General features: G+C 44.5%; 1 protein-coding gene and 1 long non-coding RNA gene across 2 annotated transcripts; both read left to right on the top strand.

The window, feature by feature from the left end:
* The first annotated feature begins 15,149 nt into the window (after positions 1-15,149).
* Positions 15,150-16,324, top strand: LOC148129678 (uncharacterized). The gene is made up of 2 exons (XR_015750835.1): positions 15,150-15,236; positions 15,782-16,324. It is a non-coding gene; the product is annotated as an uncharacterized LOC148129678 (long non-coding RNA).
* Positions 16,325-32,949: 16,625 nt separating this feature from the next.
* TBC1D21 (TBC1 domain family member 21) lies at positions 32,950-55,577 on the top strand. The gene is made up of 11 exons (XM_087972571.1): positions 32,950-33,346; positions 37,981-38,088; positions 40,735-40,838; positions 41,233-41,327; positions 47,312-47,422; positions 50,527-50,627; positions 50,749-50,845; positions 51,437-51,534; positions 53,315-53,431; positions 53,916-54,005; positions 55,370-55,577. Exons 1-11 carry the CDS (start codon positions 33,170-33,172, stop codon positions 55,406-55,408), a joined length of 1,137 nt encoding a protein of 378 aa, XP_087828697.1. The 5' UTR covers positions 32,950-33,169; the 3' UTR covers positions 55,409-55,577.
* The last annotated feature ends 15,352 nt before the right edge of the window (positions 55,578-70,929 follow it).

Raw genomic sequence — 70,929 nt, 5'->3', positions numbered from 1 at the left:
GCCTATATGGAGTTCACAGCAGATATTTTCTCTTTGTGCCCCAATAGAGGAACATCTATAATTGCCTAGCATCAAACTCTCAGTCTCCGGAGTGTGAGGCGACTGCCGCTCATCCTGTAGCATACATTATCACTTTCAAAACACTTGACTAGGATTTTTCAACCTTAATCATTTTAAGATGCGTGGATTTCAATTCCCAGGCTGACTGGGGAATTCTGGGAGTTGAAGTCCACCACATCTTAAAGTTGCCACGGTTGAGAAACACCGCCCTAGGCTGAGAACTAACAAATGAAGCGGATTGCAAAGCCATTTAGAAGCAACAAAAAGATGCATCTTCACGCTCCAATTACGTAGTGGAAGTCATTAAAAGAAGCTACAGAAATAGCCATCACTTAGATCCCAACCTTGGTGTTGTGGTTAGCCAACAGCAGGTGGAGGAGAGCGAGGACTTGGATAAGAGGCCGGGACCATCGGGGAGTGGACTGCTGCCTTCAGGGATTGTGGGGGCTGGCAGCAGTGATGAGGAGGTTCCCGAGGAGCCTGTGCCAAATGTGCGTGAGCGCAGGATGATTTGTAGAAGAGAACAGCTGGAGCAGCACAGGTGACTCAGGAGTAAGGATGCAACACAATGGTCCTTCCCTCCAAGGGAATATAAGCCTGGTTTCAAAAGGTTTTTGCCTTTGCCAAAGGCAAAAACGCTCTAAGGCCCCAGCGTTGTGTGTAGAGACTCCAGCTTATCTGAAGAATTCTGTCAAGGCTTTTCTGGTTGGACTAATTGGCTGCAAGCCATCTTTTATCTACAGAGAAGTTATTTGTAGATTAAAGCTGTGAAAGTTTGAGTTGTTGCATTTGTTTGAGGTTTTTCTTTTGCTGGTAACAGGGTTGAGTCAGAACACTTGGCAACTTTAAGACTTGTGGACTTCAATGCCCAGAATTCCCAAGCCAGCATGACTGGCTAAAGGATTCTGGGAGTTGAAGTCCACAAGTCTTAAAATTTGCCAAGTTGGGAGGCATCCCCCCCTGAGTTAAATCATTTTAAAAGGGTGTTGAGTAAATTCATGGAAGACATGTAGACGAAGGGTTGGCAGCCTTGAAGACTCAATATTGCCTCCAGATTGAACACGACACAACTGCAAAAAATAATGTTGAATAATAACTTCAACAGAGAGTACTTCCATGTCCTACTTGCAAGAAACCCACAAGTAAGACATTTAGATAAAGGGCTGGCAGCAGTGGTGGTATTCAATTTTTTTTTACTACCGGTTCTGTGGGCGTGGCTTGGTGGGTTTGGCAGGGGAAGGATACTGTAAAATCTCCAGTCAGAGGTAGTATTTGCCAGTTCTCTGAACTACTCAAAATTTCTGCTACCGGTTCTCCAGAACTGGCCAGAACCTGCTGAATACCCACCTCTGGTTGGCAGCCTTGAAGACTCAATACCACCTTCAGACCGAAGATGACACAACTGCAAAAAATAATGTTGAATAATAACTTCATCATAAAGAATACTCCCATGCCCTACTTGTAAGAAACCATCAAGTACTTCTTTGGTGAAAAACCAAAGTGTTGAATGAAGAACAGCCTCGGTCTTCTTCAGCAGGGCTGTCCTTATGCCCTACATAGCTTTATTTATAAAGTCAAGTAGGAACAAGTAGATGAAACAAGTAAGAAAAACCTGGTTAGCCAATTGGTAGACAAGGCCTAAAAGTCATAGCAAGCAACCTGTGGTATGTTCACTCTACAGAATCTGGGGAGTTGAGGAGGTGATCAATAACCTTTCCTGTCCTAGAGTAGGCAGGAAAATAATATATATATTTTTTAAAAAATAAATACCTGACCCTTGTTTATTTTAAACTTTATTGAAAATGCAACCGAAAAGGATATATTGAAAAATCACCCGGTAGCCCTCAGACAAAGACACATGAGCTTGAGAACTGACTATGGAGATTTATTGAACGTCAGCTGCTGTGCAGAAAGCCGAGAATTTCCATAAAACTCCATTTATTGATATGTATCCCCTTGTCAGCCTTTTGTCTTCTTTAGACTTTCACTTGCTGGGATCCTTTTACAAGAGAATTTTCTTTTCATTATGAGAAATGATTGCTCGGTTTTCGCCTTGAATAAAGACTCCGGAGTGATGGGTCTGGCCGCGTTGCTCCTGAAAATATTATCAATACTCAAGCAAATTAGCTGCTGAAAATTCATGGTTATGGGATAGCTGTTTCCTAAGTGGTTATGCGTTCATCCGTGGAGAATCCTCATATTTTTTTAAAAAGACATAAACTAGAATTTGTGAATCAAACATGCTCAGTCAAATTTTGCAGGGGGAAAATGGCTAAGTAGTGGATTTAATCAACCAGTGGAAGCTCATTGTTGAATTTCTAGCAAGAATTCGAGAAGGGATGTTTGTACAATATATTTTTCTCAATTCAGGAGGAGGGGGAGGAGAAGGAGGAGGAGGAGGAGGAGGAGGAGGAGGAGGAGGAGGAGGAGGAGGAGGAGGAGGAGGAGGAGGAGGAGGAGGAGGAAGAAGAAGAAGAAGAAGAAGAAGAAGAAGAAGAAGAAGAAGAAGAAGAAGAAGAAGAAGAAGAAGAAGAAGAAGAAGAAGAAGAAGAAGAAGAAGAAGAAGAAGAAGAAGAAGAAGAAGGGGGAGGAGGAGGAGGAGGAGGAGGAGGAGGAGGAGGAGGAGGAGGAGGAGGAGGAGGAGGAGGAGGAGGAGGAGGAGGAGGAGGAGGAGGAGGAGGAGAAGATGACTGTCCTGACACAACAATCTTCTGTCATCACTACCAGCCTCACAACATCCTTGGGAGGGAAATTTCAGTATCAAATAGAAGAGAAAGAAGACATAATGGGAGCTGATTTTGAGGAAACCCACAATCCCTGAATCTTTAAAATAATTAGAATAGCCATAGAGGTGATCTGAAATGGATTTTTTTAAAAAAGAAAGAAAGAAAGAAAGAAAGAAAGAAAGAAAGAAAGAAAGGAAGGAAGGAAGGAAGGAAGGAAGGAAGGAAGGAAGAAAGAAAGAAAGAAAGAAAGAAAGAAAGAAAGAAAGAAAGAAAGAAAGAAAGAAAGAAAGAAAGAAAGAAAAGAAGATTCATAAAGGGATCTAATTCCTAAGATCAATAACATCTCCAAAGTCTTGGTGCACCATAAAGACTGACATACATACAATCACATGAGTTTATGTGGGGTAGAGTCCTCTTTAGATTAACCTTTTCTGAATTTTAGCAAGCTCTACCCAGTTTGTCCTACCACGTTTGCTGTTTGACATCCTACTGGATCAGAAATGGTTCTGTCTTGTTACAATGATTTTGTTGTTGTTGTTTTTGTTTTGGGCACAAGACAGAATTGATGTTGGCTTCTGCCTTTTGATAACCTGGGCCTATGGTGTCCTATGCCAAAAGTTTCCTGTGTAACTTTTCCTCTCATTTGATCTGTGATCCCCTTCCACACCCTGAAGAGGCACCAAAGTCCCTAAATCCTGAAGGAGACATCAGCCCCAGGTCCTGCCAACCTCCGCCTCCATCTATTCTCTTCAAGAGCAATAAAAATAATGGACAGAATACATGAGGTAGTAAATAGGGGGATAAATCAAGGAGGAAAACGGGTATTTATATTCATTTAAAGTTTCCATCTTGTGAAAGGTAATGGCTTTCCCGTGGAATATATGCCTGTGTGTGACAGGAAACCCACAATGTTAGATGTCTTCCAGCATTAGTTTTTTTCTGCCAATATCTCCAGAATTGTAGATCTTACAGTACTACCATGATATGCTTTGATTTCTGTGTCTAACAGAAATGCAAAAAAGGGGCCACTGAGATGGAAGATCCTGAAAGGATGTTTCCAGTCATAATGTCAGGAGCTATCAAGGTGTCCTAACTTAAACCATGGAAGGATTTAATTTGAAGACAAAGTGAAACGGATCCAAAACATTCCTCAAATCCAAGTCCAAATCCAAGTTCCAGCCCTAATCTTAGGGCTGAAAAGTAAGATGCAAGGACCTCTAGAGCAGTGTGGATCAAGCTTGGCAACATTAAGATATTTGGATTTCAATTTCCAACATTCCTTGGCCAAGGAATGCTGGGATTTGAAGTCCAGACATTTGATTTCAAGGCTTGAGTACGACATTAAAGATGAAAGCAATAGGAACAGCATGGTGGCCTAGTGGTGAAGATGCTCGCCTCCCAATCAGAAGATTGAGAGTTCAATCTTAGGAAGCATCAAATGTTTCTCTCTCAGGGCACAAGGAGAAAAAATAACTGCTGTGAACTCTGCCTAGGTGTCAGGAAGGGCATCTGGCCAGTAAAGGCTCAGCAATGATTCTAACCCGAATTAAGAGATTATAAGATCGTAAAAGGGAAGTTTTTTTAGAAAAAGATGAAAACAATATCAGCAATGCAAAAAAAAAAAAAAAATGGGACACCTGCAACTATGTAGGCAGTATCAACTAACGTTGTTCCAGCATTTAAGTTGTGCCAAATGAAGGTTTTTCCTTTGCAAAATTAAGCCCATCACCATTCTTACTTTTCAGTCCTGTCTTCTAATGGTTCTTATTTTCCCATCAGCCTGCAACCTCTATATCTCTCCTCCCCCGTGGTCTCCCACTTATGCATGCCCCTTTAAGGACCGCTTAGGAAGGGGGTGAGGTCCACGATAGACATTTTGAGGTTGAAGCTATGAGGGGTCGAGGCTGTAGCAACGGAGTCGGGTAGGGTGTTCCAGGCGTTGATCACTCTGTTGCTGAAGTCGTATTTTCTGCCATCGCGTTTGGAACGGTTCATCTTGAGTTTGTATCGGTTGTTTGCCTGTGTATTATTGTGATGGAGGCTGAAGATTGAAGAAGTTGTTGACAGGCAAGACGTTGTAACAGACAATTTTTGTGTGCTATGCTTAGATGGTGGCACAATTCTAGATTGTCCAGGCCCAAAATTTCGAGCTTGGAGGCATAGGGAATTCTATGGTGAGTGAAGGATTGATTGCCCTGCCTTTCTACTACCATCCTGGAAAAATGTAGGACAAGAATTATGGCGGCGAGCTGAGCCATTTTGACCATGGCCAGATTAGGTCCACCAACTGACAAAGGAGTACTTGGAAAGCTTACAGAAACAAGCGGCACTATTCCCTCAACAGTTGGCAATCTCCCTTTCCAAAGTGTTCTGACCCAAACCTGTTTCCAAGGAAGCAAACACAAGACAAAGGTAATAACACAGCCTTTTAATGTTTCTTTATGAATCCCGTTCCTTCTATGGGTAAAAAGGCTGCTTCAAACCAATTAGCTCCGATAAGAAAGAGCCTTGCCAAGCTTTTGCAAGGCTGCCAAGAACACCAGTTAAAGTTACTAAGCAATAATTCCCACACAAAGAGTCTCCAAACACCAACTCAGATATTCCTAATGTCCACCAGGCTCCAGTGTAAAACTTCTTCATTGCTGCTGCCAGCCTCCACCATCTCCAAAGGCAGCATTCCACTCCCTGGTGGTCCTGGCGCCATCCCTGCATCACATGCAGACCCTTCATCTGAGTCTTTGTTCACAGTTCAATCCTCGGAAGCATCGGATGTTTCTCTCTCAGGGCACAAGGAGAAAAAATAACTGCTGTGAACTCTACCTATGTGTCAGGAAGGGCATCTGGCCAGTAAAGGCTCAGCAACGATTCTAACCCGAATGAAGAGATTATAAATTCATTAAAAGGGAAGGCTTTTTAAAAAATAAGATGAAAACAATATCAGCAATGCAAAAAAATAAATAAATAAATAAACCGGGACACCTGCAACTACGTTGCCCTCAGCCGTCTGCACCAACTGCCAGCAAACCACAACACAAAACCCTGGAGCTCCGGGCAGGCAGACAGAATTAGAAGAAAAGCATATTTGTAAGTGGAACAAGGGACTTGATTGCTGAAAATGTTAAGCTAAGCTGGAAGCATCACAGGGGAAGCTGTTGATTGGTTTTGCAGTTCTATTGGCCCCCGTTTAATACGAAGAGCCATTTTTTTTTTATTACAGGATATATTTTTTTCCCCCTCCCTATCTCTTCTGGACCAAATCCAAGGTTTTGCACCTTTTTTTTTTTTTTTTTTTTTTGCTTAGCTGCCTGCTTGGATGTTATTGTCAATTTTCCATATTCCAATCCAGAAGGACCTGATTTGTTAGATGTATCTCCTGCCAGTTCTTCAGAAGCTTCAAGCCATGGAGGCTGGGCCCCCTCCTCTCCGTTTCCCTGTGGGTAAAAGAAATAAGTGGGGGGGAAAGAGGAGGGGGTGGTTTTTGTTTTTTTTGCTAGTCGTTGCCAAGAGGTGGTTAGCTTGCTGGAAGACATTCAGCTCGCAAATTAGCATGCTGGAGAAACAGATAGGAAAATGTGATTATGATGATTAAAATTAAGATTGTCACATCATGAGATCCCTTTCGTGGGGCTAAGTGGAACAAATCTCCACATTCGCTGACAATATAAACCCAGGGAAGGAATTCAAATCGGAGCCCCATCAGATGTCAATCCAACAGCGCCAACATGGGTTGATGGAGGAAGCCAGAGGTCCAGAAGCCACAAATATTTTGAAAGCTATCAAGATTCTTGGCGTCTTGCCTAAAAACCAAAAATGGTCGATCCTAGGGAGAGGCAGTTATTTCTCTCTCTGGGCGTGATGAGAATTATATCTGCTGAATATAACTCCACACTGGTGACAGGAGAGTCATCCGGCCAGTAAACACTCAGCTCCATTCAGTTGCCCAGATTGCACCCGGAAAGGGATTATGAAGTCATTAAAAGACATTGATGATGCGGGGGGGCGGGAGGTGGGAATTCACTGGAGAAAGCCATTACATTTGGAAGAGTTTGTGGTAAAAGAAAACCAGCCTCTTCTAATGAAATGTAGCCCCCCGACACACACACAAAAAGGTCATAAAATGGAAACGCGACTCATTTAATAAACCCGTTTGGCTCTGCAATGGAAGTTCTGGCCCCGCTGGTGGACCTGCACCTGTGTGTAGTTCTGACCAGTTGTAACTACACAACATTCTCCTTTTAAAAAGTAAGTGGTAAGTAACTTTGTCTCTCTCTGTGTGTGTGTGTGTGTGTGTGTGTGTGTGTGTGTGTGTGTGTTTATGTCATCTTATAGATTTCTCCATTTCTTTCAGCCCTGCAGGTTCTCAGGGTGTAGTATTTTAAGTCCCACAGAGGACTCTGAAGATTTTGTGGGACTTGAAACCCTACCTGTCTTGAACCTGAAAGCAGGATTTCCCCTTCATTAGGAAAAGCTCTCTGCCAATCTAATTCCTCACCCCCCCGCCATCTCCCTCAGCTCAAATAATCTTCTGATTTATCCGAGGATCCTGATAAATCTGCGCTTGCTTTCAAGATCTCCAAAAACTCAGAAATTACCACCCCATCACCCTTCCAAGGCTTGGAAAGCAGTTATTTTCTTTCAACTAAGTGCCATAATGATATACCTGGTGAGCAAACTTGGTAAGTAATAGGCCAGCAGGGGGGTTGAAGGAAGGAAGGAAGGAAGGAAGGAAGGGAGGGAGGGGAGGAGGGAGGGAGGGAGGGAGAGAGAGAGAGAGAGAGAGAGAGAAAGGAGGAAGGGAGGGAGGCAGGGGAGAAGGAAAGAAGGAAGGAAGGAAGGAAGGAAGGAAGGAAGGAAGGAAGGAAGGAAGGAAGAGAGGGAGGGAGGAGGAGGAAGGAAGGAAGGAAGGAAGGAAGGAAGAAGGAAGAGGAGGGAGGGAGGGAGGGAGGAGGGAGGAAGGAAGGAAGAGGAAGGAAGGAAGGAAGGAAGGAAGGAAGGAAGAAGGAGGGAAAGGGAGGGAGGGAGGGAGGAAGGAGGAGAGGGAGGGAGGGAGAGAGAGAGGAGAGAAAGGAGGAAGGAAGGGAAGGAGGGAGGAGGGAGGGAGGAAGGAAAGGAAGGAAGGAAGGGAAAGAAGGAAGGAAAGAAGGAAGGAAGGAAGGAAGGAGGAAGGGAGGGAGGGGGAGGAAGGAGGGAAGGAGGGAGGAAGGGAGGAAGGAAGGAAGGAAGGAAGGAAGGAAGGAAGGGAGAGGAAGGAAGGAAGGAGGAGGAGGGAGGGAGGAGGAAGGAAGGAAGGAAGGAGAGAGGGAGGGAGGGAGGGAGGAGAGAGAGAGAGAGAGAAAGGAGGAAGGGAGGGAGGCAGGGAGGAAGGAAAGAAGGAAGGAAGGAAAGAAGGAAGGAAAGAAGGAAGGAAGGAAGGAAGAGGAAGGAGGAGGGAGGGAGGGAGGGAGGGAAGGAAGGAAGGAAGGGAGAGAGGGAGGAAGAGGGGAAGGAAGGAAGGAAGGAAGAAGAAGGGAGAGGGAGGGAGGGAGGAGGGAGGGGAGAGAGAGAGAGAGAGAGAGAAAGGAGGAAGGGAGGGAGGCAGGGGAGGAGGAAGGAAGGAAGGAAGGAAGGAAAGAAGAAGGAAGGAAGGAAGGAAGGAAGGAAGGAAGGGAAGGAAGGAAGGAAGGAAGGAAGAGGGAGGGAGGGAGGGAGGAGGGAGGGAGGGAGAGAGAGAGGAAAGGGGAGGAAGGGAGGGAAGCAGGGGAGGAAGGAAAGGAAGGAAGGAAGGAAGGAAGGAAGGAAGGAAGGAAGGAAGGAGGAGGGAGAGGGAGGGAGGAAGGAAGAGGGAGGGAGAAGAGAGGGAGAGGGAGGAAGGAAAGAGGAAGGAAGGAAAGAAGGAAGGAAAGAGGAAGGAAGGAAGGAAGGAAGAAGAGAGGGGAGGGAGGGAGGAAGAGAGAGAAAGAGAGAGAAAGGAGGAAGGAGGAGGCAGGGGAGGAAGGAAGGAAGGAAGGAAGGAAGGAAGGAAGGAAGGAAGACAGCCGTTCTTTTCTGCTCGGGCTTCTCCGTTCTTTGTTTCTGTTTTCATTTCATTTTAATGCAGCAAAAGAAAAAACAGAACATCCAAAAAGGAAAACAAAAACAAAGGAAAGACAAAAGGAGAAAAATAGCATCAAGGTTCCTTCGCATCGAAGAGAGACCAGTGTTTTTCAGAAAATAAAATTATTTTCCAATCATAATCCTGATTGATTTTTTTTAAGGGCTGCAACATGCTTTTGGGATTTTATTTCAAGAGAAAACATTGTCCTTTCCATTGTTCTCTCTCTGTCTCGGTCTCGGTCTCTCTCCCTCCCTCCCCTCCCTCTCCCCCTCCTTCCCGCTCTCTCTGTCTCCCTCTCTACCCCTCCCTCCTCTCTCCCCCTCTCTTTCTGTCTCTCCCGCCCTCCGCCTCTCCTCCCTCCTGTTCTGTCTTCCTCTCTCCCCTCCCCTCCTCTCTCCCTCTCTCTTTCTGTCTCTCCCTCCCTCCCCTCTCCCCTCCCTCTCTCTCTCCCTGCCTCCCCTCTTCCTCTCTCTCTCTCTTTCTCCATCTGTCTTCCTCCCTCCCTCTCTCCCCCTCCCTCCCCTCCTCTCTCTCTCCCTCCATCTCTTCCCGTCCCTCTCTCCCCCCCTCCACTCTCCCTCCCTCTCTCCCCCTCCCTCCCCTCTTCCCCCTCTCTCTCCCTCCATCTCTCCCCTCCCTCCCCTCTTCCTCTCTCTCTCTCTTTCTCCCTGTCCTCCTCCCTCCCTCTCTCCCCCTCCCTCCACTCTCCCTCCCTCTCTCCCCCTCCCTCCCCTCTTCCCCTCTCTCTCCCTCCATCTCTCCCCTCCCTCCCCTCTTCCTCTCTCTCTCTCTCCCTCCATCTCTCCCCCTCCCTCCCCTCTTCCTCTCTCTCTCTCTCCCTCCATCTCTCCCCTCCCTCCCCTCTTCCCCCTCTCTCTCCCTCCATCTCTCCCCCTCCCTCTTCCTCTCTCTCTCTCTCCCTCCCACCTCCCCTTCTTCTTCATAGCATTTAGGAAGCAATATGGTTCAGGTGAATAGCATAACAATCAAGTTGGCAAACACCACTCGGCAATTGCTGAAGCTCAGCACCAGACAAAAGGGCCTGTTTGCTAACTTTCGGTGAAAGAAATCGATGGAAACAGGCAAGGAAGAGTCATCACTTGCAAGCAGATGTAATTGCCTGGCTTACCTGCACGACTAATGAGGGCAGGTGAAGAAGCCAGAAAGAGCAAGCGAACACCTGGACCAAAGGGGAAGCAATCATTACACACAAGCCAACAATCACCCTCACTTGACCATTATTTGCAGTGGGAGTGTTGAAATTATGGGAAGGCTGGAAAAGGTCACAGCTCCGGAGAGGCAGGTAGGCAAGAGTTCATTTAGCGACGGTCCGAAGTTACAATGGCACTGAAAAAAAAGTAACTCAGGGCCGTTTCTCACCCTTAAGACCATCAGCCATGTTACTAATTTAACAACAGCAGTGATACACTTAAACGACAGTGGCCGTAAAACGGGGCAAAACTCACCTAACAAATGTCTCGCTTAACAGCAGAAAAACCGAGCTCAATTGTGACCGTAAGTCAAGGGCTACAGTGCCTGCAATGCTCCAATTTTTTCACAGGCGAGGTTGCTGGCTGGCCAGAGAAGCAGGTCATCTGACCTTCTCCTCTGGTCCTTAGCCCTGTTTCTGAGAGTCATTGAGGCCACTTGTCTGTGCCCTCGGGGGTCGCCCGAATAAGGGCCTGTAGCCCTCTTGCAAATAACCAGAGGATTGCAAGGAATCCTTCCATTTCCCCATCGTTCAACCAGAAACAAGAAGCTTCCGGGATAAGTGAAACGTTGTCAAGGAACAACAAAGAAAGTCCAGTTGCACTTGAAAAAAAACACCTTTGGGACAACCATGACCTGGATGACTGAGAATCTCCATAGACCAAGGGTCTTCAAACTTGGCAAGTTTAAGACTGGTGGACTTCCCAACTCCCAGAATTCCTGAGCTAACATGACTGGAGGAGGAATTCTGGGAGTTGAAGTCCACCAGTCTTAAAGCTGTCAAGTTGGAAGACCCCTGATCTATCACCTATCATCTATCACCTATCAATCTATCATCTCTATCTCTCTCTATCTCTTTCTCTCTCTCTCTCCGTACCTATCTACCTCTCTTATCTGTCTATCATCTATCACAAGGGTCTTCAAACTTGGCAAGTTTAAGACTGGTGGACTTCCAACTCCCAGAATTCCTGAGCTAACATGACTGGAGGAGGAATTCTGGGAGTTAAAGTCCACCAGTCTTAAAGCTGTCAAGTTTGAAGACTCCTGATCTATCACCTATCACCTATCACCTATCACCTATCACCTATCACCTATCAATCTATCATCTCTCTCTCTCTCTCTCTCTCTCTCTCTCTCTCCGTACCTATCTACCTATCTATCTATTATCTATTTATCATCTATCATAAGGGTCTTCAAACTTGGCAGTTTAAAACTTGTGGACTTCAACTCCCAGAATTCCTGAGCTAACATGACTGGAGGAGGAATTCTGGGAGTTGAAGTCCATAAGTCTTAAAGCTGTCAAGTCTGAAGACCCCTGCATAGACATTTACCCCTAGAATACAGAATAACAAAGTTGGAACGGACCTTTGAGGTCTTCTAGTCCAGCCCCCTGCTCAAGCAGGAGATCCTAGACCACTTCAGACAAATGGTTATCCAATCTCTTCTTAAAAACTTCCAGTGTTGGAGCATCCACAACTTCTGGACGCAAGTTGTTCCACTGATTAATTGTTCTCCAAGTCAAGAAATTTCTCCTGAGTTCCAGGTTGCTTCTCTCCTTGATTAGTTTCCATCTATTGTTTTTTGTCCTGCCTTCTGGTGCTTTGGAGAATAGCTTGACTCCCTCTTCATTGTGGCAGCCCCTAAGATATTGGAAGACCACTATCATGTCACCCCTAGTCCTTCTTTTCATCAAATAGACCTACCCAATTCCAGCAACCATTCTTCATATGTTTTATCCTCCAGCTCCCAAACCATCTTCGTTGCTCTTCTCTGCACTCTTTCTAGAGTCTCAACATCTTTTTTACATCGTGGCGACCAAAACTGGTTGCAAATATTTCAAGTGTGGCCTTACCAAGGCATTATAAAGTGGTATTAACACGTCACGTGATCTTGATTCTATCCCTCTGTTTAATCATTCTAATAATGTGTTTTCATAACAAACATACGGAGACTGTGCCTGGAATTACTTTTTTTTTTCCAAAATGGATGCTAAGAGAGGATAAAGACAAAGACAAACTGGGGTGGATTAGAAGTGACTCCCCTCAAATATTGGGTTGGACTGCTCTCATGTCACCCCTAGTCCTTCTTTTCTTTAAACAAGGCACACCCAATTCCAGCATCTGTTCTTTATATGAAAGTTTAAAGTATCCATGATCTTAAAAGGTCTTTTTCTCAGTGGGGTTGACTCTGTTGTAAACCAGTCTAAATTTGCAACTGCTGAGGTGTTTCCACCTACGTTAGGAAGAGTTCTATTCTATTTCATTCCCTGTGCTCTATCAAACATTAATGCCATGCATGGATGCATACCTATTTATATTAATTAGGGCATTTGTGAATTCTGCCTTTGGATCAGAGCAGGGATCTGTGGTGACTAGTGTCCAATTCAGAAAATATTGCAATATCCGAGGGATGGGGATTTACAGTGTCTGGCACAGCAGTCTGTAAACTATTCATCTGATTCATTAAGGGGTCAGCAATTTTAAAACGGAGACCAATTAACGGGGCTCCGTTACTTTGAGAAGAAACTTCAAACACCCTTGGCAGAGCCCAGCTGAATGAAAACTCTAGGCATCTGAAACTCAAACACGGGAAAATAATAGAAAGATCCTTCGCGGAGAGAGTTTACAACCTAAAAATTCAACACTGCAAGGTAGCCCTGAAACCATTGGAGAATCTCAAGAGGACTGTGTGGAAGAGCATATGCCAATCACTTCTCAGCTGTCCTCCAGGAGGACCGAGCTGGCTCATAATCACCGAAAATTGACTCTGGTATGATCAAAAGGCAGCGACCATGATGAGAAACTGCCCTGTTAGGAAAGGATCATATGCTTTCGGATGTCGGTGCGCATCTAGCTTGTTATGGCTGATCTGGACAATGAAATTGGTCTTTTGGTTGGGTTCTGCTTTAATCGGGATTCGGTAGCTGGGAAATGGTTGCAGTGGGTCACTTGCTAAAAGCTGGACTTGGTATATCATTAACTGCTAGTTCTGGATAAAAATTCTCTCTCTCTCTCTCTCTCTGCTTCTCTCCCCCTCTTCCTCTCTTCCTCTCTTTCTCTCTTCCTCCTTCTTCCTCCCTCCCCTTGTTTCCTTTCTCTCTCTTCCTCTCTCCCTCCCTCTTGCTCCCTTTCTCTCTCCCTTTCCCTTCCTCTCTCTCCCTCCCCTTCCTCTCCCTCTCCCTCCCTGTATCTCCCTCCCTCTTGTTCCCTTTCCTCTCTTTCCCTCTCCCTATCCCTTCTTCTCTCTCCATTCCTCTCTCTCCCTTTCCCTCTCCCTCTCCCTGCCTTCCTCTCCCTCTCGTCCCCTTTCCCTCTCTTTCTCTTTCCCTCTCCCTTCCTCTCTCCCCCTCTCTCCCTTTCCCCCTCCCCTCCCTCTCCCTACCTTCCTTTCCCTCTCCCTCTTGCTCCCTCTCTTTCTGTCTCCCTCTCCCCCAGGGACCAAAACAATCGGGTAAAATATAACAGCAAGAACTATTTCAGCATTTCAGATTTCCCCACACAGTTCCAATTATTGAGTTACTGCCTTCGATAGAGTAGGAAAAAAGAGGAAAATGGCACTGCGATCAGAGACAGTTGAAAAACATTTCAGGAGGCAAAGCTTAAATGAAACTTTCTCTTCCAAGCTTCTAAGTGTTTGAAGGGCCCTGGGTTTGGGGGGGGGGTTGTTTGCAATGCAAATGCCCTCCTCTTTTTCTTGAGGTATTTATGGGAAGGTAGAATTCCTGTTTGAGGAAGGAAGGGAGGAAGGGAGGGAGGGAGGGATTTTTTCTGTTTTCTTCCTTCCTTCCTTCCTTCCTTCCTTCCTTCCTTCCTTCCTTCCTTCCTTCCTTCCCCTTTCTGTCTCCCTTCCTTCCTTCCTCCCTGCCTCCTTGCCTCCCTCCCTTCCCTTTTTTCTCTATCTCCTTCCTTCCTTTCTTCACCTTTCTGTCTCCCTCCCTCCCTTCCCTTTTCTCTCTATCTCCTTCTTCCCCTTTCTGTTTCCCTTCCTTCCTCCCTCCCTCCCACCCTTCCTTCCCCTTTCTCTCTACCCTTCCTTCCTTCCTTCCTTCCTTCCTTCCTTCCTTCCTTCCTTCCTTCCTTCCTTCCTTCCTTCCTTCCCCTTTCTGTCTCCCTTCCTCCCTCCTTCCCTGCCTCCTTCCCTCCCTCCCTTCCCCTTTTCTCTATCTCCTTCCTTCCTTCCTTCCCCTTTCTGTCTCCCTCCCTCCCTTCCCTTTTCTCTCTATCTCCTTCTTCCCCTTTCTGTTTTCCTTCCTTCCTTCCTCCCTCCCACCCTTCCTTCCCCTTTCTCTCTATCTCCTTCCTTCCTTCCTTCCCTTCCTTCCTTCCTTCCTTCCTTCCTTCCTTCCTTCCTTCCTTCCTTCCTTCCTTCCTTCCTTCCTTCCTTCCTTCCTTCTCTTCTGCTTGCTTGCTTGCTTCCACTTCTTTATCCCTCTTGGCAGAAGAGGGATTTGTTTGAATGGTTGCCATGGTGAATGTAGAGTGTTTGGCCAGATTTTTTTTTATTATGGGATGTCAGAGCTCTGGGGAATTTTGAGTAAGCAGCTACATACACCCAGTGAGCTAACTCTGATGCCACCAGAATCATACTGGAGAATCTCTACAGGTCAGCCCAGCAAGGACAAATTCAAACCACCCACTCTAATCATCTAAGATGCAGGGTGATCATCAGAGAATGGATTGATTTGCATTGTTTACCTCAAGCATTGTGAGTCATTGTTTCAACTGTGTTTTAATCCACAAAAGAGGGTTGAGCAAAATGATAGTTTTAGTGTTTTGTGTGAGCACTGTCTGCATCTTGGTAGTACGGTATCTCATCCCTTGCAGGAATGGTTTGTGTGGTTGGGTGGGGGAAATGGCTGGCTGGGGAATTCTGGGAGCTGAAGTCCACACATAGTCAGGCTGCCAAGGTGGAGAATCACTGCTTAAATTGTTATCAGGTAAAAGCTTGGTAGGTGAAACCAAGTGAATCAGGACCTTGGACAGTTCTCTGGTGGAAACCTGCTCCTTGGAGTAGTATTGATCAACCTTGGCAAGTTTAAGATGTGTGGACTTCAACTCCCAGAATTCCCCAGCCAGACACCTCTTAAAATGACTGAGGTTGAGAAATACTGGATTAAAAGCTGGGAGATCTGAGTCCTAATTCACAGATCCAATTGAAAGTCTTTGAAGGTTGTTAAGCCTGGATTCCCCAACGGGTGTTAAGGAAAACAAACTAAACAGAACGTGCAGCGAAGTCAGATAGGAAGACAGGTAAATGTGTGAGATAAGTTTTCTTGTGCTATCAAAAATATAGTTTATTCCATTTAAGAACTATAGCATAGTCATAATAAACGGTCCATTAGTCATATATCAATTTCAGTCAAGTCTTGTCGGGGATACTCTATTTGCAAAGTCCGTGTTGAATAGCCAATGTCAGTTCACTTACAATAAATCAGTCCAATCTTTATCTTCTCTTCGTTGAGAAGAATCAACACTCCTTTTTCTCTCCCCGTTCCAGCAAGAACGCAGTCATTAATCCATCCAGTAATTAGGGATCTTCAAGCCAGAGAGAGCGAACTGCAATTGCCTCGCTTCTTATATAGTGCTTTTACAACCACACCCTTAATTACATTCTTGCAGTTAAAGTTACACACACTTTAACTAACAAACCATGATACCATATTTATTATTTTTACCCAAACCAGTTAGGGTAAACAATGTTATCCCTAACATAGGTGTTGAATTAGAACCAGGAAGATCTGGACCAGGGGTCTTCAAACTTGACAGGTTGATAGCCAGTCATGTTAGCTCAGGAATTCTGGGAGTTGAAGGCCACAATTCTTAAACTTGCCAAGTTTGAAGACCCTTAATCTGGATTTTCAACCACAAAGGCTCCCTGGATGACTTTGGGTAAGTCTCCCCCTCTCAGACCAAGAGGTGAAGATGGTGGGCCAGGGAGACTCAAGTCCTAATCCTACCTTAGATATGGAAGCCAGTTGGATGATATCTTGAGCTTGTTGTTGCCATTCAACAGATTATGTGACAAACTGACCAATAGACAAAGGTTTCTCCTGCGTTGCCAAGCTCTTCTTTAAGAACTGACCATGATACCAGACAAAGGGATCCTGCCACTAAGTGAGACAAACAATGAAACACTCAAAGCCAGGTTCCAAGAAATGCAACCATTATAAAACGAACTCCAATTTCTCAAAGAACTAGTTTATTGATATACACCATCTTGGCACTAACTAGTGGAAAGCCAGTACTGAAAGCTTCCTGGCTTTCCATGTCACTATAACTAGGATTTTCTCAATTTTCCAAAACAATATGTCACATTATCCAACCGGGAAGTGGAACGGTTGCCTGGCGACTTCGCTCATCCTTCCTCTGGCCAGGAAGCCATTGGAATGGGTCTGACTCATCATCCATCTATGTTGTTTTGGCTGGAACAGCTCTCCCAGAGAGAATCCACTACAGCTCTCCCCCCCCCTTTCAGCTTCCAAACTGAATTCATATGAATAACCCAGATATAAACCAATCCACCATCTAACCAAATTCAGGCTTTGCCCCTGAAAGGAATCTTATTCCTGGCTACTTTTAGAGAACCTCTTCCACCAAGGTCATGCAAAGGCCGATGTGGTTTTCCTTGAGCTAAAGTTGACACCCCGATATGGTTTGCTTATCTAGGGCTTAACGAATAACCTTCAGCTAGCCCACCAGACCCAGCGTTGTGTGACCCTGTCACTAGGCTGACATTTCCACGGTGGCCTTAAATCCCACGCCTGGCCAGTCTCGTTGACCTCATCCACATTTACAAGCTTAAGCGCTTTTTCCTTGCCCCCTCATTCATGATTCAAAAGTTGCCTCTCCTGAGTTCCATTAATGGTCCTTTTTCTGTCAGACCAAGCCTCCATTTCTCACGATAATAGCCTGAAAATGCATTTAAAGCTCTCTTTTTTTTTCTTTTTAAAGTTGGCTAATAGTATTCTGCAGTTCCATAGTTTCAAGCCTGAAACATTCCATGTCTCCCAAATGAGAATAAAATCCAAACGGCTCAGCCCATATCTCCCAACATCGATTGTCCCTTTAAGCCATTACATCTGATCAATGCCTCTGTCATGAAACCAATAGAGATTGGTGGAGTTTCTTTTCGGATCTCAAGGCATCTATTCCAAACATGTTGGCTTCTAAGAGTTAGCGCATTATCCACGCTAAAATGACAGGCCATAAAACATCCAACCCTCTTATTAAAAGTGAGATCAGCTGAGGATCGCTGGGAATTATTATTTCCTTCTTTAGATATCTGATACCTGGAAGAAGATAAGTAACCTTGATTTCTTCAGGGGCCCTGGTTTATAAAGAATGACTGCAGCATCTTGGCTACGCTGCAAGAAGCAAGACCGGAGGGAGATAGAAAAACCTAGTTAACGAGGCTACTCAAGGAAGGGAAGCAGGCATGCTGCCAAGTTAGCACTTTCCCAGCCGGGGACCAAAAGTACCTTATTAAAATGGTTATCTGTGTACCCCTATAAAAATGTCACATCGTTAGTGATGGTGGTTACATCTGTTGCCACCGTATGTTCCTGAATGTCAGCCAAGCTCTAGCCCTCTTTGAAGGTATTCCCAGTTGAAGGGTACCTCCACCTGTCCAGAGGGTTATGCAATCTCTATGTGAGATTGCGCGACCCCAGTTGCTTCATCCTCATCGATCTTGGCAGACAGGTGTATGCAACTTCTGGCAAAGATCTCCGGGCCAGAAGGGCTAAAGCAATAGAACTGGACAAATTACAGAAGGCAACCTCAGGAGAATGCTGGAATCCAAAATAAGGCGACAAAACTGAAGGCTTAAGCTTTTGGAATGGAGCTTTTGCAGTCCAAGGTCAGACATCAAAGTTAGGTTGAAGCTTAGAACATCCAAGAACATCAGCCACAAAAGTTCTTCTTGTTCACGAGCAGGAGGATTTCTCAGCAACTATTTTATAATTAAATCTTACCACCTCCCCTAATTAGGTTCCCTGAGGTTGGATGGCCCTCTGCACTCTTCTTTCAATCACTGGACTGCGGAGGTAGCTGTGAACCTGAAGTCTAGAAGATCTGGGTTTTTTGAACGTGGTGCAGATTTAATAAATATTCAGAAAGCAAACCAAGGTTTAATATAAGACAAGCACTTAAGTCTCTGAATCTTTGGTCTAGTGATCTGATCTGGACTCTAATCATCTTTTCATTCCCAGGTGAAATGTTTGTTACTATCTTCAAAGCTACAATGGAGACTGTGGTAGCTACCATATTGCCATCAAGATTACCAAATCAATTAGCAGGAAAACGTGGGATCTTACAATCATAGGCAAAAAAATTGTATGATCTTCGAAGTGACCCCTTCGTTTCCACTATCCCTGGTGCCAAACACACACAAACACACACACACGCCACCCAAAGCAACATAGACACCAAATGTAATAATAGAGGTGATTCTCGTAATAGAAGAACAAAATGAAGAGGAAGGAATAAGGAAATACCTGGAGCTCTTTAATAATGAAAACGAGAGAGAGATGATGAACCAACGTGAAACGAAGCCTCTGTCCTCTCATTGCTTGCTGACCAAAGATGAGCTTGGTGGTCCCCTCATCTGCTGATTCGGAGTCTCAGTTGACCTGATACCATCCAGCTAATGATTTTTGCACCATCTGATTTGGTATACGGTGCTACTTCCTTTCCCGGGTCTACCATTTCTGAACTGCAGCCAACTGAGCATTGATTAGCCATCTATGTTGCTGCTCCTTTATGAATCATTTCAACTTATACCTTGGCTACATGCCCTTGCCGCGGTCATCATGCCCCCTTGAAGAGGAAGAAACCAGTTTTACAAAAGGAACACCACGTGGAAGAAGGAAGAGCGAGGACACTAGATGGAAAGTATCTGGGAAAGCAGCTTGCCTAGTCTTCAACTCACTGAAACTGGAGCAATAGCATCTCTGAAGGATGGCCATCTTCTTGTATGCTTCCTGTCAGCACTCCAGAAAACCTCCACTCCAAACAATAGAAAACCTCCACTCCAAACAAAAGTTCCGGGTCTCCTTGCAATAAGTAAAAACTACAAATCCATCCCCTGCATCACATGCCCCAATCACCCTCCACCCCAACTTGAGACATCCCCTCACCCAGGTGCAAAATAACACGACCTTGACTTAGAAAAAGAATGCTGTTATGTCTAAAGTCATATACACTCCAAGAAATTGCCCCCCTCCCATTTTCGCAGGCTCAAGAATGTGGCAATGTGGAAGCTTCTGGTCTCAATATGGCTTCCAAAGCTGACACTTCCTACAAAGAAGTCTTCTCTTGGACCAAGGTGTACCCTCTCCAACAGTATATCTCAACTTTGGGAACTTTAAGCTGTGTGGACATGCTGGTTGGGGAATTCTGGGAGTTGAATTCCACACAGCTTATAGTCATCAAGGTTAGAAACATTGCTCCAGCATCTGCTCCCGTTTCAGAATTCTGTTTCAATATTTTGTTATTCTAGCAATATAGAATTTCTGCCTGTTCTTGAGCTGCCTTCCTCACAGGGCTGACATCAGTCTTGAAAGCCTGTTCAATGTCCTTTGTATCGTCCGCTAAATAAAATCAAGGTGAAGGGATTTTGAGTTTCTGCTCACCCTTCCTTCTTTCTTGCAACTGTGTGGTCCTTTCTACAGGTCTCTTCCTTAGGGTCTCCCTCATCCTTTGCTATTTTGAAGTGTTATAATGCCTTGGTAAGGCCATGCTCACAATCCTGCATCCTGTTTTGGTCACCATGATGTAAAAAAGATGTTGAACCTCTAGAAAGTGCAAAGAAGAGCAACAAAGACTGCAACAACAAACAACAAAGCAACAACAAACAGCTGGAGGCTAAAACATATAAAGAACGGTTGCTGGAATTGGGTATATCTAGCTTAATGCAAAGAAGGATTAAGGGGGGGACATGAGAGCAGTCGTCCAATATCTCAGGGGTTGCCACAAAGAAGAGGGAGTCAAGCTATTTTCCAAAGCACCTGAAGGCAGGACAAGAAGCAATGGATGGAAAGTAATCAAGGAGAGAAGCAACTTAGAACTAAGGAGGAATTTCCTGACAGTTAGAACAATTAACCAGTGGAACAACTTGCCTCCAGAAGTTGTGAATTCTCCAACACTAAAAGTTTTTAAGAAGAGATTGGACAACCATTTGTCTGAAATGGTGTAGGGTTTCCTGCCTAAGCAGCAGGTTGGACTAGAAGACCTCCAAGGCCCAGTCCAACTCTGTTATTCTGTTCTATTCTATTCCCAAAGTCAATCTCATTCCTTCATCCCCCTCAAGCTTCAGCACCATCAAAGCCAGCCCCATCATGACCACATTGGAGTAATCTGGGCCTCCTTTCCAAATGGAGATTGGTTGTCTACTGAAGGTATCTTGGTTATTCTCTCCCATACCTGGCTTAATCATCTTACCCACACATAAAAATGACATTTTCTTTGCTTTTGTTTCTTCTTTCTAGTCTTCTCTTTTTCTTCTTCTACTTTCTGCTACAGATGCTCCCTTGTCTTCTTATCTTTATCTTGGCCTATTTGAAGCGCCGAGCTGCAGCTGCAAGTAATGTGATTTTTGCTCCTTGATAATGAAAATCACTGATACTCATTTGTATCCCGGGGAAGCGGTGAAGAGGAGCAGAAATGTGCGAGGTGACATCCATGCTTGCGTGGCATGGAATCCCACTAGCAAACAGGAATCCAGGTTCTTCGAGCATACGGCATGTGCCTCGGTGGCCTCATATCCAGGACAGAGAATCTGCTGTGCAAAGAAAGAGTGTGAACATTCTCTACCAAATTCATTCGCATTTGGTGTCGATGGAAATTAAATTCTGAAATGCAGATGCTTGGTGCAGATGGAGTAAATTAAATGGCATAACAGCTTTGCATTATTAAGCAGGATTTTGAAGAACTGGTGACATTTAGAACTAAATACTCATGCATTCCTAGACCCAAAGCCCTATCTACCGTGTTTCTCACAAAATAAGGCCGGGCCTTATTTTATTTTTTTTGACCCCTGAAAAAATGGGTAGGCCGTCTTTTCGGGGGTGACTTAATTTCCTCCCCCACCTTGAACGGCCCATACGCACATACCTCGCCGTGAGGCCGCTTCTATCAGCCGACAAAAGCTCCCCGAAGGCAAAGTCCCCAGTTGCTTCAGGGCGTGGCATGGCTGCCCATGTCCCCTCGCCTTTAGGCAGTCTCTTTTGGGCGATGGAAGCTCCCCAAATGCAGTCACCAGCCACTTCGATCGGCCGGTAGAAGCGGCCTCGGGGTGAACGCACACACACACACTCCCCTCGCCGCGAGGCTGCTTCTATCGGCCAACGAAAGCTCCCCGAAGGCAGAGTCCCTCTTTTCAAAAACTACACATATCCCATTCCAGCAACCATTCTTCATATGTTTTATCCTCCAGCTCCTAAACCATCTTTGTTGCTCTTCTCTGCACTCTTTCTAGAGTCTCAACATCTTTTTTACATCGTGGCGACCAAAACTGGTTGCAAATATTTCAAGTGTGGCCTTACCAAGGCATTATAAAGTGGTATTAACACGTCACGTGATCTTGATTCTATCCCTCTGTTTAATCATTCTAATAATGTGTTTTCATAACAAACATACGGAGACTGTGCCTGGAATTACATTTTTTTTTCCAAAATGGTTGCTAAGAGAGGATAAAGACAAAGACAAACTGGGCTGAATTAGAAGCGACTCCAACAGTTTGATAAATTCAGTGGAGGAACGATGAGAAAATTTTCCAAGCTTCAGATGCCAGATCCAAGGTATTAGGCATTCTTAATCTTTCTTAATTAATTAATGTATGCATTGGATGAAGCAACAAAACGGATTATGAAGCAACAGTTCGGCAACTAACAAGAGGACAGAAATAAGATACCGGCATCTCTCGTTTTATTATGCTTTGTTTTATTGTGTTTACAGATATTGCTTTCAATTTTTTTTTTTTAAACAACACCCTCCACCAGCCAGAAGATTACAACTGGCAAAAGGCTCAGGGGACGATTAGCATGTTTTAGCAATCAAGTATTTTTTAATTAAGGTATGTACTTTTATTTATTTATTTTAGACCTAACGCTATTGCACGCTGAGTTGACTACAGCATAGAGTAGATTTAGTGCATTGGGAAACCAGAGGAGGGGAGGGGAATGAGTGGTTTGTTTTCTGGCAGAAAACTGAACCCACAATATCCCTGAGATACCTCTGCCCTGAATATTTCTAATTGATAGAAGGAACCACTTAGGACAGAGGTCTCCAACCTTGGCAACTTTAAGCCTGGAGGACTTCAACTCCCAGAATCCCCTAGCTTTGCTCTATTGGTCCTCTATTGGTACAAAATTTACCACCATTTGAAAGACTGTTGAGAAATTGTTATTTAAGAGTAATATGCATTTGTCCTTTCCTTCCTTCCTTCCTTCCTTCCTTCCTTCCTTCCTTCCTTCCATCTTCCTCCACCTATCTTCCTTCCTTTTTTCCTTCCTTTTTCCCTCCCTTATTCCTCTCTCTCTCCACTTACCTTCCTTCCTATTACTTTCCTTCCCTCCTTCACCCATTCATCCATCCATCTCCCTATCTACCTCTCTTCCTTCCTTTTTCCATTCCTTCTTCCTCTCTACCTCCCTACACTTACCTAAATTCCTCTTCTTTCTTCTTTCTTTCTTTCTTTCTTTCTTTCTTTCTTTCTTTCTTTCTTTCTTTCTTTCTTTCTTTCTTTCTTTCTTTCTTTTTCCTTCTTTCCTCCCTTCCTTCTCTCCCCCTCCTCCTCCATCTTCCTTTCCCCCTTTCCTCCCTCTCTCCCTTCCTCCCTCCCTCTCTTCCTCTGTCTCCATCTTCCTTCCTTCCCTCTTCCTCCCTTCCTTCCCATCCTTCCTTCCCTCCCTCTTTCTCCCTTCCCCTTCCCATCCCTCCTTCTGACAGTAGATTAAGTCCATTATCCTAACGGAGCCAGCGGAAATGATCCGCTGGGCTGATCTCACCTACCACGCGTCGCTACACGAAGAAGAAGAGTTCCCAGGATGGCGAATGAGATTCTGGGAGCCCTGATTAACCTGTAAGGCTGGTGAGGGAAGCAGGGAGGATTCTGCCAGCTTGTTTAATAACCTTGCTGCCTTTGAGGTCTGCTGGAAAGCTTCCATCGGGGACAGAGGCAATGCTATGTGTGAAGTATTTGCAGTACTCCCCCCACCAAGCCTTGGCCCAGAGGCTCTCAAGGTTCCACCTTGTCCGGTGGACTTGGCACAACTCTAAAGGCCTCTTTCTGCAGAGCTAATTTATTTAATGATGTATTGATTGCCCTTCCACCACCTCCTGGCTCTCCCAAATTAGCTCAGGCTTTCAGTAAAGCCATACATGAAAACTGATGCTATTATTTTGCCCTGTGCCTTCTACCCAACAGAGACCCCTGAAATCACACATGCTGTTCTAGAAAGAACAACAACAACACAAATATGAAGAAGTCAAGGATTCAACGGGGACCGAGCAGCAAAAAGAACTTTTGAAGAGACCAAGTTGACCCTGGATCATTTAGTGATATTTTTTTTTTCGTTAGGAAAAACAAAAAAAAAACAAAGATCAGTCTACTTGTCTTGGAAAACATTTGGAACAGAGAGAAGAAAAAAGATAAACAAGATTCATCTTGTGTCACACGCCCGGAACAAAGGAAATGCAAAGTAAAGCATGTCTGATGAGCTGTGGTCTCCCCCAGAAATATTTCACTTTTGTTTTTTTAACTACCAAGCAAAACATGTGAAGAGATATTTGGAAAGGAAAAACCAAGGATGTCAGAAAAAAAGAAATCAAAGAGAAAACTACCTGTAGTACAAACATGTCTACAATTATGTGGACATGACTACCACTTGTGTTTTAAACAAATGAAGCAGAGGTGGTCTTCAGCCAGTTCTGACCAGTTCTGGAGAACCAGTAGCAGAAATTTTGAGTAGTTTGGAGAACCGGCCAATACCACCTCTGACTGGCCCGGCCAACCCCATCTCTTCTCTGCCTCCCATTGAGTCCTAGCTGATCGGCTGGGTCTTCTTTGATTGGCTTGCACAGGAGAACAGAGCTGGAAAGCAGGTTAGTGGGGTGGGGATGGAATGGGGATTTTGCAGTATCCTTACCCTGCCGCACCCATCAAGCCACACCCACAAAGCCACACCGACAGAACCGGTAGCAAAAAAAAATTGAATACTACCACTGAAATGAAGTCTTGACCACACAGAATTGTAGAGTTACACCTTTCCTTAACAGTTTGAAAGTTGAGAATCATCACATTTGGTGAAGTCTCTGGTGCAAATGGATCTTTTTCCAAGGGACTCTACACATTCCTGGAACGTATGCAGCCTTTCCTCACTTGACGAACTTACATTCCCTCGTACCTTTGCTTCAAGAATGATCAGGAGGCACCAAGGCACTTAGAAGATTCCCTGAAGGCTTAAACCCCTCCATCCCCAGCTCATCTCCAGAAGAAGGCTCCCATTCTGTCCATGTCACAGCACTGAAGATGTTATTCTTGGTTCTGCCCTGGGGGAAGATTTGAAGCTGTCCTAATGTCCAGTTCTCTGCGAAGGCAGCTTTTGGGAGGTTGGAAACTTTGAAGAAGTAGGTTGCTGATGTCATGAAGAAAACCTCTCATTTAGCACTTGTCCTCAAAGCTCCAGCTCAACCTTACCATTGGGCTCCTTCAGGTTTTTTGACATAACTAATGCCAAATTTGAGCATCTCTCTCTCTCTCTCTCTCTCTCTCTCTCTCTCTCTCTCTCTCTCTCTCTCTCTCTCTCTCTCTCTCTCTCTCAATAAAAAAGAGATTTCTCAAAGCAGGAAAATTATTCTCCCTTTTCATGCGTCTTCTCTCTTCTTAACTTATTTTAATCTTTTCCAAAAAAAAAAAAAAAAACCACCTGTCAGCGGTTCACCCGAGAGTCTCCGTGATTTTGCTTGTTCCAAACTATTCTGATGGAAATATCTTTCTGATAAATTGGGACCAACGCAAAGTACAAAAACAAAACTGGGAGACGCTAATGCAGAGCGTAAAATCTGTGTAATTTGTGGTGGTTTTTTTTTTCAAACTGTAGGAAAGGAAGATTCAGGCTGCCTCAAGAGATCAGAAAAGTATGGAAGCTACCAGCAACTGCAAACAAGTATGGACTATTGGTGATCAAACGTGGACATGGAGTCAGAAGATGAAGCATTGGGCTTCCTCCAATAATGGGTGACATTGTCTTAGAAAGAAGGAAGGAATTGGAAAAGGGATCAATAGATCAGTACTTGTATTCTGTTTCATCAGAGTTCTTAATGAAGTGTTTATTGATGCATGAAAAAAGAATACTCTGCTATAGTTTTTGCACCTAGTTTTTCTGCTGAACATAATCATCTCACAATTGATTGTGAACATGCCGTGACCTCTTTCAGTGAAACCAATCCAAAAAGTACTCTAGACCGAGAGTGTCCAACCTTTCACCTTCCCTGGGCCACATTAGAAGATGAAAATTTGGTTTGGGCCGCACATAAAATAAAATAACAGTAACGATACCTGATCATCCAAAAAAACCATAGAAAACATAGTTAACATATTAAACTTACTTGGAAATGAAGATAGTGAGATGTTTGACATTGTTTCTCAGCCACCAATGCATCCATATTTGCTTCGATGGAACTTGTTGCAATTCTCAGTGAGTGCTCAAGGTGCTCATCAGATATTTTGGTTCTAGTTTTATTCTTTGTGTGCTTCATCCTTGAAAATAGCTGCTCACAAATGTAGGTGCTTCCAAATAGCGATGACATGAATAAGGCATGATTGTGAAGTGAAGGATATTTTTCTCTGGGAACGTATACCGTTGTGACGTGCCCCAGCCGCATTCCGGCCGCAAGCGCCGGCAGTGTAACTTGAAACTTTGGAATTTCTTAAAAAATAAAAAATTGCACTGGGCCGCATTACGAGCCGACCTGGGCCACATGCGGCCCGTGGGCCGCGGGTTGGACAAGCCTGCTCTAGACTATCCCTTATGGATTCCAAATTTAAATACAACTTTCCAAATGTGTTCCTTTATTGTACACAACTTTCTCAAGTGTTGTCTTCTAAAGAACCCTACCCTAAAAGGCAGAGGAGAGTGGGCACATTCTGTGATAATCTTCAGTTGCATTTCAATAACCATCACCAACACTTAAAGGATGGCGAAAGTAGCTGAAAGAGTTGTTAGGAAGAAGTTGGAGTCAGAAACGATACTTCTGGCTTACTTAATTGTTAGATTCAATTTTCACCAACCTGTCAACACTTCTCAACCACTAGGTGGCAGCATCGAGGGTTTTCTGTTCTTTTTGGCTGTCCCCTAGTGGCCACTGGGGATTTATACAGCCCAATTGCAGCTCCTGAAGAACTGAGATTTGAGAAAGGAAAGCTAAAGTAGCCAAGATGTTGTGTGGATTGTGGGACCCTTGATGCCTTCTGACCGTAGTTTTCTCTTCCAGACATTGCAATACACAACTAGGTAACATCATCAGTGCTGGGAGGGAGTGGGATTTTCCTCTGTCATTGATGATGTTACCTGGTTGGGTAATGAAATGTCTGCAAGAAAACAACCAAACTCGGAGAGCACCAAGGACCTCATAGTCCTCCTCTTTGCAAACCCCACTCCCTTCTGTACTGATGATGTTCCCTAGTTAGGTAATGAAATGTCTGCAGGAAAACAACCAAGCTCAAAGCACCAAGGACCCCACAGTCCCTTCCTCCTCCTCCTCCTCCTCCTCCTCCTCCTCCTCCTCCTCCTCCTCCTCCTCCTCCTCCTCCTCCTCCTCCTCCTTTCCACAAACACCACAATTCAATCCTGAGCTACAAATATTATCTTCCAGTTGTGTGGATGTATCCATAAATTTTCCTATCCTGGAGAAAGGAAGCCATTACAATATATGGAAGACTTCAATGGGGTAAATGTGGGGGCAGGGGAGGGAAGGATGAAGCAAAAAAAGAGAGTGAGTTTTCTTAACTTTCTTCTGCTGTTAATTTATTCATTCTGCCTTACACGGCTGTGAACCTTTCTTTACAAGAACTAAATAAAAAAGCACTTTCCCCTTATTAATTATTGTATCGGGTTTTTAATATAAAGAGCAAGAAATTGTATCCACATAAAACTTTTTGAGAACAACCTCTTTTCACCCCAGCACAGTTATAAAAGTCATCCACTTTCAAGAAAATATCTATCTTTTCATTCTAATCACCTAGGGGTTTTTTTCCCCTTTGTATAATATAACAATAGAAGGGAAATTTATATTCCAGGAAAGAAGGAATGAAGGGAGTGAGAACACAGGAGATACTTACAGGCTCAGCTTTTTGTTAAAAGAAAATCATTGCCTAAGCAAAACATTAAATTGTGATGCAGTGCTAATTATTAATAAGATTCACTAGTTGTGGGAGAAAAAGAGATTTGGCAAGATTCCCAACTCTGTCTTCCTTCCACGGTGGAGAAAAATAAAAATAAAAGATTGAATGTGAAATGTGTTGCTCAATTTTTACAATCTAGAGTTTGAAATTGTTTTAGGCTGAGACTGGATCTGGCAATCGTTCATATCTCAGCACTTTCAGCCCAAACTTTAGATGATATCTGTTAGGTTTTGAAGACTGTCAAGGACAATTTGGAGCATCAAATCAAATATCTTGCGGAAAGGAGCTCCCTTCTTTAGAAAATGTTCAAACAAGGGGGACCATAGAATAGTCTAAAAGAGATTTGGGGGGTAAATTTAGTAACAGCTCCAGAAAATCACCACACAACGTCTGCTTCTCATAAAACTCCTTCCAAGTCAATCTTTGTCATCTCCACTTTGTTCATGGACCAGATTCAGAATAGAGCTGGAAGGGATCTTGGACAGTGGTGGGATCCAAAAAATTTTACTACCAGTTCTGTGGGCACGGCTTGGTGGGCATGGCAGGGGAAGTACACTGTAAATCAGGGATCTTCAAACTTGACAGCTTTAAGACTTGTGGACTTCAACTCCCAGAATTCCTCCTCCAAGTTTGAAGACCCTTGTTTTAAATCAGGAGTCTTTAAACTTGACAGCTTTAAGACTTGTGGATTTCAAACTCCCAGAATTCCTCCTCCAGTCATGTTAGCTCAGGAATTCTGGGAGTTGAAGTCTGCAAGCCTTAAACTTGCCAAGTTTGAAGAGCCTTGCTGTAAAATCTCCAGTCAGAGGTGGTATTTGATGGTTCTCTGAACAACTCAAAATTTCCACTACCGGTTCTCCAGAACTGGTCAGAACCCGCTGAATACCACCTCTGATCTTGGAGGTCTTTTAGTGCTCAAGCAGGAGATCCTATACAACTTGAGGCAAGTGGCTGTCCAGTCTCTTCTTAAAAACCTCCAGTGATGGGGCACCCACAACTTCTGAAGTCGAGACGTTCCACTGGTTAATTGTCCTCACTGTTAAGAAGTTTCTCCTGAATTCTAGATTGCTTCTCTCCTTGATTATTGTCCATCGATTGTTTCTTGTCTTGACTTCTGATGCTTTGGAAAATAAATTGACCTTCCTCCTCTTTCTGGCAACCTCTCAAATACTGGAATTATCATGTCACCTCTAATCCTTCTTTTCTCTAGACTAGCCATACCTAGTTCTTGCAATTGTTCTTCATCTGTTTTTGTCTCCAGGACTTTAACCATCTTCGTTGCTCTTCTCTGCACTTCTCAGTCTCAGCATCTGTTTTGCAAAGAGGTGACCAAAACTGGATGCAGTATTCTAGGTGTGGTTTTGCTAAGGTTTTATAACCCGATACTGATACTTCAAGTGATTTGGATTCTATGCCACTGTTTATACAACCAAGGATTGTCCATGGAGATTCTCAGTCAGAACTGAAGAAGCTTCTTGGATGAGAACCGAAACATCTTCAAAGAAAAACCAAAAAGTCCAGTTGCCTCTTGGGAATAAAAGCACCTTTGGGGCAGTCAATGTTTGCATTAGTCAATCACTGGAGGCTTTCAAGAAGAGACTGGACTGCCATCTGTCAGAAATGGTGTAGGGTCTCCCGCTTGGGCGGGGGGGGGGGTTGGACTAGATGACCTATAAGGTCCCTTCCAACTCTGATTATCTATTATTAGCTTTTTTTGGCTGCTGCCTCAAACTGCTGGCTCATATTTAAGTGATTGTCAACTAGCATTCTGAGGGACCATTCCAGATTGTCTCTGCTAATCCGTGATATTAAAATCATACTGTTCTTACTAACATCCCTACAAACAGCAGCCAGGAACATTTGCCAAGGCATAGATTTGTTGATTGGAGTAGCAGATGGTCACAGGAGGTACTGTAGGTCTGTGCCACACCAGTTGTTGTCCTCATTCTTCATGCCTGGTTTTTATGCTTTATGAGGGAGAGACATGGCTAAATCCAGGCTGGTACAGATTAAGTCAGTTAATCTGCTCATTGTATTCAGGGAAATTCATTCTACTCTAGCCTCAAAAAAGACAACCTTAGCTAGCTTATAGAGATAAAGCTTCCTTAGAGGTTGTCACATGCTTACAAGAAAGATTAATCACAATTACTTTGAAGTAAATATCGTTCAACCAAGCACTTAGTACTGGCTGACTTATGAAAATCCCATCTGTCAGTATACATCAAATTAACTATAATATTATTAACTGTTGCCACCTAATTTAAACAAATATTATGAAATGGCTTTGATGTAACACAACAATTTCATCACCGGTTAAGTGGTTGTATTTCTAATCGAAGGGTCTTGATCAGCCAACGTAGGATTTATTTCCATCCTTGAGGTTCCACAGGGCTTTCAATTTATGCCTTTCCCTAGAGAGCTGGTGTCCTTATTTGGTGGAGTTCACCTAACTAGGCCATAGTTTGTCTTGACTTGGCTGAAGGTCAAATCCTGATCCAAATTATCCAACAGGCTAAACTGGGATCAAACAACCAGAGTCTGGTAACTAACCTGGATGGAGCAATGATTTGGTTTTAATGACATTTCTTATGATCCAGGACCCCAATTCATGATTTTTCCTGTTAGAAGGGATGATATCAAAGCCTACACCCTTCCTCCCTTCCCTTCCTTCCTTTCCTTTCCTTCCTTCCTTTCCTTTCTTTCCTTCCCTTCCCTTCCCTTCCTTCCCTTCCTTCCTTTCTTCCTTCCTTTCCTTCCTTCCTTCCCTCCCATTCCTTCTTTCCTATCTTTTTCCTTCCTTCCTTCCTTCCTTCCATCCATTCATCTCTCCTCTCTCCTTTGTCTCTTCTTCCTTCCTTCCTTCCTTCTTTCCTTTCTTTCCTCCCTCCCTTCGTTTCCTTTCCTTCCTTCCTTTCTTCCTTCCTATCTTCCTTTCTTCCTTCCATCCATGAATCTCTCCTCTCTCCCTTGTCTCTCCTTCCTTCGATTCTTTACTTCCTTCCTTCTTTATTTCCATCCATCTCTCCTTTCTCCTTTTTCTCTTCCTTCCTTCCTTCCTTCCATCCATCCATCTCTCCTCTCTCCCTTGTCTCCTTCCTTCCTTCCTTCCTTCCTTCCTTCCTTCCTTCCTTCCTTCTTTCTTTCCTTCCTTTCCTCTCTTTCTCCCGTCATCCTGGTCCAAAACTAATACAGTAAGCAACTTTAAGATGGGTAGCTGGGGAATTCTGGGAGCTGAAGTCCACCCATCTAAAAGTCACTTGAAAAACCCTAGTTGGGAATCTAGACCTCTACCTAGTTTGACTTTCTTGAAACATACATCGCAAGCAAAGTGCATTCTTTTTCCGTCAAAGACTCATGTTGAATGGGTCTGTTTCCTGATCCTTCCTTGTCCATTAACTGTCCCTAGAGTTTGAAGGCTTATGTTCTCCACAGTTGTGTCCCACCTCTGCTTTCATACCTTCCAATCCATTTGCAGCTTGTGTGTGTGGGGGGGTTGTTTGTTTGTTTCTTTAGCAAAGAAAAACGGTATTATTCACACCTGCTTGAAATCCACCTAAGGGCATCGGAGCTGACCTTCATGGCTACACCAAAGGCATCTACTCGGGGTGGGCTGCTGGGGGGTTTGCAGGCAGGGGTGGGATTCAAATTTTTTAACAACCAGTTCTGTGGGCGTGGCTTAGTTGGTGGCCGTGGCTTGGTGGTCATATTATTGGCTGGGCGTGGCCGACTCAACATCACTCACATCGAGGCACGCATCTCCTCACCTGGCCTCTCGTGACTGTGGGGATGCTGCAACAGTCATAAGTGTGAAAAACGGTCATAAGTCACTTTTTTCAGTGCCATTGTAACTTTGAATGGTCACTCCACACAAGCAAAGTACCAGCAAAGGAGGGGGAAAAAACTCCAGAGACGTTCCAGAGACAGGAAGTCTAGTCCTGCCAAGAATGTAATAAGGGTTAACAGACAGGCAGTTTCTGTAAGCAACACCAGAATGTTTCCTTTCTGCCTTCCTTACAGGATTAGGCCAGTAATTTCTTCTAACAACCGGTTCTTCGAACTGCTTAGAATGTTAACAACCGGTTCTAGCGAATAGGTGCGAACTGGGAGAATCCCACCCCTGTTTGCAGGGGTTCAGGAGATCCTCTAGCTAAGATTCTCCGCAGTTCAGAGAACTCCCAAATCCCACTCCTGGCTGGCTGCACCCATCCCTCCCCTCCCCTCCCAGGAGTCCCCACCTGGCCCATTTTGGATCCCAGGTAAGTGCAGGGCACACACAGAGGCTGAGGGAGGGTGAAAAAACTGGAAGTTTCGGAAGGCCAGAGATGGGACCGTTTCCGGCTTCCAGAAAGCCTCCGGAGCCCGAGGAAGCCATTTTTGCCCACCCGGAAGCTTGAGGAAAGCCTCTGGAGCCCGGGGAGGGTGAAAAAACACCCCCCCCCCACAGTGCAGGAGGCCGACTAGGCCACGCCCACCATGGCCACGCCCACCCAGCAACCAGGCAGAGAACCCTATTGCTAAAATTGGCAGCAATTATTTTTTCTGCAGTTCCAATTATCCATTGAAGTCTGCGTCTGCTTTGTTTGGTTGCAGAGCCAAACCAGACAGTTATATATAAAAATATATAGTTATATATGCCAAGATATTTTTAAAAAGTTCCTTTTCCTTCCACATCCCAAGAAAACTATTAGGAAAAAAAACCAGAACACTTCTATTCTGAAGAAACAAGGATATGTTAGAATACTTTATTAGAATTAGAATTAGAATTCTTTATTTATTGGCCAAGTATGATTGGACACAGAAGGAATTTGTCTTGGTGCAAATGCTCTCAGTGTACATCAAAGAAAATATACATTCATCAAGAGTCAAGAATCTTCAGGTACAACACTTAATGATAGTCACAGGGTACAATAAGCAATCAAATCATACTAGGAAACAGTCCATATAACTCGTAAGGATACAAGCGACAAAGTTACAGTCATACAGTCACAAGTGGGAGGGGACAGGCGATAAGGAGTGATGAGAAGATTAATAGTAACTGTAGTGCAGACTTTGTAAATAGTTGGACAGTGTTGAGGGAATTATTTGTTTTAGCAGAGTGATGGCTTTCGGGGAAAACCCGTCCTTGTGTCTAGTTGTTCTGGTGTGCAATACTCTATAGCGTCATTTTGAGGGAAGGAGTTGAAACAATTTATGTCCGGGATGTGAGGGGTCTGTAGATATTTTCACAGCCTCCTTTTTGACTCATGCAGTATGCAGGTCCTCGACTGAAGGCAGGTGGGTAACTAATAACTATATATTGTTTTAAAGTGGGGAATAATTCAGTTGCTGGAATTTCTGTAAACCTATCCCTCTTGTCTCAACATATCATGCTAAAGAGATGATGTGACAATCTTGCTTGGAAAGAATGACTTTCGGCTAAGAAGGCTTGCACCGGGTTTACACACCAAGCCCCCCCGTCAAACCAACACATTCCCCCCCTTTGTGCAAATGCAACCCTAGGACTTCAATGGACCTGCTAGCTCGGTTGAGCAAACGTAGACAATCCGTTTCCAAGGTTGCAGGACAACTTGATTCTAGAGCTCCCAAGTCCATCAGATCTTTTCTTCAACCACCTGGGGGTTTTGCCATTATGAGCTGATGCCTCTGTGACCTCACAGCACTATGGAAACCTACTTATGGTTCTCAGCTTCATGTATCCATGGGCTTTTTGCTGGATGGAAAGAGGGAAGGTAGCAAGAGACTACAGATCTTGCTACACCTGGAGGAGTACAAACACTGGGTGGTGAAACAGACGATGGACAGCGAAAGCTTTAAAAGCCCCACCTCATCTGAAGAGGATCTTAAGAGATTCAGTGCATCAACCTCGACATTATTAGTAAGTTGCTGCCTTTAATCCTTGAGTTCAACCCCAAAGCCCATCATGGCCTACAATTCAGAAAAAGATCGCATGGGGACGTTCTCCCCTTCTTCTTTTAAAGGACTCGCGAGAAGAGTCCTCCATTCCTCTACTCGTAGAAGAATACCTTATGCCACCAGACTTGAAATTTTAGGCTTAGACAACCTTGAACTACTCCGCCTTCGGTCTGACCTAAGCGTAGTACATAAAATTATCCATTGCAATGTCCTACCCATCAATGAATATTTCACCTTCAACCAGAACAATACAAGAGCACGCAATAGATACAAACTCAAGGTAAACCGCAGCAAACTCGATTGCAGGAAATACAACTTCGGCAAGAGTGGTCAATGCCTGGAACGTACTCTCTGACTCTATTGTTACATCCTCAACCCCCCCAAAACTTTAACGTTAAGACTGTCTACTGTTGACCTCACCCCGTTCCTAAGAGGTCTGTAAGGGGGCGTGTATAAGCGCACCAATGTGCCTACCGTCCTAATGTTCCTTTTTATTCGTATCCCTTTCATGTATCATGTTTATACTTATACCTGCTATCTAATACTGGCTTGACAAATAAATAATAAATAAATAAATAAATAAATCCCCATCAGAATAACAGAGTTGGAAGGGACCCTTGGAGGCCTTCTAGTCCAACCCTCTGCTCAGGCAGGAAACCCTAGACCTTTTGGACCTCAGGGACCACCAAACTCAGAATTTTAAATCCCGCGGACCACAAATATGAATTTTGACTGATGGTGGCTTGCTGACGTTGGTGGGAAAGTCGGTTCCCTATTCCAGAGCTGCAGGAGTCACAGGAAAACTGGCCCTTTGGTCATCCCGGAGCATCTGCTCCTCCACCTGGGTGCACCAGCCTGCCATGGACTGGAGGAGCTGCTCCGGGATGACCAAAGGGCCAGTTTTCCTGTTTTCCTGTGACTCCTGCAGCTCTGGAATATGGGACCGACTTTCCCACCAACATCAGCAAGCCACCCCGGGGCGGATTTCCCTCCCCTGCCATTGGTCTTACCTTTCAGTTCCAACTCACGTGGCTCTACTCAAGGTAAGGTTATCGCTCGGCCAAAGGGGGGGGGGCAGTCGGTGGGTAGGCCATGTGAGTAGCTCAGCCTTGTGTTCCCAAGCAGCCTGGATTAATTGCTTTGGGGGAAGTGCTTTGGGGTGGGGGAAAACATTTCTGTGTTGGACCACCAAAATTTTCTTGCAGACCACCAGTGGTCCCCGGCCCACCGGTTGGCGACCACCACCCTAGACCATTTTAGACAAATAGTTGCCCAATCACTTCTTAAAAACCTCCAATGCTGGAGTACCACAACTTCTGGAAGCCAGATCAGATCAGACTTTTATTCCAGAAAGCAAGGTGGTAACTACCAAAAGTTCTTCCCCAGTTAGCTCCATTTCCATGTTCTCCATTTCCACACCGATACTGTCTGTTTCCAACCCGAAACGACTCCTGCGCCTTACAATTGAATCCCATTATTTCTTGTTTTCGATTCCAGGAGCTGCAGACCTTCTGTGATTCTAATGAGATTTGCTTAAATGGCCCCTCTACCTGATTCCATCGATTTTGTCCCCTCAAGTTCCTCTCATCAGGTCACTTGTAACTAATTATGCATTCAATCTATGTTGACCCCTGGTAACTAAATCTCAAGTACAAAATAGCTCGCCGCTCAGGTTTTCCGATTGGGAAATTCATTGCTATAGAAAAGGCGAGGAAGGAAAAGCAAGATGCACATTGCCAGAATTGATGCTCGCACACAATGCAGCCATGGGAGAAGTGGTTTTCAGCCGGTTCTGATCAGTTCTGGAGAACCGGTAGCAGAAATTTTGAGTAGTTCAGAGAACCGGCAAATCCTACCTCTGACTGGAGATTTTACAGTATCCTTCCCCTGCTAGGCCCACCGAGCCATGCCCACACAACCGGTAGTAAAAAAAATTGAATCCCAATGGTAGTAAGTCTGAAAAATAGTCATAAGTGGCTTTTTTCAGTGTCTGTAAGCTCTGGAATTCATCACTGCCACAGAGTTGAAGAATTGGGAGGGGGTGATGTAATTGAATAGTTCTAAAAGGAAAAAAAAAAGTTTAGTTTGAAAGTTCAAGGTTATTGAGTGTGTCGCTCCAAGAAATTGAAGCTGCAGAGTAATTGGTTCACGGGATTAACGAGGTGTAGAAAAGTGGGTGGGTGTAGGTTGAATTTGGGGGGAAAGTCTGGGAATGATTTCAGTTCTGAAATTTTACAGACGGTGCCAGTTCCTGTTTTTTAATAAAGTACTTTGAGATTATGTCTGTCTCGGAGTTACTGTTTAAACTGGAGAATTGCTGGAACCTTGACAGTGTCGTTGTAACAGTCACTAAATGAACTGTTATAAGTTGAGGACTATCTGTATATACATTCTTGAATACCAATAGTCTACTGTACCTTATGAAGATCTTGCATGGATTTCAGGCAATGTCCACAGATATTTCCCCTGCTCTTCCTCCCTTCCAAAAGATTCCTTCCTATGGCCTTTGTCTGCAGAATAAGATAACTTTGCCATAAACATTGTGTAGCATGTCCCAGAAGTGCTTTCTCTCAAAAGGCAAATGGACTTCTTGGTTTTTCCTTGAGGACGTTTCGCCCCTCATCCCAGAAACCTCTTCAGTTCCATACGATCAGAACGGAAGAGGCTCCTTGGATGAGAAGCTAAACATCTTCAAGGGAAAACCAAGAAGTCCGGTTGCCTTTTGAGGGGGGAAAAAAGCACCTTTGGGACAAGTGTGACTTGGATGACTGAGAATCTCCGTAGACATTGCGTAGCAAGCGGCCATTTTGAATTATCCACAATGCCCACCCCCCTCAAGACAGCATCACTCCAAGACATTGCAGGATGGTGTTGAGTTGTCAAGCAAAGTTGATCAGATAATTAGAGCTGCTGCTATTAAGGCATGAAGTTCTCCAGAAGGTATTTTGGTGTCTCCTCATAGCTAGAAGCTGGTTCGTTTGTTCTGAAAGAGCCTGCCTGGAGTTTTGTTTTGTTTTTAAGGCAGCCTGTTCTGTTATTCATAATTTGCAACTTCTGACTGACCTTAAAGGGAAAATAAGTCACTTAGAACCTAAGATGTATTGAGTATTTGCCAGCTGTGGGGAATTTCCATATAAAAGTCAGAAGATTTCATTGCAGCAGGTTGCAACTCGTGAGAACATCTCACTTTCAATATGCAAAGGGATGTTTCATGGGTGAGGAAGATCTGTTTGAAGATTCCTTTGATTTTAATGATCTAACGATGCCAGGGCTTTGGTATCTGTTTATTCAACCTCTAATTGAAAAGGAGAGGAGACCTCTGGAGAATATCCAAACTGTCTTCTCTTAAACTTCTCTTTGTGGATCATTTGATGGTTCTGTGACCTGCAATAAAGAATTCATATGTTTATTCACCAGCAAGATCCCTGCCTTGATACGAGCAATAACACAACATAAATATCAAAGGTTCCTCTCTGAAATAGCCACACTGACTCTGTTGGAAGGTTAAGACCTAAAGATTGGATCTAAACTAGTCGTACATTTTAATTTTGGATTCATAGAACATAGAATAATACAGTAGAGGTGGAAGGGACTTTGGAGGTCTTCTAGTCCAATCCTTTGCTCAAGAAGGAGACCCCATTTCATTTCAGACAGATGGTTGTCCATTCTCTTCCTAAAAGCCTCCAGTGAGGGGTCACCCACAGTGTCATGCCCTGGTCAGAGTCTGAATCCAAGGAGGAAGATGAACAGCTGACAGGGAGTGAGAATATGGCTCCATTGGCTGTGGAGGAAACTTCCCCAAAGTCCAGCTGGGCAGAGCAGGGGAGAGGTAGAACAAGGGAGAGGGAGTTCAGAAGAAGACCCAGGCCCACCCCCTCTTCATCCTAGGGCACGCAGGGAGGAACGGAGAAGGGAGCAATGTAGGTTGCGTGGCTTATGGGGAGGAAAGGGCCCTGATTCCCTTCATTAGCCACACCTGGGAATGAGAGTTTAAAAGAGGTGCAAGCTGAGTGTGGCATGAACGTGAGTTTATCTTGTGTTGACTTTGGTTATCTGGGTTCCTGGCATCCTCCCAAGTGGGTTGAATTACTGCCATTCCTTCTGCCCTGCTGGACTAATTACTTCATCTTGCCTTGATTGGACTTATAGTTACAGTTTTTGTTGACCATGTTTTGGACTTGATTCTCTGCAGCCAAAGGCTGTTCCTGGGAGAGGTTTTTTCCAGCCCAGAAGGTAACCAGGACATCGGGGGCAAAGTTGGAGCTAATAAAGGGACTCCTACTGATTATCTGACTGTTGCCTTTGTGCCACGCCCCTTTGGGTCATCACACACAGCTTCTAAAGGCAAGCTATTCCATTGGTTGATTGCTCTAACCAATGAGAATTTTCTCCTTAGTTCTGGGTTGCTTCTCTCCTTGATTAGTTTTAATCCATTGTTTCTTGTCCTGCCTTTTGGTACTTTGGAAAATAGTTTGACCCCCCCTCATCTTTGTGGGAGTCCCTCAACTATTGGAACGCTGGAATCATGCCTCCCCTCCCTCATCCTTCTTTTCAACAAACTGAACTTCCACTTTATTTGATTTTTATTCAATTCAGAGAATCAAGAAACTTCCCATCGATGCTGCTGAATGGGAAAGCTATTTTGACGAGAGTGGGCAGATTCTCAAGTCACAAAACTATGTGGCTTCCCAAATTTTGGAGAAGGTGAGTGTCCTTGGAGAACGAAAAAGAACAAGGTGGTTGTGTGGGACCTCAAGAAGATAAAATGTCCGTCTTGATTCTCTTCTTACAATTGGCTCTATTTTTATCCAACCTCAGCTTTATCCCAGGTTGTTTTTCAAGAGTCAGTTCCCACAACCAGTCTGGCTGTTGTCCAGAAATGGGAAGTGTAGTTCTGGGAATGTAGTCCTGGAGAATATCAGATGTGGTCTGCTTAAATGGTTTGATTCCTAGTTTTCCATCTGAAGGAGCTAATTTAAGATGAAGTTTTTCCTGGGGTGGGAACTCTGATATGAAAGTCCCCTTTCTTGTGGATGTGTCCTATTTTTGTGCACAGGGAACAAAATGTTTGACTGACACAATGGGCAAGAATCAACTAGGAATCCAGCTGTCTCCCAACACCTAATTCATGCAAAACACAATAGTTCTCCTTCCCCAAACATCCTTCTGCTGTTCAAAGATGAGGTTGCCATGGAGATCAGATGCCTGGGCAACTTTAGAGGGGGGGAAAAAATCCATCCCTGGAGTTCTTTTAAATGGTGGTACAAGTAGATTTCTCCAGCCAATTTGAGGTCAGAAGAATTTGTTTTTCCACGGATAATCCCAGGGGCTGAGAAAGTCTATTGTGAATGCAGAATTTCAGGTAGGGACAATAGTGGTAACAGCTTAATTGTCCGCTTTTTAATTTGAAGGAGCAGGATCATTTTTAACTGTAAAAGTCACTTTTATGCATTGCCAAGGATAATTCATTTTCGTCCCATTTATCTTCTCTTTGCATCAGAGCCACCCACTGCCTAGACAGATGGGGAATAATACTGTACAAGACAATAGCCTGGGGAAATGATTGAAGGTCCGTACAGAAGTCTCCTTAATAGAAGGAAGTAAATAAAGGAAGAAGTTAAAATGTGGTTCACAGTCAAATTACCATTTTGAAAAAGCAGTGTGCCTAGACATGCCATTGAAGCTTTATTATTTTCCTAAACAGGAACACCTCTTTCTCGCCACTCTAAAAAAAAAAAAAAACCCAAAGCAAAATAAATGACTTGATACTGTAGAGGGAAAGAAAAAAGTCCATAGTGGGAAAATATTAAATTCTGAGAACTGCAATTGCAGTCTTATATACTTTGGTCTTCATTTGCAAGAGGTCCTTGATGGTCTCTGAGCTCAATTGCTTTCTTGCAGATGTTTGATGACCCAAACTAGGTAACATCATCAGGGCCAGTAGAAAGTGGGATTTGTGGAGAGGAGGAGGAGGAGGACTGTGGGCTCCTTGGGGTCCTCTGAGCTTGGTTGTTTTCTTGCAGACATTTCATGACCCAAACTAAGTAACACCATCAGTGCTAGAAAGAAGTGAGAGGAGGAGGAGGAGGAGGAGGAGGAGGAGGAGGAGGAGGAGGAGGAGGAGGAGGAGGAGGAGGAGGAGGAGGGAGGAGGAGGAGGAGGAGGAGAGGAGGAGGAGGAGGAAATTTAGATAGCACCAAGGGCCTCACAGTCATCATCATCATCCTCCCCTCCCCCTCCTCTTCCTCCTCTCCACAAACCCCTTCTACCCTCTACACTGATGATGTTACCTATAGGTAATTTGGGTAATGAAATGTCTGCAAGAAAGCCACCAAGCTCAGACAGCACCAAGGACCCCCTCATTCCAATCCTGAGCTGCAAATATTCTCCTTTACTGGTCTTCATTTAACCAAACTGTTTCAGGGGCCCATCTCTAGGATCTATGGATGACTGGGATCCATCATTTCCAAGACCTAAAGATGGCCACAAATCTGGATCTGAAGTGGGGAAAAAAAGGCGCTTCACTTCCAGGTCGAGCTCCCTCGTTGGTCAGCTTTTCCTTAAAGAGTCTCACCTTGGAATCAGGTTCCTCTTTCCAACTAACTCCAAGAGACGTCAACGAGAAGACTTCCCTTTTGATGGGAAGGAGGGAGAGGAAGGGAGAAAGCCAGGGGTAACTTGGCTGGCTGGGAAATTCTGGGAGTTGAAGTCCATAAGTCTTAAAGTTGCCACATTTGGAGACTACTCCTCTAGGTTATCATAATCCAGATAAATGTATAACACCCCAAGTTTCTTTCAACCCTAGGGTCATTTTGTTTTATTTTAAAAGAAAACATAAAACGGGCAAGTTCTTCCACACCCATGTCCTGTTGTCTCTATTATGGAACCCCTACAGCGAGTGCCCTTGGCACGAAGAAGATGCTCTATTTGCCAGTCTTTAAGCTGGCTGCTTTTTTTTTCCCTGGCAAACTGGCTTGATTGCTTCCTGAAGATTAATTATGCTTTGACACTTAGGATTCCATTTTGGGAAAAAGAATGACGTTAGCTAGGGCTGCTCTCTTCTTCCAAGCATCCTTTGAAGAAGAAGATATCAAGCCAGAAGATATTTTTGTCAGGCTGGTTATGAGCAAATCGTCACCTTCCTAAACCTGGGCCTTCTCCAGGCTTGTCAAAATTCCCAGAATCTTGAGGATAATTCCCAAAATTCTAAGTCTGCATGGACAAAAGTTGGAATTCTAGGAAATGTAGCCCCCGCACCTCTGGAAGGAAACAAGTCAGAGAAACTGAGCATAGATCCCTCAAAAGAAGAGAGAGTCAGAAAAAAAAATTTGAATGTTGTTTTTGTTGTAGGGGTTGGATCTTTCTGTGAGATCAGAAGCTTGGAAATTCCTCACCGGCTACTATCCCTGGAAGAGTTCCTATGATGAGAGGCTCACAACTGACAGCGTGAGACGGTGTGTAAATTAAGTCCTGATGTGGGTAGTATTCGTTTTAGGCAGCTCAGCCACTTCCGGATCCATTAAGAGGACTTGCACAGAATTCTCAGCTAGCACAGGGATCCACCATCATCATCATTTAATGACCCCCATAATCCCTTGCAGGATGGAATCTGGGCAACTGAATGGAGCTAGCAGAATGTTTTACTGGCCGAACGCCCTTCCTGTCACCAATGAAGAGTTTTGTTCAGCAGATAAATTCTCGTTGTGCAGCCTTGGAGAGGGCGGAGCTGGCGTCGCGACGATACGGCATGTGATCTCGGAGGTCTGAGACCGCAGCCGATATCTTTGCCCCTGGACGGTCCAATCGGTTATTCAGTCTTGTCATCTCTGGCTCCCTTCCCCTTTGTAGGAAAAGCTATGAATCCCTGTGCAACATGTACACCAAGATCGAACCACTGCTGGAAACAGAGCATCGAGACTTCACAGAAGTCCAGAATTTTATACGTAAGTATCCAAAAAAAAGTATCCAAAAAAAAAGGCTTAGGAGAAGGAAAGGGTGGATGGGGAGAACTTGCTCCACTCGCCCGCCATGCCTGGCCTGGCCACCGGGCTGCTTCTTTCCACTTCTTTCTTCTTCTGCTTTTGGCTGCACGCAAGGAAAGCAGCAGAAGTCTCTTTCTCTCCCCCAAACTCTGCCAGAAATGAGTCTTTGGGACCCTGCAAGGCCTCCTGCACCAGTGCGACAAGTCTCACAAAGACTCATTTCTGGTGGAGTTTGGAGGAGAGAAAGAAAGACTTCTGCTGCTTCTGCTGCTTTCCTTGCATGAAGCCAAAAGTCCCCCTCTCTCTCTCTCTCTCTCTCTCTCTCTCTCTCTCTCCTCTCTCCCCACCCTGAGAACGGAGCTGGAGATGGTATCCTGCAATCCCAAATAAAGAATGATTGATTGGTAGGAAAATTGGGTGGGGAATTTTCCTGCAGACTTTTTGGGGGATTTTTCCAGGATCTCTGGTCCGCGGGATTTAAAATTATGAGTTTGGTGGTCCCTGAGGTCCAAAAGATTGGCGACCCCTATTCTACACACTTGTAGGAAAATGGCCTTTCTCCTTGCTCTAAGGTTCCAGTTAAATGACTAAAAAAAAAAAAAAACCAAAGGGGGAAAGGGGAAATATTTTTGCTGGCCCACCCACTACCCATTCTGCAATATCAATCATATATTCTCTTTTCCAGCCATTCTTTAAAACTGATGCCCATGTGCTGCTGTTTTTTTGCCGATACTTGCTACGTACTGACTCCTAACTTGAAAGTTGTGTTGTTCTAGAAGGAGATCAATAATCCCCAAAGAGAGACAGATTTCAAAAGACAAGAAGAAGAAAAGGAAGGAAGAAAAAGAGAGGGGGGTGAGATGCGGGGGAGAGGGAGAAAGAATATATATAAGATGTAACTTTGAAAGAGCCAAATGGAAAAACACCTAAGAATCCATCTTCTCACGTTGGACAGGAAACCCATGATGGATTATTATAATTTTATTCAGATCTCCTTTTCTGTCTTTTCCCAGCTGTCTAACAAAAAGAATATTAAACGATACAGCAAAATTAAGGCTACAGATCAATGAAACGGACATAAATCAACGCAAGGCAGGCTCAAGAAAGATTTACAACCTAGATGGGATGCAGGCCAAGCCCTTCAGATATAATAGATATTCTCCCTCACTAGAAAATTCTTTAAACAGGTCACATGCTGGGGAAATGTTCCCCTTTATTGCCTCTTTCTCTTCCCCAGAATTGGAATCGAAAGAGATCATTTCCCTACTTTTATGGGGAGTGGGGAGAGGAAAAGTAGCAAGTTAGATTGTACCACTTTCCAGCCTTACACATTTCCGACCCACTTGGGAATTTAGTGTCTCTCAACATCTCCACTCGGAGGTTGAAATATTTGGCTTTGTTTTAAATTGCCTTGCTGTTTGGGTTCTTTTATTATTATTTTACTTCCTCATAACGATCAATTTCAGCCTTCAGTGAGGGACTGTTTAACTTTGAGAGTGGTTCCTAAATTAAGAGGTGCCAATGAGCTCTTCAGCAGCTCTACCAGGAGCAATAGGGAGGCTTAATTCAAGGAGCACCACCGTAGAATGAATAACTTGTTGCTCTTAACTTGTGAGTAGGGATCTCTTCCTGGTTTCTCTTGGCTGGATTTTTGAGCTTCTGTTGTTATTGTTGTCCCTTCCTTTCTTCCTTCCTTCCTTTCCTCTGCCCCCATTCTTTCTTTTTCTTTCTTTCTTTCTTTTTTCCTTCCTTCCTTTCCTCCATCCCTAGTTCTCTCTTTTTCTTTCCTTCTTTCTTTCCTTTCCTCTGTCCCTCATTCTTTCTTTTTCTTTCTTAACTTTCTTCCTTTCCTCTGTCCCTTGTTCTTTCTTTTTCTTTCCTTCCTTCCTTTCCTCCATCCCTCATTCTTTCTTTTTCTTTCTTACCTTTCTTCCTTTACTCTGCCCCTCATTCTTTTTCTTTCCTTCCTTTCTTCTTCCTCCCTCCCTCCCTCCCCTTCTCCTTCCTTTCCTCTGTCCCTCATTATTTATTTATTTCCTTCCTTCCTTTCTTCTTCCTCCCTCCCTTCTCCTTCCTTCATTCCTTCCTCTGTCCCACCCCTCTCTCTTTTCCTTCGTCTTTCTTCTTCTTTCTTTCCTTCTCCTTCCTTCATTCCTTCCTCTGTCCCACCCCCTCTCTCTTTCCTTCTTCTTTCTTCTTCTTTCTTTCCTTCTTTCTTTCCTCCTCCCTTCCTCCCCCTCCCTCTTTCCTTTTTCTTTTCCCTCTTTCTTTCTTTCCTTCCTTCCTTCCTCCTCCCCTCCCTCCCACCCTCCTCCCTTCCTCCCTTCTTCCTTTCTTTCTTTTGCTATATCCCACCCTTATTGTATCTCAAAGTGGTGAATATATCCAACACACCTTCCTCCTCCAATTTTCCCCACAACAACAACCCTGTGAGGTGGGCTGGGCTGAGGGGGAGTGACTGTCCCAAGGTTACCCAGTCAGCTTTCATGTCTAAGGCAGGACTAGAACTCACCATCTCCTGGTAATTGGCCCATAGTCGCTCAGCTGCCTTCCATGCCTAAGGCAGGACTAGAATTCAGCATCTTCTGGTGATTGGCCCAGAGTTACCCAGCTGGCTTCCATGCCCAAAGTAGGAGTAGAAGTCACGGTCTCCCACTTTCTGCCCTGGTGCCTTCACCACTAGACCAAACCAAAGGTACCACTGCTTACCTGGTTGATTTGGGCAATCCATCTTTCCAGCATCCTGAAGTCTCATCTGAAGCTTCCCCAGATGAAGAAGACCTTAAGAGAAAATATTTTCTGTTTTTTTTTCTCTCTCTCTCTTGAGATTTTGGGGTTAAACAGCAAAGGAAAAATGGGACAATCACGAGAAATTGGAAAGAAATTTCCACGCATTCTGAGCATAAGGTCAAAAAATGGAAGCAGCTTTCACAGCAGAGGAGGAGGAGGAGGAGGAGGAGGAGGAGGAGGAGGAGGAGGAGGAGGAGGAGGAGGAGGAGGAGGAGGAGGAGGAGGAAAAGAAGGAAGGGAAGGAGGAGGAGGAAAGGAAGAAGAAGGAAGGAAGGAAGAGGAAGAAGGAGGAAGAAGAAGAAGAAGAAGAAGAAGAAGGAGGAGAAGAAGAAGAAGAAGAAGAAGAAGAAGAAGAAGAAGAAGAAGAAGAGGAGAAGGAGGAGGAGGAGGAGGGAGGAGGAGGAGGAGGAGGAGGAGGAGGGTGGGGGAGGAAGGAGAAAGGAGGAGGAGGAGGAGGAGAAGAGGAGGAAGAAGAGGAGGAGGAGGAAGAAGAAGAAGAGGAGGAGGAGGAGGAGGAGAAGAAGAGGAAGAGGAGGAGGAGGAGGAGGAGGAGGAAGAGGAGGAGGAGGAGGAAGAAGAAGAAGAAGAAGAAGAAGAAGAAGAAGAAGAAGAAGAAGAAGAAGAAGAAGAAGAAGGAAGGAAGAAGAAGAAGAAGAAGAAGAAGAAGAAGAAGGGGAAGGAAGAAGAAGAAGAAGAAGAAGAAGAAGAAGAAGAAGAAGAAGAAGAAGAAGAAGAAGAAGAAGAAGAAGAAGAAGAAGAAGAAGAAGAAGAAGAAGAAGAAGAAGAAGAAGAAGAAGAAGAAGAAGAAGAAGAAGAAGAAGAAGAAGAAGAAGAAGAAGAATTATTTACAAGGTGAATTTTGGAACAGCAATAGCACAACCTAGCCAGCTAGGAATTGGGATACCTACGTAATAATACGGAATACCAACAGATTTTAATAGGTTTAATCAAAAGAGAAGGAAAAATTATGGGCAGCATGGTCCTGTTCATCCAAAAGACAGTCTTGTATACAAATTTAAAAACCATATAAGGACACAGTGGCTCAAGTGGTTGGAACCCTAGTCAGGAGGTTCGGAAGTTCGAGAGCTGAGAGCCGCATGGGGCAGGTTGAGCTCCCGTCTCTCTCTCTCTCTCTCTCTCCAGCTCTTGCCAAGGACGTTAAAAGAGCCCCCCAACTGGGCATCCCCAGGGCAATGGTGACATCACTACCTAAGCCTTTCAACCCAGAAGCCCGTCGGTGCTTCTGAGTCAAGTGCCGAATAAACATATCATTGTGCAAAAGACATGATTCTACACATCAATGTTTTCTATCCAGTTTGGTGAGTCCCATTCCTCATTTTCCCCTCTGTAGATTCGCTTTCAACCCTCATCCCTCTTAGGAGACATTATCTGTCCATCCTTCCTTCCTTCCTTCCCCTTCTTTTCCTTTTTGCGCTCGATATGGGTCTGCCCTTCAAGCTTTTTCAATAGTACCGATTTTTTTAAAAAAGTATAACCTGGCTGGAGGGACGCCAAGGGATTTGAAGGAGGGTTAGAATCTGCCTATAAATAAATCAGTGTCTGCTCTGGACTGCACCGTCCACATAAATAAGTCAACAACAAAAAGCGGGGGGGAGGCAATCCAGAGGGAAGGGAACAAGAAGACGTAATGGGGGAAAAAGGCATTGAAGAATTTCTTGCTAAGGTTTTCTAAGCCAATGTTCTGACCCAGGCTTCATCAAACTTAATAAAACTCAAACTGAATTTAAAAGTAAATCTGTTTTTAATGCGACACTGGGAATTACTTGCATTCCCAGCCAAAACTCATTGTACACAGTTCCTCCAGATAAGAGTGTTGAGGTATTCCCCATTGGGAGAATGAGCGCACTCAGGGAAACGTAGTGAGAGTGGTGTTAAATAACACACAACCAGCACACAGATACATTGAATAGTATAATGTAGGTTTTACTTCCAGTAAACAAGTAAACAAAGTCCAACAAACAGTCCAAATCATACACGGTTAAAGCAGTTAGTATCAGTCCAGGGATAATCCAAAAACGAAGTCCAGTATCATACACAAACTTCAGTAAACGGAGTTTGCTAACAGTTGCAAGACTCACAGCAATCCAAGCAGAACGACGATCAGGCAAAACAGCAAAAGGAAAATGCAAGAAGAGCAAACCAGGTTTCTGGCTCCATCTTATGGCCATTGGAGGAACCTCAGCCAATCACAATTACAGCAGTCTCTTAAAGAAATAACAGTATTAAACAATTATCCTGGTTTATATATTGCCAACCCAACTGTTAGGTGACTATCATTCCTAACAAAGAGCATGCTTTTCAGTGCTGTCGAATGCTGCCAAGAAACAGAAGTCCAATTAAGACTAACATAAACCAACCCAAAAACCTAGAATAAACCAACCAGAGTTCACAGAGCTTCAAGAAGGACTCGGAGATTACTGAACTGCTTTGCTTCCTGCAAAGGTATCGTCACTGAGGTCTGACTTTTATCCCTTATGGGAGGGGCAATCACCTCCCAGCCTGACCCCTGAGTTGCCCCTTCTGCTTCAGTTGCTCTCGCCTTCCAGCAGCTCTGCGCACACGCGCACTGGGAACAGGCTCCCCTTGTTCCTCTTCCTCACTGCTGCCAGACTCTGGAGGCTCCAAAGGCAGCACCCCACTCCCAGATGGTCATGGCCCCATCCCTGCATTGGATGCAGGACCCTCGTCCAAGTCTTCACCAGACTCTCTGACTGGTTCCCTTTCGTCCTCACTGTCCGAAAACTCTGCCGTCCACACCAGGCTGCCAGCAAACCACAACACCCACCACCGCCGCTGAAAAGAACCCTGGAATATTTTATATGGAACAAGGAAATATTGGAATAAGGAGAGCAGAAAGCTCTGCAGAGAAGGAGGCCTCTGCCCTGAATTTGCATGAAGGAAAAGGACATCAACGGACATCAGATGTTTAGATACACACCACGAAATCGCAGTCAGGAACTGAACATATTTTCTGACCTTCCAGCATCAATCGTAGCATAAATCATTACAGCTAGGATGAACGCCAAGTTCTGGCTTGGAGAAAATTGGCAAATTTGGAAGGGATCTAGTAGACTTCATCCTCCGACACTCGGTTTGTGTCTAGCAACCTGATCCTCCTTTCTTTTTCTCCACAGAGTCTGATGTTCAACGACTTTACATCAAGGATGCCCAAGGCAACCAGCTGGTTGATAAAAAGCAACTGGAGAAAATCCTCCTGCTGAATTACGTCTGCAACCTGAATGCTGGTAAGAGGAGAATAGAATAGATAGAAGAGCAGAGTTGGATGGGACCTCAGAGGTCTTCTAGTCCAACCCCCTGCTCAGGCTGCAAACCCTAGACCATTGCAGACCAATAATTGTCCAATCTCTTCTTAAAACCTTCCAGTGTTGGAGCATTTACAACTTCTGGAGGCAAGTAGTTCCACTGATGAATTGTTCTAACTGTCAGGAAAGGAGAAATTCTCAGTCATCCAGGTTGTCCCCGGTTATCCCAAAGGTGCTTTTTTCAAGAGGCAACTGGACTTTCAGGTTTTTTTTTCTTTTGAAGGCGTTTCACTTCTCCTCCAAGAAGCTTCTTCAGCTCTGACTGGATAGTGGGGGAATGGAAAGATTGATACTCTTTGCAGACAGCTGGTCAGTTGCACCTTTTTAGAGAGTCGCTGAGGCCACTTGGAGGTTTATCTGTTTCCTCAAGGTCACCTGGGTAGTGCTAATGGTCCCTGTTGTCTGCAATTTTTTCTCTGGAAATCTGTTCCTACTCCCAAACCAGTGGTGGAATTCAAATTTCTTTTACTACCGGTTCTGTGGGTGTGGCTTGGTGGGTATGGCTGGGGAAGGATACCGTAAAATCTCCAGTCAGAAGAGGTATTTGCCGGTTCTCCGGACTACTCAAAATTTCCACTACCGATTCTCCAGAACTGGTCAGAACCTGCTGAAGACCCACCTCTGTCCCAAACCATTTGAAGGTGTTCATCCCAAATTGAAGTCCACTTGCCTCCTGAAAAAGCACCTTTGCGACAACCATGACCTGGAGGACTGAGAATCTCTATAAACTTTACACCTACAGGTAACTTATTCTGGTCACTTAGCAATCATTCAGAGTTGAGGAGGACCTGTCGAGAAGGCTACTTGTGACCCCGATTCAAGGTTACAATGGTTGCGCCCTCATGAGTTGCCACAGTTATGTGACCATACTTCAGGAGCTGACTGGAGAATTCTGGGAGTTAAACTCCATTCATCTTAACATTGAAATCTTAAAGTTCGATAGCTTGAAAAACATTGAACTAGAGAGTTAAGGATTTACTCTCTGTCTGTCTATGAAAAATTGCTAATCTGAGGTCATTTCTTTCTCTTCTGTCTTCTGGCGTATGTCCACAGGCTGTGTTAGCTTTCCTCCTGAGAGGATGTAGTCTAGGCATCTATGTGGAGCATATTCTCTGTAAATAAATCACCCTCTTGTTATTGTTCCAAAATCTGCTTTATCCATCAACGTTTGTATTAAATTCTTCTCTTTCACACATCTAAACCATCACCAATCAGTGCAAGCTTAGGGTAGAATAGAATAACAGAGTTGGAAGGGACCTTGGAGGTCTTCTAGCCCAACCCCCTGCCTAGGCAGGAAACCCTACACCAACTTCAGACAAATGGTTATCCAACATCTTTTTAAAAACTCCCAATGTTGGAGCATTCTCAACTTCTGGAGGCAAGTTGTTCCACTGATTAATTGTTCTCACTGTCAAGAATTTCCTCCTTAGTTCTAAGTTGCTTCTCTCCTTGATTAGTTTCCACCCATTGCTTCTTGTTCTGCCTTCAGGTGCTTTGGAGAATAGCTTGACCCCCTCTTCTTTGGGGCAGCCCCTGAGATATTGGAAGACTGCTATAATGCCACCCCTAGTCCTTCTTCCCATTGAACTAGACCTACCCAATTCCATCAACCATTCTTTATAAGTTGTAGCCGCCAGTTCCCTAATCATCTTTGTTGCTCTTCTCTGCACTCTTTCTAGAATAGCATCTCAAAACATTTGTTTGCTCTCCTTAAAGGTGGCATTTTTAAGTGCTATTGAAGCTTTCTCGAACAATTAGATCTTTAATTCAAAAGCTTCCTTTTTTCTAATCTCATTCCTTTGATTGTTTTTGGTTCATGAGAATTTGTCTCATGGTGGCTCAGACCATTGGTCAATCCGGCTTAGTTCGGGTAAGTTTTCCGCAGAGTCCCTCGTGTAGATATTTCAAAACTAGACTTGTCTATTTCTGCAACAATAAGTGGATTTTCTATCATCCATCCAGCCATCTAAGTATCATTTCCCATAAACTTCTGTTTTGATTCCATTTCCAGTTGGTTGCAGAAAATCGATGCCTCAACAATGTTAAAAGGCCCTGGGAGATAGAGGCAAATCCTACCCATTCTCAGAACTTTAAAACATCCCCAGAACAGTAAATTTTCCACACAGCCAGGCTTTTCTGCAGATGCATCTGCCAGTTCTGGGGAATGAAATTTTGGGTGTTTCCAAAGACCAGGGGTCAAACTAATTCGGGGGATATCTCTGAAAAGAGAATCTTCGGAGATTCTGGTAGAAATAATGAGGTAGAAATAATGAATTTCATTCTGGGGAATGAAATTTTGGGTGTTTCCAAAGACCGAGGGTCAAACTAATTCAGGGGATATCTCTGAAAAGAGAATCTTTGGAGATTCTGGTAGAAATAATGAGGTGTCAGTTTTGAAGTATGGAGATCTAGATTCTTCAGAAGACAGGATTCTCAATCATTTTTCCATAACTCTCTCTCTCTCTCCCCCTCTCCCTCCCTCCCTCCTTTCTTCCTTCTCTCCCTCCCTCCCCCTCTCTCCCTCCCTCCCTTCCTTCTTCCTTCTCTCTCTGTCTATCCCCGTCTTTCCCTCCTTCCTACCCTTCTTTCTTCTCTCCCTCCCTCCCTTCCTTTTCTCCCTCCCTCCCCTTCTCTCCCTCCCTCCCTTCCTTCTTCCTTCTCTCTCTCTCCTCCCTCCCTCCCTTCTTCCTTCTCTCTCTCTATCCCCCTCTCCCTCCTTCCCTCCCTTCTTTCTTCTCTCCCTCCCTTCCTTTTCTCCCTCCCTCCCCCTCTCCCTCCCTCCCTTCCTTCTTCCTTCTCTCTCTCTCTCCCTCCCTCCCTCCCTTCTTCCTTCTCTCTCTATCCCCCCTCTCCCTCCCTTCCTTCTTCCTTCTCTCTCTCCCTCCCTTCTTCCTTCTCTCCATCCCTCATCCTCCCTCTCCCTCTCTCCCTCCCTCCGTCCCTTCTTCCTTCTCTCTCTCTCTCCCTCCCTTCCTTCTTCCTTCTCTCTCTCCTTCCCTCCCTCCCCCAACCTCTCTGTCTTGCAGAATACCAACAAGGTTTCCACGAAATGCTGCTGCTCTTCAGGCTGCTTGTGGAAAAGGAGCACGAGATCTATTGGCTGTTTCAGTTTTTCCTACAAAAAACAGTGAGCCGGAGTCTCTTTGCTGTTGCTGTAATCATCATTACATGATTTGCTTTGGTTCAGTTGTCCAAGGTCTTTGCATTCCTTGATCGAGTTCCCTTTCCTCAAACTTTTTGTTTGTCAGGAGAACAGCTGCATCATAAATGTTGGGGTGCCGAAGAACCTGGTCATTCTGAAAGCCTTGATTGCATTTATGGATCCAATCTTTGCAAAACACCTGGGTAAGTTTTGCAGCTTGGCAGAGTTAGATCAGATGCTGTTTCCTTGTCTGCCCAAGAGTGTAAAAGCCAGAAGATGACCAGAAACTTCTGGTGATTTCCTAGGCAAAGGTTTAGTTTATTCATTCATGCACTTCTTCAGAAAATTTATATGGCTGCCGATCTTAAATGCATAATCTTGAGTAGTGGAAGGGAAGGGAAAGCGTGAAAGAAAGGGTGGAGGGAGGGAAAAGGAAGAGAAGAGAAAGGAGGGGAGGGAAGAGGAGAGGAGAGGAGAGGAGAGAAAAGAAAAAAAGAAAAGAAAAGAGAAGAGAAGAAAAGAAAAGAAGAGAAGCCTTTTATCCACACAATATATTTTTCTTTCATCCTAGAAATGTGTAAAAGCACTTTTAAAAAGCCAAGATCAGCACAGCACAACATTGGCAAAATCTTAAGGGTTCATTAAACTTATCTTCCAATTTTCTTCCAGGAGTCAAAAGGGCAGGAAAAGATGTTTTTTTTTCTTCCTGACTGTTTTGATAGTGGAAGACTGGATCCACAGGGCATAAACCTTAGTCCTTTGTGTGCATGTGTGTGCATTTTTTTTTTTTCCAGAATCAAAAGGCCAGGTGGTGTCGTCATTGTTTCCTTGGTTCTGTCTCTTTTTCCAGCGTGTCTTCAAGTCTTTTGAGGATGTCTGGAGAATGTGGGAGGTAAGTATTTCCTGATATAGAGTCCAGCAAAAAAAAAATAGACTAGAAGGGAATAGAATAGAATTCTTTTATTGGCCAAGTGTGATTGGACACACAAAGAATTTGTCTTGGTGCAAATGCGCTCAGTGTACATAAAAGAAAAGATACATTTGTCAAGAGTCAAAATCTGACTTATCTGACTGTGTTGCCTTTGTGCCACGGCCCGGGTCATCACAGTAAGGGTCTCAAACCCAGGCTATCAACTTTCCAGCTGGCAAACTCGAGGTCTTTAAACCACTGAGCCATCACACCCCTAAATGGATTTGTTTCCCTGATTTGTAGAAACAGTTTGGCCCAAGTCTTCTGCCCAGAAACCCCATGAGAGAACTCCGAAAGGCCATTGCTATCCAACTCTCCTCAAAAGAGACGAGACCTACAAGAGGAAAGCTGTTCAGAGATCTTGGCACTTTGGTGCCAGAGATGAGATCATTCCAGCTGCTAGGGTCAAAAAAAAACAACATTTTGGAGCGGGCCCAGGAAATACATCAAAGAATTGGATTGTTTCTTCCTAGAAACCAAATGAGGGGTGTGTGTTTGGGGAGATTTCCTGCTGTGAGGCTCTTTTTTTCATGCCCAGCTGATATTTTTATGAATAAAGGTAAACATTCCAGAAGGTCCGTAAACTTTCTTTGCATTCTTTCACAAGGCAACTGAATTCTGGGAAAACGCTCTATTCCTGTTAAAGTCTCACCTCTTGGACTTGGTACACATTCTCAGAAGACCAATAATGTTTGTGCCTTGCCACCTAGCTGGATTTAGAGTCCTTTCCAGTGTCACTCCAAAGACCAATAAGCATCTCACTTCAAAACTGTTGTTCACTTAAAACAACAAGAGCAATCATTTGTACAGATTCATACACTGTCTGGATTTAGGGGAAGGGAGAGAAAAAAAACCCCAGCCACTCACTGCAGAGCCCAAATCAAATTTTATTGACAGAATCTCTTCCAAGTGTTTCATTGATTCTCTAGACAAATATGAGGGCACCAAGCAGTTTCCAGATGTTGACATCAGTGTCTGCCTCATGCCATTTCAGCACCTGAGAGTACCTAATTTGTTTCCTTCCTTCCTCCCTCCCTCCCTCCCTCCCTCCCTCTTTCTTTCTTTCTTTCTTTCTTTCTTTCTTTCTTTCTTTCTTTCTTTCTTTCTTTCTTTCTTTCTTTCTTTCTTCTCTTTCTTTCTTCCCTTGTCTGTCTCTTCTCTCTCTCTCTCTCTCTCTCTCTCTCTCTTTCTTTCTTTTTCTATTGGCTATCAAGGGGACCCTTAACAAGGACTGGAACAGTGACTTTTACAATATTCCCAAGCAACCCAAGCTATAGTTCCCACTCTGGTTCCATATGTAGCTTTTCTGATTTCATTTACTATTTGCAAAGGTTGGGTATCATCATGCTTGTTCTTCCTGACAAGAAGCTTGTCAAAAACCAGGATTTTGCCGGCAATTATAATGGCAGGAAATGCAACCACTCCATTTTTTGCAATTGCTGCATTGAGAGAAATGCCAGCTAGATAATCTTCATCTCCTTCACCTCCTCCACCTCCTCCTCCTTCAGAGGTCAAGTTCCTAGATATTTCTCCTCCTTCTCCTCCTCCTCCTCCTCCTCCTTGACGTTTCTCTGGGCACCAATAATTTATCACAGCCTAATATTAGGTTACAGGAACAAAAAGAGGCATAAGTATTAAGCTTGGGTCACAAAAGGAATCCTCCAACATTATCTACTCATTCTAATTTGTGTTGAACTTCCAGGTGTTTCTCACAGGACATCCGTGTAAAAACTTCCAGGTGATTATCGCTTACACGATGCTTCAGATGGTGAGAGACCAGATCCTCAGAGAAGACCTGGAAGAAGAGGAGATCTTGATGGTAAGCCTGATTAATAAGAGAAACAAGAGAAACATTCAAACACAGAGTGAATATCTCTGAATTGCCCCCATTGAAAGCTACTTATGAAAACTGTGGTTTGTATAGAATTATGAAAGCCGGGATAAAGTAAAAAAATAATAAGCTACACCTGGTAAATTTCTATATTTTGTTAAAAATACAATGCACAGTCTCGTTCTAGAACTCATGTTGTAGCTTACAAAACTGGTCTTTCCGAGAGTTGTTGAAAAGGAATCTGCAGGTTTCGTAATTGTTGTACGTGTGAGGAGGGGTCATAAATCACTTTCTTCAGTGCCACTTGAATGGTCTCTAAATGAATGGTTGCAAGTTGAGAAACTACTAGTCATTACTGTCCGTCATCCACACCATTCTTGTTCATCCAGTCTATATCAATCTATATTGAATTTGCATCCTCTCGTTCTACAGTGTGAGATAGCTGATGTTGTCTTCTGTTTTCTCCAACCAGCTGTGCCATAGCATTGTAGACCTGGATGCCGATGACTTGATCGCCAGAGCCTGCAACATATATGAACTCTTCCTGAAACATGAAGACAAGGTAAAGAATTCCACAATTGTCCCATGTAGTGGGGATTTAGAGGGAATGATCTTTATGGTTAGCCATGTAAGAAGGGTCAACTTGTAAAACATTCCTATGCCAGTTTCCAAACTGCCATAAGAAAGAGGGGAGGAAGAAGCATACAGCAAATGAACTCAGAAGCACATTCCAAGCTTATCTCACAAAAATCGTAATTGAGGCAACCGGGTATTCTGGGCGTGAAAATCCTCTGTTGGAAAATATGATTGATGACACCCAGCCATGAACGTGTTCCATTGGACAATCTGAATTATGATACACCCAGAAGGGTGGAGGGGCAACAGGGTCATGGGTGATTGTAAATTCCATATCTCAGAGTCAGCTTCATACATGTCATGCTGGTATGTCGCTCCTAATAAATCCTTTGAAGTTTTCTGAAGTTTGGCTCGAGGCTCATGATTTAATTAGGACGATCGCTGGAATCTTGACAAAAAGAACATTATCACAGTGACACTTAACCAAATACACACAGGGCATTAGATTTCAGGACCCCCCCCCAAAAAAAAGCAGAACACCCATAAAGCACACCTGTAAAGTATTGTAAAGTGGTATATAAGTGGTACTGCTGTTATGGAAGCAAACCCTTTCACTGAAAATCTATGGAGATTCTCAGTCCTCCAGGTCATAGTTGTCCCCAAGGTGCTTTTTTTTTTCAAGAGGCAACTGAACTTTCTTGTTTTTCTTTGAAGACATTGTGCTTCTCATCCAAGAAGCTTCTTCAGCTCTGACTGGATGGTGGGGAATGGAAGGATTTATGTTTCTTGCAGACAGCTGGTCATTTGCAATCTTTTAGAGGGTCGTTGAGGCCACTTGGAGGTTTGTCTGCGTCCTCAGGGTCACCTGAGCAGTGCAAATGGAACACAAAAGAGAAAAACAAGAAAGTCCAGGTGCCTCTTGAAAAGCACCTTTGGGCCTTCTGCTGAAAATAGTTCTCACGGTCAGAAAATGTCTCTTTAGTTCTAGGTTGGATCTCTCTTTGACAAACTTCCCCCCATTGCTTCTTGTCCTGCCTTCTGGTGCTTTGGAGAATAGATTATCCCTCTCTTCTTTGTGGCAGCCCTTCAAATATTAGAAGATTGCTATCATGTCATATCCTATCAAGCAGGAAGTGTGGTTCAACTTCAGACCAAAGGATGGACTTCCGGGTTCTTGGTCAAAATACATGAGTAGGGATTATTCATCACCCTTGGGTGGTGCGAACAAAACCCTTTCAAGCTATTTATGGATGTTCTATCAAAAGGTCCCCTGATCATAATAATCCTGGTGTCTTTTTTCCCCCCTTCCCTTCGCTCCATGCAAGTGATTTTTCTCCTTTTTCTTCTCAGGTTCCAGAAGATCTCAAGGAATATTTCAGCCAGCCTTAGCAACAAAGAGGCCGTGCTATAAATCAAGAGGCTGCTACAACAAAGCAGCATGAGCGTTACAGAATAGATAGAATTGAAAGGTAGAAAGATCGTAAATACTGTTCACCTAAGACTGGATTCACCAAATTAGATTATCTGAGGGTTAGGGCAAATGCCTTATCTGTCTGGAAACTACCCATAAAATGTGTTGAAAATTTGATGGAGCAACTTTATAGTTTCTTTTTCCTTTTAAGGCTGGGGTAGACAACCTGTTGATGGACAGAGGACCTAACTTTGGGTGGAAAATATCTCATTGGGTGAAGCCACAATGTACAATGGGTGATGCTGGGTTATACACACGGGAAGCAAAAATTAGTGTTTCTTCATTCCTTTTGGAGATCAAGGACTTTTTTCTGGGTTATTAACCAGAGGTGGTATTCAGCAGGTTCTGACCGGTTCTGAAGAACCAGTAGCAGAAATTTTGAGTAGTTCGGAGAACGATCAAATCCCACCTCTGACTGGCCCCACCCCCATCACTTCTCTGCCTCCCATTGAATCCCATCTTATCGGCTGGGTCTTCTTTGGTTGCCCTACACAAGAGAATGGAGCTGGAAAGCAGGTCAGTGGGTTGGGAAGAGAAGGGGGATTTTGCAGTATCCTTTCCCTGCCATGCCCACCAAGCCACGCCACAGCCACAGAACCGGTAGTAAAAAAAATTGAATCCCATCACTCTTATTAACCTATTTTGAAGCACCAATGACCATCTTTGTGACTCAACGCGGATAAGAAACAGACTTCAGACTTTCAATCAAGAATCAGCTTCGCCCATTCTAAAGACACCATTTGCTGTAGCCCTAGTTATGTATGTGGGGGAGGCGGAACCAGACACAATGGCTGAGTTTATATTTCCCAAGAAATCTTAACCCTGCCAATCACACTGTGGCTTTAGTGCAGGGCATAAATGTCCTCATTTAACAGTGGGTTAATTGGGCGAACGCTGTGAGTTGTTGGGCTAAAGCTGCAGGAAACAACAGCAAAAAAAAAAAAAAATCTCATCGGGTTTTTTTTCGTGAATGTAAAGCCTGGTTGGCTCTCCCAGTAATGCACAGTGCCAGCCGACTTCACAACGTGTCCATTCAGACCACCGCAGCTTTGGCTGTGAATGGCACTGTCATCTGTTTTACTTGAGAGGGGGGGGGAAAAACCTGTGGACATCTTTCTCCCCCAGTCAGAATAACAGAGTTAGAAGGGACCTTGAAGGTCTTCTAGTCTAACCCCCCTGCTTAGGCAGGATACCCTACACCACTTCAGACAAATGGCTATCCAATTTCTTCTTAAAAACCTTCAGAGTTGGAGCACCCACAACTTCTGAAGACAATTTGTTCCTCTGATTAATTGTTCTCGCTGTCAGGAAATTTCTCCTTAGTTCTAGGTTGCTTCTCTCCTTGATTAGTTTCCATTCATTGCTTCTTGTCCTGCCTTCAGGCACTTTGGAGAATAGCTTGACTCTCTCTTCTTTGGGGCAGCCCTTGAGATATTGGAATATTGCTGTCATGTCACCCATAGTCCATCCTTTCATTAAGCTAGACCAGGGGTTCCCAACCTTTGGTGGCTCGGGTCCCACGGGCAGCGTGGTAGAGGCCTGTGGATTGGGGACCCCTGAACTAGTCTTGCACAATTCCCCACTTCTTCATACATTCTTCATATATTCTTCAATGACTACTTCAGCTTCAACCACAACAATACAAGAGCACACAATAGATACAAACTCAAGGTAAACCGCACCAAACTCAATTTCAGGAAATACGACTTCAGCAACAGAGTGGTCAATGCCTGGAATGCACTACCTGACTCTGTGGTTTCTTCCCCAAACCCCAAAAACTTTAACCTTAGACAGTTTACTGTTGACCTCACCCCATTCCTAAGAGGTCTGTAAGGGGGCGTGCATAAGCGCACCAACGTGCCTACCATCCCTGTCCTAATGTTCCTTTTTATTCGTATCCATTTCATGTATTCATAATTATGTTTAGTTTACTTTACTTTATTGTCACTGCACCTCATACAACAAAATCGAACACCATCTTCCGGGCACATCATGACCATGAAAATAAACACAAACACACGTCCTTCCCATTCCACACATTGAATTGAAAACCCCCGACACCGCACAAACACTGCACTATGCAGTAGAATTCAACAGAGCTACTGCCCTGGGATAGAAGCTGTTTTTCAGCCTATTTGTCCTTATACTTACACATGTTATCTAATACATGCTTGACAAAATAAATAAGTTAATAAAATAAAATATTTTAGCCTCTTTTCTGAGCGCTTTCCAGAGTCTCAACAGGTCAGAGTGGTGGCAGAGATGAGGGAGGTGAAGAAAAAGAAAGAAATCCCTTCATAATTAAAATGATTTTCAACACCGAAAGAGAAATCCTACATCCTAATCCAAGCCCTTACACGAAAGGCTGGCACTGTGAACAAACAGCGCCACTTTTGCCACTGCCTATTAGGAAAACTGTTCATCTCATCTTGATTCTATGCACAGGGGACATCCCACCGAATCTAATAACTGGCACAGAATTTTAATTGCTGGACTTCCTCGCTTGATGGTCTGTTTCTTGAATGTCGCCTTATCGTTCTGAAATTGCATGTGAAGTCACGGAGGGAAATGCTTTTCAAAAGAATCTGTTTGCACTTAGCAGCTAATTTTTCTCTCCCGGTAGCCCACCCCCAGCCATGTTGCGTGACCTCCAGTACCACAAATTCAGAGGCATCTCCTCCAAAATGTTTCCAACAATCTTCTCTGGAATTACAGGCTAATAGGCAAAAGTTCAGGTGCAAAGATCCCTGCGGAATTTAAACTAAGATGTAATGGGAATTCAAGGACAGCGGTTTGAAGATAAGCTGTGATCTGCTTAACTATGGTATATTGAATAAGCCACAGTTTGGCCATTATTTGTGGTTTAGGAGTTACAATCACTGGCCCATATCTTTGCCTAATTTCAAAATGAATTACAGTAAGATAGGTTAATGGGTTCCCTCTTTCTTTCAATTCTGTTATTGCACTCACAAAAAGTTCTCTTTTTTTAAAGTTTCAAACTAACTACAGTTCCTTGTAACATCTGAATTTGGGAACATGTTCTCTCTCTCTCTCTCTCTCTCTCCTCTCCCACTCCCTCTCCCTCTCCCTTTCTCTTTCTCTCCCTCTCTCCCTCCCTCTCCACTCCTTCTCCCTCTCTCTCTCATTCTCTCTCTCATTCTCTCTCTCATTCTCTCTCTCTCTTTCTCTCTCTCTCCCTCTCCCTCTCCACTCCTTCTCCCTCTCTCTCTCATTCTATCTCTCTCTCTCTCACACACACACCCTCTCACCCTGCCTCCCTCTCTTCTCCTTCATTATCTTTTCCCTCCGTACAAAATATAAAACCAAGAACAAAATATGCATTAATCACATTCAGGGGATTTATGGAACTTAATAAAATGTACATCATCACAGTTTGCGACAAATAAATAACACTTCATAAAACTGCCACTTGAAGAATTAATCAGCATTGCAAGAATCAACTCTCCCCTTTAAGCAGAAATGCTTAGGAAGAAAGTGGAAGAGGGTCTTAAAGACCAATAAAGGAGAGCGTTTGTAGTTTAGGGTTGAAATGAGGGGTCCTTGATGCTCTCGGAGCTCAGTTGGTTTTTTTTGCTGACATTTCCTGACCCAACCAGGACATCATCAGTGCTAGAAGGGAGTGCAGGTATGGAATGAAGGAGGGGACTGTGGGGTCCTTGGTGATGAGCTTGGTTGTTTTCTTGAAGACGCTTCAAGACCCAACTAGGTGCTACATCTGTGCTACATGCTGCACTGGATACCCGCACTTCCTTGTAAGACTAATGATGCTACCTAGTTGGGTCATGAAACATCGGCAAGAAAACCACCAAGCTCAGAGAGAGCCAAGGACCCCATGGTCCTCCTCCTTCTTCACTCCCTACCCCCACTCCTTTCTAGCACTGATGATGTTCCCTAGTTGGATCATGAAACGCCTGCAAGAAAACCACCAAGCTCCGAGAGCACCAAGGGCCCTTCAGGATCTCAAAGGCCCTTGATTGAGTCCACACTGAAGGAAGAAGAGTTGGGTGAGGAACCAAGGGTGCTCGGAGAAACTCACTCTCTCCCAAAACACAACCCCACCCATCGATTCATGTACCAAATCACTTCCGAACGTGTCTCAGATATACAACTTAGACAAGATGCCTCTTCCAAAAACCTGCCAACTTTCCATTCTAAGCAAGGTTGGGGAAAAGGGAAGCTCTAAGGAGTCTTGGAACATACTTTAATGCATCGAGAGTATCGTAACAGAAATCTAAAAGTCTGCCAAAGCTCATCTTTACTTCCACTTATCCTTTGCCCAATCAAGGCAGAGTGTTTGGAGTCTCTTCCTTGCACTTTTGATTTCCCGCAACTAAGGTCCTTTTGCGGTAATGGCTCCATACTTTTTTCAGATGGAGACGTTTGGGGCTAAATGTTCCCTTGGAAATCAGGATTTTCATCTCGGGGGGTCTGTGTTTCCCTGAGAACTAAGGAGCACCGGAAAAGGATGGGTAAAATCCTGTGCTTTCTCTCCATAAAGGTTTTAGCCAGATGGCAGACAAATGTTGGGAACTAAATCTATTTAGTTGCATATGTGTTTATTGCATTTTTATCCATTGCATCTGGTAACTTTCAGCTGCTCACCTATACAGAAAACATGTATAATTCTCTCTCTCTATTTCTATCTTTATCATCTCTATCTCTATCGATCTATCTATCTACCATCTCTCTATCTATCTTCTCTCCTCTCTCTATATCAGGGGTGGGCAAACTTTTTGGCTCGGGGGGCCGCATTCACTTTTAAAATTTGACAGACGGGCCGGGTCAGCACAAGATTTTTTGGGAATCGCCCCCCCCTTCCCCCTTCTTCTCCTCCTTCCCCTCCCCTCGGAGGCCCCCTGAGTCAGGAGTTGCTACTGCCGGCACGGCTCCACGCGGCTCCAGTCCCACGTTGCCTCGGGAAGGGAAAGGCAAAAAGGAAGAGCCGCGGCGGTGCTTTGCAACGGCAGCAGCGGCACCGGAGGTTCAGGCTCAGCGGCTCCTGGTTTTGCCTTTCCCTTCCCAAGGCAACGTGGGACTGGAGCTGCGTGGAGCTGCGCCGGTGGTAGCAACTCCTGACAGCCCCAGCTGGACACCTGAGCAGAGCCCGGGCAGAACTGCCTGTTGCTGCTGCGGGCACTGCTGCGGGCGCTGCTGCGGGCGTCTGGCTGCCCAAGTAAAGAACCGCACCAGCTCAGGGCAACTGTGAGGAGCAAGAGGGGAGAGGCAGAGAAGGAGGCAGAGAAGGAGGAGAGCACCTGGCCAGTTGGGGGAGGCTTCTTGTGCTGCCAGTTGGGGGAGGCTTCTTCTCCGGCTCCACTCTGCTTCTCCAACATCCGCCGCTGCCCTGTTCTGTGCGCCGGCTGCTCGGACTTGCTGGGCCTGACACAGAACAGGGTGGCGCCGGATGTTGGAGAAGCAGAGCGGAGCCGGAGATCATTAGCCGCCTCTTTTGCAGCACAAGAAGAACAGGGTGGTGCCGGACCATTGGAGAAGCGGAGCAAAGCCGGAGATTAGTAGCTGCCTCTTTCGGCTCAGAAAGCTTCCCCCAACCAGCCGGCTGGTCTCTTCCTCCTCGGCCATACAGAACAAACAGGCAGAGAAGGAGGAGAGCAGCTGGCCAGTTGGGGGAGGCTTCTTGTGCTGCGAAAGAGGCGGCTAATGATCTCCGGCTCCGCTCTGCTTCTCCAACATCCGGCACCGCCCTGTTCTGTGCGCCGGCTGCTCGGACTTGCTGGGCCTGACACAGAACAGGGCGGCGCCGGATGTTGGAGAAGCAGAGCGGAGCTGGAGATCATTAGCCGCCTCTTTCGCAGCCCAAGAAGAACAGGGTGGTGCCGGACCATTGGAGAAGCGGAGCAAAGCCGGAGATTAGTAGCTGCCTCTTTCGGCGCAGAAAGCTTCCCCCAACCAGCCGGCTGGTCTCCTCCTTCTCTGCCTGTTTGTTCTGTATGGCCGAGGAGGAGGAGACCAGCTGAGAAGCATGCTGCCAGGCGGGGGCCACGCGGCGCAGGGCAACACGCCACCGCCCAGCCCTGGCGAGGGAAAGCAGTGGGCGTTCCCCGGGCGGTGGCCTTGGCCCCGCTACCAGGGAAGCGGCTGCCCAGCTCCGTGTTGTGTGTGCAATTTTTTGGCGCGGCGCAGGGTCTCTTTGGCCGGCCCCAATTTTTTTTTCAGAGAGGAATTTTTTTTTTCAGAGGCGGGCCGTATTAAAATGACCAACGGGCTGGATGTGTCCCGCGGGCCGTAGTTTGCCCACCCCTGCTCTATATCTATCCATAATCTATCGATCGATCGATCTCTATCTCTCATGTCTGTCTCTCTCTTCTATATCTACCCATCTATCCATCCATATCAGTGGTGAAATGCTACCGGTTCAGCACGGTTCAACCGAACCGGTAGCAAGAATTGCTCCGAAGATCAGCTGAGAAGAGAAAGAAGAGAAAAGCACTGGATTGGCCCGCCCACCTGCCCCTGTGCTTTTCTGTTCTTTATCCTCTTAGTTGATTGGCGTGGCAGAGCCTCAGATGGTGTTTGGAAAGCTGTGTGCGCACACGTGAAGTGCGTGATCACCAAAACCGGTATGGAAACTGTTAGAATCCCACCACTGATCCATCCCTCTATCCATCTAGCTAGCTCTCTAGCTGTCTCTATTTCTATCTGTCATGCCCGTGTCAGTCTGAATCCTAGGAGGAAGCCAAACAGCTGACAGGGAGCGTGAGTGTGGCTCCATTGGCTGTGGAGGAAACTGGAGAAGGGCAAAGCCTGGGCAGAGACGTAGAACAAGGGAGAGAGAATTCAGAGGAAGACCCAGGCCCAGGTCTTCATCCTAGGGCACGCAGGAAGGGATGGAGAACAGAGCAATGTGGGTTGTGTGGCTTACAGGGAAGGAAAGGGCCCTGATTCCCTTCATTAGCCGCAGCTGGGAAGACAGTTTATAAGAAAGGCAGGCTGCGTGCGGCAGCTGCTGGGAGCAAACATGACTTTATCTTGTGTTGTCATTGCTTATCTGTGTTCCTGGCATCTTCCCAACCGTGTGAGTTTTGCCATGCCTTCAAGCCTGGAATTCTTGTTCCTGCCCTGACAAACTAATTATTTCAAACTAATTATTTATTGATTGATTGGACTTAGTTACAGTTTGTGTTGACCATGTTTTGGATTTAATTCTCTGTAGTCAAAGACTGTTCCTGGGAGAGTTTTTCTCCAGCCAGAAGGTAACATGGACATTGGGGGCAAAGTTGGAGCTAATAAAGGGTCTCTTATTGATTATCTGACTGCCTTTGTGCCACGCCTCGGGTCATCATATTATATATCTCTGCTGGCACCTCCCCAAAAGGAAATTGGTTATCCTAAACAAGATCACTAAACTCAACTGATGATGCAATAAGGAAGGAGAAAATTGGCAGGAAGATAAAGGAACAGCAGAATAACATAGCTGGAAAGGATGTTGAAGTTCTTCTAATCTCCGTGCTCAAGTAAGAGACCCTCTACCATTTTAATCAGACTTGTGGGATTCTGTTACTATAGCCAACATCCATAAAGGCAGGGATAGTCATGATTGCTTGGTTTGGCCTACATAACGGGGCTGACTGTCTTTGAATACATCTCCCCCTTATACACATGTGAATTAAGGAGGTGTCTACTTGAGCCTTTTGACATGCCTGCTGCCTGTTTTTGACTTAAGTCATGTTTTAACCCATTGATATTTTGGTAAGAGATTTGGCCTATCTTTATCCGGGATATCTTGGTTATTCTCTACATGGATGAGATTGAAGCAGTTACCCTCTGTCTTACAACCTACCTCAAAAATTGAACTACAGCATTTCTACCTGGCTTTGTTAGAGATAAACCTCATATATACCTCATTGAGATCCCAGAGCAAAGATGAGATTTAAATGGAATACACATTAAAATGCAGGCAGTTAATAAGCTAAGTCGATAGAAAGGGGATAGACTAAAGAGCTGTCTCTGAAGTCCTTCGGAGTTTTGCTTTTTTTTTTTTAAGAACTTTTGCTATTATCTGTTGATTTATGATGTGTTTTTAAAAGGGATTTTTGCAGACAAATTATTTTAATTTGCTGTTCAGTGGCTTTAAGAGTTTTCCGTTTTAATGGATGTGGGTTTTTAAATGTATTTGCATAACCGTTTGAGTACTCAAACAAGTGGGGGAAGCAGATTGATCTTTTGGAAAACATTATTTTTTAAAAAAAAGCAGTGGAAAAATAATGTTGAAGTCCAGAGAGTGCTGCCAAATTTCCTGTCTCCTTGGGAGAGGAATGCTCACAGTCAATTCTTCCATCCTTCCTTTTCCTGAGTATAACCCAGGTGACAGCAGTAGAGTTGAGAAATAAAGACATTAAGGACTTGTGGGAGATAACCAGGCTGAGCCCAAGGGAGGAGGGGTCAAATCTGTCATAAGTCACGAGTCCCTGCACACCCACAAGAGATCTAAGTCCAGCCTTCCTTGAAGGCCTTTCTTATCTCCCACTCATTTCCCTTGACTGTTAGTTGGTCAGATTCTTGTAGAGAGCTTCAGGTTGTAATAAATTTTTATACTCATTTGAACTGTCTGAATCTCCTGATTTCCCCAGTGCTTGACATCTCTCTCTCTCTCCCTCCCTCTTCCATCTATCTCTCATCCATCCATCTGTCCATCCAGCCATCTATTGTAGGAGATGACCAGACTGAGCCCGAGGGAGGGGTCAAACGTGTCATAAGTCATGAATCCCTGCGCACCCACAAGAGATCTAAGTCCAGCCCTCCTTGAATGCCTTTCTTATCTCCCGCTCATTTCCACTTGACTGTTAGGTGGCCAAATTCTTGTAGAGGGCTTGCAATAAATCTTTTATGCTTGTTTGAACTGCCTGAATCTCCTCTTTTCCCCAGAGCTTGACAGGATTAGTGCAAACTGGCAGGTCAATCTCTTGGGTGGTAGAGTGCTGATGCCCAAACTCGAAGAATTCAAAAGAAGAAAAACAGGAAATCCTTGGTGATACTAAGGTAAATAAAGATAGACATCCAATGAAGTGGTGTGAAGCGTCTAGTAATTAGGAATGAAACCAAGGAAGGATGTCTATTCCAAAGGAAATGAAATTTGCAAGAGGAAAGATTGTTGATATTTTTTTCAACTGGATTTCCCTTGGTGGGCACTGCAAGAGCTTCCACTAATCGGACCAAGACATCCATCTCCGTAAGCGCTGTCCTTGTAAACCTCTTGGAGAATTTATTTTTTTCCCCTAGAGAAATCTGGTTGATTTCCTCCAATTTCTCCATCCCCGAAGCAAACTGTGGAGAGGCCTTTTGCAAACAGCTCCAGCACCAACTTCAGACATTAGGATGCATTGCAAAAATTGGACAAGGGTACGGCATGAACTGCCTCCAATCTAAAAATTCCAATTAGCCTGGGAAATTGAGTTGGCCTGATTTTCTAAATTGATTGGAGGAGGGGAGGGGGAAGGAGGTTTCTAATTCAAAAAATGTGGAAACGTGGCTATTTCAGAGTGCATCACGAAATACTAAGTTGGCACTTTCCTGCTTTCCATACGTACGGTTACTTGGATTGTGCAAGAATCCGATTTAGAAACTCCATCAATTTTCTCCACTATCTCTGCACAACTTGATAAGCAGGTATGCACAGGGCTTAATGTTGTAGAACTAATTTTGAGGTGGTCCCTTATTCCAGCTGTCTGCATTACAGAAGTAAACATAGTGTGAAGACTTTTTATTATTCAGTACGGTGACAGTTGTAGTGATTAGAAACAATGGAAATAGTGTTAGAGGATCTTAATCAGGAAGTAAGAGAAATATCTTCTATGCATAGGTAAAAGTAAAGGTTTCTCTGTCCCGTTGTGTCCCATTCTGGGGGAGAGGTGCTCATGTCCATTTCTTGGCCAAAGGAGCCAGCGTTGTCCGAAGAGATTTTCTGTGGTCATGTGGCCAGCATGACTATACGCCAAAGGTGCATGGAAGCTGTTACCTTCCCACAAAAGTGGTACTTATTTATCTACTCACATTTGCATGCTTTCAAATGACTAGATTGGCATTAGCTGGAGCAAGGAACAGGAGCTTACCCCATCATGCAGCACTCAGGTCTCAAACCTGGAATGCCAGCTTTCCAGCTGACAAGCTCAACATCGTTAACCAATGAGCCGTCATGCCTCCAACATTTCCTAGACAGATAAAACATCTTCTAGGCAGCAATGCTTAAGCAATGGAAAAATTCTGAACGGTAAACTATTTGTCTTTCCCTCTTTATTTGGGCGATAAGGAGTCCTCAAATTACAGCCATCCATTTACAACGCAGGCCTCATTCCATCACAGTGTTCCACCCACCCAAAGGAGTAAATGAACAGACACCCCTTCCTATCAAGTTCGTTAAAAACTCCCCTCATTAAATCCTTTGGCTAGGGAGGCCAAACGGACAAAGAATTGGATTTTAATTACAAAGGTCAAGAAGAAGAAGAGGCACAGGGTTTGCAAATACATTCATTTTGACTTTTGCAAATGAAATTGGTGCAATAAATATGGACTCTTCCTCACCCCATCCCAAATATTTCTCATGCCTGGGTATAGGGTGGGCCATTTACAAAGGAAGTAGGAGCTGCTTTCCAGAGGACCAAGAAGCAACAGAGCTTAGAATGTCTGGTAGGCAGGAAGAGGGCGAAGGCAGACCTTCCCTAGCAGTTCACAGAATATATCTAATAGTTATGTACTGCAGATAGCTGCTTTAGTCTGGCAACATTCCGTCTGTAGGCAAGCAACAATGAAGAAACGACTCAGAAGTAGTAAAGATTAATTTAATGCAACGCTGGAGAGATACGATAGAGTTGGAAAATCATGCTTGGAGTGAAAAGAGATTTCTCTCTCTCTCTCTCTCTCTTCTCAGAATACTAAAATTCAGGTCCTCCATTGAAGCCCGAAGTAGGGAGATTGAAGAGAAATCAACAAGAGAAGTTCTTGGTTCTTTGGGCCTGATAGAAGGGTGGGGTTAGAAGGTTCATTTAATCCAGCATATCCCAGCAACTCACCCTTGTCTACAGGGTGATCATTCGAAGCTACAATGGCACTGTAAAAAAGTTATTTATGACCATGTTTCATACTTACAACGATTGCAGCACACACACACCCAATGCTCACGTGATCAAAATTTGGATACTTGGCAACTGACTCATATTTATGACCATTGCAGTATCCTGGGGTCACATGAGTCCCTTTGGTCTCAATTGTGATGGTAAGTTGAGGACTACCTGTGGTGGCCATTGTTAGAAAAAGCCATGAACATGCCTCTTCCGAACATCTAACTTGGTGACCTCCAACTGGTAGACAACTCACAATGTAAATCTCAAATCTAATTGTGCCTCGCCCAACAAAACTTCTCTTGTTGATTTCTCTTCAATCTCCCTACTTCGGGCTTCAACAGAGGACCTGAATTTTAATATTCTGAGAAGAGAGAGGGTGGGGGGGGAAATCTCGTTCCACTCCACGCATGATTTTTCAACTCTATCGTATCTCTCCAGCTTTGCATTAAATTAATCTCTCCGAATACTCTGATCTGCCTTCATACAGAGCCATTCTGATTTCTCTCAAGTCATTTTTGGTCCAGAATAGCGGCTGCACCATTTCATGCAGTGAGTGATTTCCGACACAGAGCATGAAACCAAGTTCCATAATGCTAATCCTTTTCTCACATGGGCTTCACTGGGGTAGGAAGGATTGGTGTCTAATCAATGCTCTGGAATTTAATCTCTCCTTCCCAGAATAACCAGGTAAAGTAGGGGTGTCAAACTCAAGGCTCGGAGGCCAGATTCGGCCCATGGGATGCTTAGATCTGGCCCATGGGACAACCTTGGAAACAGAGAACGACCGGCCCATAGTGCCTCTACCAGTGAAAATTGCATGTGGCCCTCCTGAGCTCCGGTTTTGCTGGCAGAGGGTTGCAGGAGGTTGTCGCAGCCAAAAATGGAGCTCGAGAGCCCATTTTTGCTGGCAGAGACCTAGGGCCACCACAAGTGCCCCCGACTCAAGTGATGTCGAGCTGGCCATGCCCACTCCAGCCCCCCAAGGTCAAACACAACCCTGATGTGGCCCTCGATGAAATCTAGTTTGACATCCCTGAGGTAAAGTTTTTTTCTGTGTGCTGTTTGCTTGTGTTCTGACCCAAACCTTGTTCCAGGGAAACAAACACCAAACAGAGGTAACAGCAAAACCTTTTAATGATTCTCAACTAATTCCATTCCTTCACGGTTAAAAGGCTGTTTCAAACTAATGGTTTCTGACAAGAATGAGCCTTGCCAAGGTTGTGCAAGGCTGCCAAAAACACTAGATAAAGTTCAAGAAATATTTCAAACACCAAAAGTCTCCAAACACTAGCCAAGATAATCCAAACATCCACAAGGCTTGAGTGCAAAAACTTCTTTGCTTCCTGCAAAGAACTCAAGTTTCTCAGCTGGCTTTTATCCCTTGAGGGAGAAGCCATTACCTTGCAGCCTTACTCCAGAGTCGCCTGTGCTGCTGCAGCTGCTCTTTCCTTCATGCGCACTGGGCACAGGCTCCTCGGGGACCACTTCATCACTGCTGCCAGCCTCCACAATCTCCAAAGGCAGCATTACACCCCTGGTGTTCCTGGCCCCATCCCTGCATCACACGCAGGTCCCTCATCTGAGTCCTCGCTCTCTGAGACCTCAGGTGTCTGCACCTGCTGCCGGTGAACCACAATACCTTGCTGTCCCTGAGGGTATCTGCCCACCCTCCCAGTTAGGCTGCTGTGGGCATGCTGTGGATCCCTTCCTTTAAGTATTGCAATCCAGTGGAATCTAGGTTGGATCCCTTTTCTGTAGCAGCCCCCACCCTCAACAGTCTGGCAACCCCCAACCGATCCTTTTAGAAGGTTGTAGAGGTGCTGGGCTGGGATGAGATCAAGCTTGTACATCAACGTTTCTCAAACTTGGCCACCTGAAGATGCATGGATTTCAACTCCCAGAATTCCTCAGCCAGAAATGCTTGCTGGGGAATTCTGGGAGTTGAAATCCACACATCTTCAAGCTGTAGTTAGTTTGTTGCAGACCTATGTCTAAAATGGTATAGGATTTCATGCCTGAGCAAAGGTTGGATTATAATACCTTCAAGGTCCCTTCCAACTCTCTGTTATTCTGTAACTCGGGAGGATGGTTGAGGGGCTGGTTTTATGTGGTTGTTTTTCTGTGTTTTTTAAAAAAAATTCTTTTTTTTTCATGGCTCAATTGTTGTTGCAAATCATCCAAAGTTGTGTTCCAAAGTAGGCAGTCCTACCAGCCCATCAAATAAAGAAATAGGAAAGACATGGGGAGTAAATGGGAGCATTTCAGAAGATCGCATAAAGCTATTCCGTAGCAAAATATTGCTTTGTTTCTTATCTGTTAATTCCAAACCACCGCTTGACATTTTAGTAGCACAACCATCGCAAAGCAAACGGGTCAGCTTAAGTACTTACCTTTGCTCGCAGTCAAGGACACTCCAACAAACGAATTCAGTCTACAAGTGTGGAGATTATTCGAGTTAATTACAGGCTCTCCTAGGCTGGGCCTCACATTCTGAATTGGATAATCAAGAAAGGAATAATGATTCCTGATGCAAAACGACCCCAAGTGTGAATTGTATGTGAGAGAGGAGAGAGAGAGAGAAAGAGAGAGTGAAAGAGAGAGAGAAAAGAGAAAGAAAGAGAGACAGAGGCAGAGAGACCAAGAGAGAAATATAGAGACAGAGACAGAGGGAGAGGGAGAGAGACCAAGAGAGAGAAACAGAGACAGAGGAATAGAGAGAGAGAGAGAGAGAGAGAGAGCGCAACAGAGACAGAGAAAGAGAAAGAAAGAGAAAGAGAAAGAAAGAGAGAAAGAGAGAAAGAGAGAAAGAGAGAGATTCTGATCCCAATAGGAAGTTATCACTCAAATGGGGGGAGGCTGAGTAATCCATCACAAAGAGACCCACATCTATTATATGCACAACATTACTTGATGCAAGAAAGTCTCATAATATATTGCAGAGCAATACCAAATGATGTATAAAGATTTGTTGCCGTTTACTTACAGCGTGGGTGTAATTAATCTGCTGTGCCAGCTTTTTTTTTTTTTTTAAATCAATTCTTCCCCTTCTTGGAATTTGAGAATTTCCTTGGAATTTGGGGGTTCCTCAAACCCAGAGCTGTGCTGTCTCCAAGGCAGGAATGCCAAAAAAAAATAATTTTTTTTCCCAAAAAAAAAAGAGTAATCCAGAATCAAAACAATACTGAAGCCGAAGCAGAGTAATTGAAGGAATTCTTCTAAACCAGACGGAAAGCTAAGCATGGAAGAACAGGCAATGCATTGATGGAGCTTCTCAATTGGACATCCTTGTAATTGACCTCGGACTTTGGCTAGTTTGATGTCCATGGTGTCTTCTGTTTGATACCATCATCCATGCTGACAAGTACTGTCTTTGGAGACTTCTTTTAGAAGAGAATTCTGCATAATGCTTGGAAGTCCAGTGCGATGTTCTTGTCCTAGCAATTCTGTGCGAGCTAGTTTGGGGCAGTGTAATCTTTCTCAAGGATTGAGCTAGTGTTGAAGACGCTCACCTGTCCCTTGGAAAGTTGAGAGTTCAATCCCAGGTAGCGCCGGATGTTTCTCTAGAGAGCACAAAGAAATAAAATATCTGCTGTGAACTCCCCTTAGGTGTCAGGAAGGGCACTTGGCCGGTAAAGGCTCAGGTCCATCCAGTCACCCCGATTCTATCCTGATTACAGGGTTGTAAAAAGGGAGTCTTTCCCAAGAATTCTGGGAGCTGAAGTCCATACACCTTAAAGTTGTCAAAGTTGAGAAAGTTGAGAAAGTTGAGAAAGTTATCAGCAATAGCACTTAAATATATACAACGTCATAGTACTTTAATAGCCCTTTCTGAGCAGTTTACAATGTCAGCCTATTTGCCCCCAACAATCTGGATCCTCATTTTACCAACTTGGGAAGGATGGAAAGCTGAGTCAATCTTGAGACAGCCAGGATCAAACTCCTGGCAGTGGGCAGAGTTAGCCTGCAGTACTGCATTCTAACCACTTTCCAATCATAGCTCTTTGGCTAGAAACCAGACTTGAAGACCCAGAGTTCTAGACCTACTTTAGGTAAATGTGGCCATGTTGCCCAACCTCTGAAATTTGGGCATGTGACTGCAGAGGAAGCCTAACCATCAGAACTTCATCTGCGGTTCATAAGTCCTCTTTTTCAGGTTGGCCATAACTCTGAACTATCACTAAGAAACCAGTTGTAAGTTGGGAATTACCTGCACAATCCTGTGTGTGTGTGTGTGTGTGTGTGTGTGTGTGTGTGTGTGTGTGTGTGTGTGTGTGTGTGTGTTAACAGATGACCATGGTGGAATTTCTATCTCCATGGTTGCAAATTGAACGGAGAGTGGCCGG

This window comes from Notechis scutatus, chromosome 11 (assembly GCF_049901735.1).
Source record: "Notechis scutatus isolate UNSWTSFEM ecotype Mainland chromosome 11, rNotScu1.2, whole genome shotgun sequence".
Taxonomy (NCBI): domain Eukaryota; kingdom Metazoa; phylum Chordata; class Lepidosauria; order Squamata; family Elapidae; genus Notechis; species Notechis scutatus.
Note: the sequence above shows the minus strand (reverse complement) of the source record. Positions and strands in the feature narration are given on the sequence as shown.

What these genes read in the sequence shown, in the direction of transcription:
- TBC1D21 (XM_087972571.1), top strand. Translation starts at nt 33,170, where the DNA reads ATGGGCTTTTTGCTGGATGGAAAGAGGGAAGGTAGCAAGAGACTACAG. An exon ending in AGTTTTTCCTACAAAAAACA is followed by an intron (nt 50,628 to 50,748) that starts GTGAGCCGGAGT and finishes TTTGTTTGTCAG; the next exon opens with GAGAACAGCTGCATCATAAA. An exon ending in AAGAAGAGGAGATCTTGATG is followed by an intron (nt 53,432 to 53,915) that starts GTAAGCCTGATT and finishes TTCTCCAACCAG; the next exon opens with CTGTGCCATAGCATTGTAGA.